Raw genomic sequence first — 72,089 nt, 5'->3', positions numbered from 1 at the left:
CCCATCCAAATGAAAAGGGGATATTGTTTCCGGTTCCCAATGGCACTGTTGCAACTGGTGGTGGCCGATGCAACTTAAGATCGGCGACAACTCCCATAATCCAGCTCGCCGTACCATCTCCACCTGCAACCTGATTGCTATGAATACGTTAGAGATAAGGAGTAATTGAATGTTATTAGATACAAAGATTACTAGAGCATGCTAAAAATAGAAAGTACATTTATCAACGTACAATTATTCTCAATCTTTTTTGAATTTCAGCAGCAAAAGTATCTCCATTGTGCTTTAACTTTTCTAACTTGGAATAAATCCGATGCAGCACCATATCGGGAGCATTTGATCCCAAATCAAAAACCTTGAAAAATACAGAATCACCTAAATCAATATCAATATAACCAAAGATAATGTGAAAAGTTGTAGCTCAAACAGCATATCAAATTTAAGTCAACAATTTCAAATACATTGCAACCCGCGGCAACCACAAAATAAATGTACCTACCTGATTTTTGTTGAGGAGGGAATTATAGGTAGTAAGAAGCTCGCCACCAAGCTGACCACCACTTTTGGAGTTTATGAAAACTATCAAAGGGCATTCTGGTATGTAATAATCATTGCGAATCTTTGCTCCGGGGACGAGTATGTAATCCGGAATGGCAAAATCCTTCATTCCTCCAATGTTATTCTTGTAAGCCATCAATGTTTTACACCTGAGTAATTTCATCACACAAGATAATATGTATCAATAATCGAAATCAATATTTCCTATCAACCTTTTAGGCCAAAAGTACAACTGTTCAAATTAATTAAAAAAGAAATAAGTTCATGAAAAACTTAACGGTTAAGTCTAAAAGTGTCCAACTCTAAATAATTCTAATAAGGAGAGGATGGATGCATACTTCGAAAAAGAAAATAACTTAGCGGAAGAAAAAGACTTTCGGACACTGAAGTCTTCGTATTTGCGCTTAGATAGTTCAATTTAGTTGAAGTTGATAAACACAACAGACAATTTTTCTTTTATCTTTTTCAGCAACGAGGATTGGTGCATTGCTTCGTGTCTTAAGCTAAAGACCAAAAAGAGAAAGAAGAAAGTTCCTTTACTGAATCGAACCACTACCTCCTAACCAACAGAAAAAATAAAAAAAAGGCTCACGCGTCTTAACTCTGTCCCTTTGCTCTTTTAACCAACTTGGCGAAAATTCAACAAAGGAACACCGAAATGTCAAGCATTTTATTTGTTAAAAGTTACAACCGACACCAAAACCATCATGCAAATTACGTAATCGCAGTTATTCTAATCGATATGATTCCGCCAAAAATAAAAAGTGAAAGATAAATAAATAAACAAATAAGTTGCAGTTTACTTTTTATTTGTTTAGTTTGCATCAGCCACAGAGGTCTTTGCTGCGATAGTTCAAACAGGTATCGCAGAAAGTGAGACTTAGTTGTAACGAAAAGAGAATCAGATGAATTAGAAAAAAGAGAAGATGCTTTACCCAAACTTGATTTTTTGCTTCTGTAGAGAGAGATATTCTATATCCGACGAATGATCCACGCTAAAATATAGTGTTCTAGTGAATTAGCCCAGAAGTAACTGTAGATTCCTTCTTCTGGTAGAGCAATGCAATCAGCAAGCAGGGAAAAGAGAATTTATTTAAACCAAAAACTGTTTAGCTTTTTGCTCCTTTCGTTTGCCTTTCCTTCTTTGGTTCGAAATGAGTTTTGGAAGCTGATTTAGATTTTAAAAATTAGAAATATGTTTTAAAGATAGTTTTTTAACCTTTTCGTCTTGGTAAAGGGACCCACTGAATATGGAGGGAAAAAAAAAAAAAATAGATTAAATCGATGACCTGGAGTATTATGCCACGTCAGCAGAGTTTTTCATATCAGAAAGACCGAAACTGTGAAGAGCAATAATATAACAAGAAAATTTTAAGAATATTAACTTGTTTTTCTAATTATTTTTTAATTTGTATATAGAAAATGTTAAATTTTTACTTTTTGATGTTTTAAAAAATAATAGATAACTTTAATTTTTTATTTTTAAATATTAAAATAGTGATATTTTTATTAATATTTAAATAAATTTAATTATTTCAAAATGTTATTTATTATTTTTATTAATTTAAAATTATATTTAATCATAAAGTACAAATATATTATGTAATACTTCTAATTTTATTATTTCTGCATAGTATTTTAACAATTTGACACATATTGAGTTGTATGTTCTACGGTCCAACAACATAATTCATAAAAATTAATAATGTGAAAATTTCAGTAAAAAAATCAGATATTATGAATATAGATCGATTGTATTCTCACTTTTTTAATTTTAAAATGGAAGTAAGAAAATTTATTGAAAAGTATGGTGCTTAATATTACTGTAATAGCTATAATAATGTATATCTGTTAAGTGTAGGGACTTCATATAAGCTTTTAGTTGATGCTAATGATTTTTTATTTTTAATAACCTGTGACATCGTCAAGAATTTAATAGATAATTATTTAGCTTGTATTGGAGTTGCTAATTGGTCAAGAGGTTAACCATAATCTTCCTTTTTTTATTTTGTAAAAATTCTCTTGTTAGAAAATCAGGTAATGCATTTGATTCTCCTTTAATATGCTCAATAAAAAAAATCAAAACATGATAATATAGCTTGCCATCTAGCAAATATTTATTTAGAAACTAAATTTTTAACATCATTCTTTAATATATTAGGAGCTGCTTTGCAATTAGTTATGATTAAAAAGGTTTTATTGAATAAGTCTTCCCGAAAACATGAAACACATCAAACAATGGCTAATATTTTTTTTAATGGTAGCATAATTTTTCTGGGCTGAATTCCATACAGCCAAATGATATTTAACTATTTGTTCTTTTGAACAGTTTGGAAGGACTTGTTTAAGTATTCTTTCATACCCTAATTCTGAAGCATCTGTTTTTACGATTAGACTTGCTTTAGGGTCTGATATACTTAAACAAGGAATTTCTTTTATTAAATATTTAATTTTTTGAACTATTTTAGACATGTCTTCTGTCCAAAGAGGAGGATGTTTTCTTAGCCTTTTATACAAAAGTTCACATAAAATTCTTATTCCTGATAAAAATTTGGCTACATAATTAAGACATCCTAAAAATTTTTATAATTATTTTTTGTCAATAATTTCATTTGAAAATTTTTCTGCAAATTCAACAGATCTCTTAATCGGAGTAATTGTTCCTTGAAAAATTTCATATCCTAGAAACCTTATTTTTGTTATAAATATGTTCATTTTCTTTTCAAATAGGACAAGACCATTTTCTTTTATAATATTAATAAATTTTTCTAGGTGCTGAATATGCTTATTTATTCCTTTAAAGTATACAAGAACATCATCTAAGTAGACTATGATAAAATCTATACATGCATAAAAAATATTATTCATAATTTCTTGAAATTTACTTGATGCATTTTTTAATTCTTGAGGCATTATATTTCATTCATAATGTCCAAAGGATAATATAAAAGCTGTTTTATATCGATCTTCTTCTTTTATTGAGATTTGGTAGTATCCGAATTTTAAATCAAATTTAGAGAATATAGTAGCCTTACTTAGTCTTTTAATTAAGTCATTATTATTTGGTAAGGGATATCTTATCCATTTTAAGGCTTTATTTAAAGGCTTATAATTAATTACTAACCTTGGAGCTCCTCTTTCGATTTCTGAAGCTTTCATTACATAGAATCCTATGCAACTCCAAAGATATTTTGATGGCCTAATTAGTCCTTTATCTAAGTATTTCTGATTTTTTTTATAATATGTCAATAATTCTTTGTTTATTTGTATTGGTTTGACTTTAGTGGAGATATCTTTTTCATTAAAGTCATCTTCATAGGGTAGAGATATTTCATGTAATTTTCTATAATGAAAAGCTTTTGGGTTTAGGCTACACAAGTCTGTTTTTTATCCTATCTTCTATCTCTTTTATTAGTATCTGAATTTTTTGACTTTCTAATTGTTGTTCTATTTTCTTATATATAATTTCTTGGTTCATGAAACTAACTTGTTTCTTTTTTTTCTTTCTATTATATTGATTTGTGAAGTAGTCATTTGTTATAGTAAATTTAGTTCCTTCCTTTTTGGTTTTTGTATAAATTTGAATAGAATAGGTTGGTTTTGTATACAATAGGTGGTTACACCATCTACATCTACCGTAAAAGGGTATAATAGTAGAGTGAAGGAGTTTCCTAATATAACTTGTTGAGATATTCTTTTTGCTAGAAAAAAAGTAGTTGAAAAGTATACATTTTTCTTACAAATTTTTGCTTTATAAATCTTATAGTTTATGTCATTTTGTCATTTTCTGCTTTGATAATAGTTTCAGTTGTTTTTTTATAGTACTTGGTAGGTATTAATCCTTTTTTGATAGAATTTACATATGCCCTGAGCCTATCATAACTATAAACTCAAATTTCTTTATTCCAATTATTATGACTATAGGGGTATACCATTTTTGGTTAACTAATAATGATAATTCATTAATATAATTAATTGGATTTATAATTTCTTCTTCTTCTTCTATTGATTCTAATTTTTCTTTTTCTTTTTATAATCTTAGTATATTTTCGTCTTCTAATTTTAGTACTCTATAATCAAGAGATATATTTTGTTGTTTCAATTTAGAAATTTTGAATTTTAATATTTTTATCTCTTCTTGTAAATGTTTTAAAGAAGAAACTTTAAGTGTTCTAAATTTATTATATATTTTCTTAATTTTTGCTGGCCTTATTTCTTCTTCAGATTTTTCTTCTTTTCTAATCAGATTATTTAATTGAAATAAGAATTCATCTTTTAAGGGAGAATCTCCTAATTTATCTATTATAGAAATTAAAGTGTTTGTTTGTTCTCTAGTTAAAGTATTGATTGACTTTTGAGTTCTCGTAAATACATTTAAAAATTTTACACAACTATCACAGTTACATATTCCTGGTCCTAGACACGAATCTTTCTCTATTTCAGAAGACTCTAAAGAAGATGGTATATTTAATTGTTGTATAAAATTTTTTGAATCATCAGAAGAATATTCTTTTTCTGTTTCGCTTTCTGATTCATTGTCGATTAATATAGCCGCTAAAGTTTTTCTTACTTCTTCATTACTAATTTTATTTTTTTTCTTCTGTTTTGCAGTTATTGACATAATGACCTGATTTTTTACACTTTTAACAAACTATTTGTTTCTTATTACTTTTCTTTTAATTATTTCACTTTTATTTTTTCTGTAATTTTCTTTTGATTTATTTCCTGTTGTGTAAGATTCCTTCAATTGATACCTATACCTATTCCCAAAAGTTTTTGTATTTCTTTTCTTAATGACTCTATTTTGATTGCTAGGTGCTTTTTCAGTTGTAATGCCATATTGTTGACAAAAATTTTCTAATTCTCGTTTATTGCTCATATTTTCTTTTCACATTTTCTCTTTTAATTTAGTGTCAGTGCATATTTCTACTTCGATTTGTACTACTATATTATGTATTTGGCCAAAAGTTAGGCCTTCATATGATATTTGAGTACCGAATAAAGATTGTAATTTTTGTAAAACCTTTTTAAAAAGAGTTTAGGTAGGGCAGCTATGAATCTTTCTTTTCAAAAAGGACTGCTGCATCATCTCTCCTCATAACTTTAGAAATAAAAATAGCTTTATGCCATCGATAGTCAAACATTGTAGGGCATCGTAAGTTCATTAGTTGGGTTCATTCTGTCTTTAAAAATATTTGGATCTCCTAGAAAGTTTTTTATAATTATAAAAATTAAGGTTGTTGTGGCGTCTTGTGATTGGTCTTCTGATTTTATATTACTTAGGATTAATTCTCTTTCTGGTATAGTTAAAAAGTTATCCCACCATCCTTTTAATTGCCCCGTGAATCCTTGTGTGATCATGACAGCTACTTCCCTATCAGTAGCTCGTTTTGTCTTATAAACAGTTGATGTCATAGTCATACTACACATTAGATCTAAAATAACTTGTTCACTTAACCCATCTAAATTCCATTCTACTAATTCGGATCCGGTAAAATTATTTTGTACTAGCTGTATTCTTTCTTCAAGGCTTACGTCAGTTGGGATTGGTCTTGGATAATAATTTCTTAGTTTTGGATAATACTGATTCTTATGTGTCATTTTGTTAATTTCTATTGTATTAACAGCTGTTTTTTCTAGACTTATGAACTTAAGTTTTTCTTTTAACTCGTCAATGTCTGCTTCTACATTTGTTCTAAGTTTAATTACATCAGGACTTTGAAACTTATATATAGGTTTTTTTATGGGTTTAAGTTGTTCATGTTTATGTTCAATTCTTTCTATTTGATTTTTCATAATATCTAGGATTGTGTTGGTGTAGTTAAGTTGTTGATGTACCTTTTTAATATCTCTTTTGTCTACACTTCTTTCTATTCCACTATCTTTATACGGAGTGATTTTTAGTTCTAAATTGTATGCTACTTGTAGTTTTATGTTTTTTTTTTGTGGATATTGAAATTCTACGATTTGCCATGTACTAATTTTTCAAGTAGTAGTTGTCTTAGTTAAAGAAAAAAATTCTTTTTTAAAATCATGAAAGTAATTTTTGTCCTGTATTTTTTATCATTAATATGGTATTCTCTTTTGTTGAAGTTAGGGGCTATAGAGAGGAGTAGTGGGTCCTTGTCCTCGTTGGAGGCCTGCGATCGTAAGAGATGTGACGCCAGTGGTTATCGGGTTGGAAGGTGTGCTAATTGTGGGTAAAAACAAGATCGCTCATAACTACTGGTGGTAATTATGATAGCGCTTTGAGTGTATCAATTAATTGGCCATGAGAGGCTCTTTTGTCTTTAGAAGTGTTAACAATAGGGCCATTCAAAATTAGAAGGGATTTGTAATTGGTTCCCTCCACATGAGGACTGTTGGGAACGATTGTGCAAAAATCAATTTATTTAGTTTTGAAAAGATAATTTGTCACTTTAATACGAAAGAAAAATGTGTAAATTATGTTGGTGAATGACTTAATGTGTGGTAACAACGAAAAAATTATCTCACATTAATCTCCGTCAACTTTTAATTACACGCAGGGACGGACCTACGTTAAAAGAGGAGGAGGCATTTGCCCCCACAGAGTTTTAAAAAAAACTAATACTTATATATAACCTTTTATTATATTTTATTTATCCAAATAAAATATAAATAATTTTTTTGTGTTTTATGTACAAAAAATATTTTATTAAACTTAACATTTAATAATAATTATATTGTTAAATTTGATTTAATATTATGTATACCATAAAAATTATAATAAATAAATTTTATAATTAAATATGAGATAATAAAAAATAAAATAATTGTTTAAGAATATATATAGATATATAATATTTAGTCGTATTAAAAATAAAAAAGTCATTATAAATTATTTTTTTATTATTTTAAATATTATACTGAGTGAAATTATTTTTTTATTATTTTAAATACTATAATAAGTGATTGTGTGTATGTTTTTAATTCTTATCAATATGTATGGATAGTTCTAATTTAAAATTTTAAATATGTCTAATTAAATTTGGGTTGGTCGAGTGATTAGTTTAATTGTCCATTTAAATAAGTGTTGAGAGTTCAAATTTCATTTCGTGTGTGTAGCAACTCATTGACCATCTTAAATAAAACTCAAAGTCATGATAGATTAGTTCTTAATTTATTGAATATTGTGAAGAACAAAAAAAATATCTATACCTAAATTTTATTATTTTTTTGCCCTAATGACTAAATTTTTTTGGGTCCGTCATTGATTACACATCTACATTCATAGTCATCTTTAACAGGTGTCGTTTATTTATTTATTAGTCAACTCTTTAGCCATCATTGGCCACCTCTCTTCTAGCCACCAGAGAACAACAGACATATATATATATATATTTCTCATTTCAGTCTCACATAAAGTTACTATCATTACTTTTTGTTTTACTGAAAAGTTTTTTCCTGTTCTCTTCTCCCTCTTTTTTCTTTGAAGAACAAATAAAAGGATCCCTTTCGAGGGTTGCCGTCGCCACACCAACCACAAGTCAGCGGTGGCCCTCTCCCCTTTTCTTCCATTCCCCTTTCGCTCATTCTTTCTTTGTCTCTATTCTTTCTGTTTCTTTCTCTTTTTCCTAATCTTTGATCTTTCTTCTCCCCTCTCTTCCACCCACCTTTCTTACCTTCCTTTTTTCTATTTCATTTCTTCTTCCTTCTTATTCCTTCCTTCTCTTCTTCTTTTTCTCTCTATTTCTCTCTTTTCGTTTCTCTCTTTCCTTCTTCTTTCTCTTCTCTCTCTCTCTTCTTTTTTTCTCTCTTTTATCTATTGTCTTTTGCCTAATTTTATCACTAAATTTTAGCTTTTAATAACTTTTTTTGGTGTTTCATCTCTTTTGTAGTATTTTTTATTTTTTTATGGTGGTTTTTACTATAATAAAGCATCTTTCTAAATCTAAGAGAAATATACTTTGAAATTTTTTTTTTACGAAAACGTTTTTAGATTCGAAAAATATACATGCCTATTCGGACAAGAAGACATATCCTATGTATTATAACACATTTGTGTTTATTTACAAATGAGAAAGACTCCAACTTGTCTCTATTTTCACTCATTAAGATTCTTTATAATCAAATATTGTGTCTCGTCTCAGTTTATAGTTTAACATAGAAAATATTTATTTTTTTTAGATTTAGAATTATTATTTTTTCTACTATTTTTTAAGTACTATTTAGCTATTTCTATGAATAAAAATGGTTTTTTAATAAAAAAAATTTACCATCGTTAATATTATTGCCACGGTCTTGTAGACTTTTAACTTTTTCTAATTCATTTTTTTTTTAATTTGTACTATTTAAAATAATACTTTTATCATAAATAACCACATAGCTGTGAAAAATAAAAAAAACGTATACTTGTTACAATGATAAATTTAGTATCGATACAATAAAAATATGGACAAATAAAAATGCGACTTGCGGATTATATTATTCGTATAAGCATTTAAATTTTTATTTAAAAATATATTATATTATTAAAAAAACTTAAACATAATTATTTTTATCTTTGACAAACATTGTTCTTTTAAATTTGATAAATTTTAAAATCAAATTAACTTTAATTTATGAATTTAAAATTTTAAGTAATTTAAAACAAAAAATCTAAAAGATAAATCTGAACCAACAAGAAAAACCAATTTTTCATCTTCTTGTCTTTTTAACTTTGAGCAACCATGATGGCATTTGTGATGGAAAAAGAAGAGTTCGTGAAAATCTAAATAACATTGTCACATTTAGTGGCGGAGTTTGAAACAAAATTTTGGGGCGAAAATTTAACATAAAAATTTAATAATAATATTTATATTAAAATAAAATTTATAAATATAATTATTCTTTAAGTTTGTTACTAATAAGATAATAAATAAATAATTCTACAGATAAAAAATATAAAATAGTTTATAATGGTACTCTTCGAGTTTTTAATGACTTAAAATTTTCAATAATTGAATCAGAACTAAATTTTTCAGCAATTTCTTTCTAAATGTAAATAATCAAACTATCTGTAAGAAAGTCGTCTTTCATCTTGTTTCTTAACCTTGTCTTTATTATTTTTATTGTTGAAAATGATCGCTTTGTAGTAGCTGTAGAAATTGGAAGAGTTAATATCAGACGAATTAATCTATCAATCAAGTAATATACTTTTGACTTTTTTGTTTTTGCTAAACATCTACACAGTTCATGACTAGTTGACAAATTCTTCATTTTTGGATGCTAATGAACATCAAGAATAAAAAGCTGAAGCTGAAAAGGCAAATTAATCTTCTCTTGTTCAGTAAAGTCTTCGGGATAGTAGCTGTCAACAAGAGTAGAAATCTTAGCAATGTCAAATTTTTTGTAAGCATCCTTAGCCATAAGAGTAGAGCTCAGACTTAGTAGATCCATTGTTTGATCATTAAATCTATAATTTAACTCATGTAATTGCTTATCAATTGTGACTAAAAATATCTCCACTCTAAAATAATGCTCAACTGTAATGTGATCTTTTTGGTGACGCAAGTGTCCTTGCCTTGCAACATAAGAAGCAGTTAAATCAGGAATTAGAATATCATGTTGCTCACAAAATGATTTCACATTTTTTAATAATTCCTCCCATCTATCGTCTCTCATGCTTTGGATAAGTGTTTTTGTAGAATGAACTAGTTGAACGGCATTAACTATGTCTTGAGAATGCTTTTGTAAAGCTTGACAAAGAATATCAGTTATTTCCATAATATCTTTCATCAAATGCAAGATTAATATAAACTCAAATTAGGTTAGGGTATTGTAAGCACTATATGCATCATCACGCTGATAATAAGTTGATCCATCAACAATAATCTTTTGTAAAACAGTCAACGTTGCACCATACATATTTTTCAAACTGCAAACAGAAGAGAAATGAGAACTCCATCGAGTATCACCTACTCGTTTCAAAGTACCAATTTGATTTGCCCCTTTACCAGTTTTAAGTTCATCAATCTCTAATAAATGGACAATTTCATCTGTCTTGACAGCATGTAACTCATCATGTGGATTACTAGAAGAACAAATGATGTTGACGACGAAAGTCAATTTTAAAAAAAATTGATGCACAGGAATAACTTCTCTTGATGCAGCAACTAATGCAAGTTGTAATCAATGAGCAAAACAGTGGATATAGTAAGCATAAGGACAACATTTTAAAAATAATGCTTGTAACCCATTCCATTCCCCTCTCACGTTGCTGGTGCCATCATATCTTTGACCACGAATATTAGAGACATCAAGACCATGTCGAGAAAGAATGCTGCACAATTCTTGTTTCAGAGTTAATGATATAGTATTTTTGACATGTACAAAATCAAGAAAACAATATTGAATAAAATCATGTATATCAACAAATCTCAAAACAAGTGCCATTTGTTCTCTTTTGGATTCATCATGAGATTCATCTACTACAATGATAAACTTGGAATCTCCAATTTCCTCACAAATATGCTTTCTCACCTTGTTTGAAAGTATATGCAAGATTTCTTTTTGAATTTGATGTGAAGTATATTTAGCATTATATAGAGCATTTTCTAACACAGTTTTTGCAACTTTATCATTGTAAGATGCTATGAGTTTTATCATTTCAAGAAAATTACCTCAATTTTTTTATTCTGGAGTCTCATCGTGGCCTCTAAAAGCACAAACTTGAAATGTAAGCCGACGAGTTGCATCAATGGAGGATTTTAGACGTAATCGATTCTTTTGAATTTCCTCATAAGTATGATCCTCAATTACATTTTGGATGTGACTTGTCTAATTCAGTAAATCTAGACATGCTGCAACTGCATTATTGTGTAGTGAGCAAGGATCTCCAATATATTTAAGAAAAACACCATACTTTTCATCATTAATTTTTTTCCAATTTCTAAATCCTTTACTAATAAAAATATCTAACCCATTACGACCACTGAATTTTTTGCTAACCAAATAACAAAATAAACAATATGTAGCAATCTTCAGAAGGTGAATACTCTAACTATGAAGAAAAAATACCAAACCAAGTATATTGAAATCGTCTTGGATGCTTCGTACCAGATAGATGATAATTGTCAAAATGCTTTTGATATGGACCCCGTTTAAGGTAAGCTCGTCTAACCTCATCTCTTTGGTTTAGGTGATATTGCCAAATTTGAAGTCATTCCCAGAGTCTCGTTCCAAAGAATTAAGGTCAAACGCATCAGATGCAACTCTTTGAACTTTTGAAGGTTGTATCTCACTTTCTTCGTGATTCATTAAAGTAGAAGAACTATCTATAGGTGTTGATATTGTAAAAGTTATATGTTCTCCTTCTTGAATATTAGCATTCCTCGTAAAAAATGCATCAATTCTTTGATTTTTTTATCATTATTTTGTATAAAAATTTGAATATATATTTGTCAAATATGTAAAAAAAGTTAAAAGATGAATATTAAAATTTATAATATTTATTGAATTTTTTTATTAATTTATACAAATACAATAATATCAATATTTATTAAATATTTTAATATTTTTTATCATATAAAAAATTAAATTAAATAAATAATAAAATATAAAATAATATTAAATTAAATAAATAAAAAATATTTAATTTTTTATATTTAAACTCAAAGGCAAATAGAGTGTTGCTTGTTGAATAGATAAGCAAAGCAAAGCGTGTTTTTGTAACTAGAAGCAAAGCAACAAGAAGCATTTAAGCCAACTGAACTATTCTTTATTTTGAACAATTACTACTAATTTTTTTTTATAAAAAGTGGCCCCCCATTGTCTTAGTTAAGCTCGCCACTGGTCACATCTCTAGCAATTTCAGCACAAGGCTGAGTGCATGTGTTGTCTCTACCGCCAAAACTATAGTAGTCATTGCGTCTTTACTAATTGTTTGGATTGAGAGAATTTGAAAGGAAAGAAAATGGGAGAAGAGAAAATTGATGGAAAAGTAAGTTTTTTGTTATTTGAATGAGAAGAAAAAATAGAGAAAAAAGAAAAAAATAGTGTGAGACCCATTAAATTATTTTCTCCCCATAAATGAGATGAAAATGAAGAGAAATAGGACAAATATGAATAAAATTATACATTTGCCCTTTATCATTAATAAATTATAATTTACATATAATATAAATAAAAATATTAATGTAATTTTATATTATTATAATTTTCTTTTTTCTCATTTTTTTTTCATCTAAACAATTTTTTTTCTATTTCTTTCATTCATTTTTTTTAATTCAAACAACATACAAATAATTCTACTTTTTTTTCTCTCATTTTCTTTCCTCTTATTTTCTTTCCTTCCATTTTCTTTCTTATATCCCAAAAGTTAAAAAAGAGAAGATGAAGAGTAATTTTTTTCTCAAATTATTTTTATGTTTTTTATTCTAAATTATTTAAAATTTAAAATTAAAAATTTTAAGTTAATTTAATTTAATATTTGTTAAATATAAGAGGATAGTGTTTGTCGAAGATAAAAAAATGTTTTAATTTTTTTAAATAATTAAAAAAATTTTTTTAATTAATTATAAAAATATTTTAGTATCACTACGATATACATTTTTAAATAAATTAATAAAATACTGATGTGAATAATATAATTTATATATTATATTTTTAGTGTACTGGTACATATACATTTATTATTCTGAAAAAAAAACACAAAAAGGGATAATGTTTTAGCTACAATAGAGAAATGACGATGATAATAAATTTCCACCCAAAATATATATTAGTGATCGATAACAATATACTAAGTTAAGCTCCTCAACCGATTATCATTCCTATATTATCAAAATTAATTACTTTCTTCTTTTCATATTAATTATTTTTTATGTTTGTTTCTATATTAAATTAATTGTTTCTTTTAATTTTAATATTATTAATTAGTTTATACCTTTTATACTTTTTAGATATTTATTAAATAGCAAATATTGGTAAAGATCATAATTATAAAGAGAGAAAAAATATGGTGATTAATAAAAGATATTTTTTTAAATTTATAATAATTAATAAAATTTAATAATTTATGTAACTAAAATAAGGAATATTAATTTGAAAAGAAGAGGTTATTTGAATTTTAGAGTTATTTTTTCCCCTATTTTGGTTGAAAGTTCGAAGAAAGAGAAATATGTTTCTTTGATTAAATTGAATACACGATTACGAATGTAACAACACTCCTTTGACGCGCTTAAGCCTAGACGTATACACGTTTAATGACTTGCTAAATGCCGCAGCCGGATAAGCAACTCCAATTCCCCTCCCTCGAGTCCTGGGACTAACCTGATCTTGTTCCATCAGAGTGGCAAATTGGTAATTGTAGTTGATTGGATAGCAGTGGTAGACAAAAATATTACATGGGCTTTTAAGTCAGTGTTGATCTCTCATTTTTCTGGAAGCAAAAATGTATACATGTTTTTTTTTTGGTTCCTTGTTATTTTGGGATTTTTTATTTAAATAAATAAAAAAATATTTTATTTATTAAAATAAATAATTTGAAAAATATTTACAAAAATACGTAATATGTCTTATCTCGTTTACACTGTAAATGAGATAATATTGGGTGCGGCCTATATATACATGTCGTTCACAGCGATATTTTGGGTCTTATCTCTAATTTTTCCACCACTTTCTCATCTCTTCTATCTTTTTTGACTATATTGTTGAGTAACACTAAGATGGCGCATGTAGATGCACGTGATCCGGACATCAATCGACTGAACGCGACGTGGTACATCACCAGCTAGCCGACTTCGCAGTTAGTTTTGTTATCTTCACGTTTATGTTATTGCATATATATATAACTATGGTTAGGATACTTGCCAAGAACTAGAATATAATTTATGATTTAGGTGGCTGAATGTATCATTAGTAACAGATCACTAATAGGGTATAATTTTAGGAATGTGGTTCTGTTTTTTTTTTTTGTAATTAAGTTATTAAGTACATAATTATTAATTTAGATATTAAATATTGTGATAGATATTTTTTTTTGAAGTTAATTTATTAATTATATGTTTCTTAATTTATTAATTTAGTTATTAACTGTCCAAGTAAAAATTATTTTTTAAGTAAACAATGATGTAATTTTGTATTTACCTAAATTAAATTATTAAGTAAAAGTTTGTTCATTAGATTATTAATTACTTTAGTAAATATTTTTATTTTAATTAACGTGTTGAAAAAATGTTTATTAATTAACTTAGTAATTATTAACGTAAAAGGTATAATTTAAATAAATTCAGTTAGTACATATTTGTAAATTTCTGTTAAATAAATGTATATAATAGTTAACTCAGTTTGTTATGTCAATACTCATTGGAACTTTATTTTTCTAATTGTGATAATTTAATTTTTATCAGAGGTCTTGCCTACTTCTTTCTCGACGAGTGAGTCACACACTTCCACCACCAGACGCCATCGTCCCGTATTTGAGGGAGGCTGGCTTCGGTGACACGGTACCTCTCAGGAACTTCGTCTTTGATAACTCCCTGATCACGGCATTCGTGGAGCGCTAGTGTCCGGAGACCCACACGTTCCACCTATCATAGGATGAGTGCACCATCACCCTGCAGGACATTGCGTACCACCTCGGGTTATGCACGTACGGGAAGCAAGTGGGGGTGCTTCCGTGATTTCTACATATGGTACGGTACTAAGACATGGGAGTTTGTGGAGCGACTACTTAGTGCCAGGCCTCCAGTGGTTCAGTAGCAGGGAGCTCAGAGGAAGGAGTCTTTCTCGTTGAAGCTGACATGACTTCGAGACCGAGTCCGACATATGCCCGACACTACTGATCCAGACACACTCTAGCAGTATGCGAGGTGTTACATCATGTTACTGATTGGAGGTTACCTGATGACGGACAAGTCGAACAATCTGGTCCATCTATGGTGGCTGCCATTACTTGCCGACTTTCAGACGTGCTCTGGTCTATCTTGGGTTTCAGCGGTGCTTGCATGGACCTACCATTCTCTGTGCTCTGCAGCACACCAAGACACGACAGACATAGCTGGCTGCACTCTGCTGTTGATGTCTTGGATATACCAGAAATTTTTACAGTGGTGTCCACCTGACCGATAGGTTTACATATATCCTATGACAACGAGGTAACCATCCTTTATGGTTTGCTTGTGTTCCAAATTTGTAACTTATTATGATGTTTTATAAATTGAATTCGCGTTATTCTTGCAACTGTTGACAGGTTGATAAGGTTGACGCAACAGAGTAGGGACCAGCACGAGATGAGGGTCCTTCGATGGCCTCTGTCACTAGATCAGTTATTAATGAATGAGGTTAGCACTAAGATTTTACCCTCTTGTAGTTCCATGAATTGTTTAGCCTTTGATTTAGCTTGTATTACTTATGATTATTTCACAATTATCGCTGCAGTTTGTGTGGATACTGTACAATGACCTTATACTGTATGTTGTGTGTCCGCCATGGTTTATTGATGAGGTAGAGTGGGGCACATGGATGTCTGTTGTCTCCCTCGTCTGCTTCAATATTGTCGAGTTTTACCAGGTTGACCGGGTGAAGTGCCAATTTAATGGAGAACAGCCGGTGTCGGAGGCCCCAGTCAATGTTGATAGGTTCCTGACATCCATCGGACGAGGCGAGGATGTCTAGTGGCCTGACAGACTTGTCGATTGGTATGATCGTTGGAGGGCACGATTTGCAGAGGGCCACAGGATCTCCATTCAGCTGTGCTCCGATTATAGACCTACGCAGGAGTATTGGGATTGGTACTAGAAAGCCCATGTTATGCACTTATCAGGTCAGAATGTACTTGATGATCCCAAACTGCTCTATTTACCTACTGACGTCCAGTCTACTGTCAGTCAGCCAAGGGACGTTCTTCACCTTCCTTGGGACGTCCCCGATCAACATCGGCGTGCTAGGGAGGTTTGAGAGAACACTCGGTGGCCTACTAAAAGAGAGAGAGAGAGGGGTGCTCTTGGATGTGGTTATGTATTCACATATGATGATACAACTACATCTTGGAAGTCTACGAAACAGACTCTAGCAGCAATATTTTCTAATCATGCTAAAATACTTGCAATACATGAAGCAAGTTGCGAATATTTCTGGCTTAGAGGTTTGACTCAATACATTGAATAGTCGTGTGGACCATCTAATAAGAAAATAACTTCAATATTTTGTATGAAGATAATTCAGTATTGATGTGTGAGCATCTTTCTCTTATTTTCTGTTTATTTTAAGTTAGAATTTAGTAAGTTTAAGTATATTTTAGTGTTAAAATCCTCCTTGTATGCTACTTTGAGTTGTTTTGGTGTTTTAATTATTTCAGGTGAAGTTCGGATCCGTGCAAGAAAAGAGAAGAATTGAAGCTACCTACTAGGGCGCTAAACGCCAAGTTGGCATTTAGCGCCAGCAACTCAACAACGTTAGAAGCGTTCTATCCCCTTTTGGTGCTAAATGCCAAAGCTGGCGTTTAGTGCCAGGCAATCCAGATCACAACCTCATCAAAGAAGCACCTTTAGTTGGATTTAGCTTTTAATTACTCTATTTTATTTTATTTTAATTATTTTTATTTACAAACAAAATCTTTTAGGTTTAGAATTTATTATTTTATTTTAGTTTCAAATCAAATTAGGTTAGATATAAAAGAGAAAAGATTCACCCTTCAGGAGGATCTTCTCATTTCCGCACTTTCATACTTACTGAACCCTAGTTTTTTCTCTGAAGCATGAGCCACTAAACCTCCTTGGTTAAGGTTAGGAGCTCTGTTTATTTCTATGGATTGAGGTTATTACTGTTCTATTTTAATTAATCTGTATGCGTTCTTGTGATTCTTGGAAGAGATATCTCACCTGAATAATAGCTTGAAAGTAAATTTCTCCTAAATCATTAATTACTTGAACTAATCGGGATACATGACATATAATCCTCTTAGCTTTGGGTAATTAGGGTTTTTTGGCCATAAACTAGAATTGAACTTAACCCTCTAATCGAAATTAAGTGACCAAGACATTGACGGTTAACTAGGTTAAAGGAGACTAAATCACTAAGACATTAGGGTTTAGTCACTGACAGTTTGCCATGAAATGAATCTTGCATGATTAACATAGTTGGTAAGAAAATTTAATCTGAAAAAGTAAACATCTCCGGTACCTTAACAGCTTTCTCTCGTATATTTCACACCACTCTCACTGTTTGTTTTCTTATTCTCTAAAGTACTGTTTAATGCTTTTTGAACCCCAAAACATCACTTTCTACTTGCCTAACTAAGGAATCATTCGACCATTGTTGCTCAGTCCATCAATTCTCATGGGATTGACCCTCACTCACTTGAGGTATTACTTAGTACGACCCGATGCACTTGCCGATTAGTTTGTTGTTTTGAAATACCGCACCAAATATGCATTGCTCAACTTAAAGGTGGATATATCAAAGATGATAGAACAAAGCATATTTCTCCCAATTTCTTCTTTACTCATGACTTTAAAAATCAAGAAACGATTGATATCCAACAGATTCGCTCAAGTGATAATTTGGCAGATTTATTCACAAAGTGACTTCCAACATCCTCTTTTGAAAGATTTGATACACCAAATCAAAATACGTCGGTTTCAAGATCTTAAGTGATGTTACTAAAAGGAGAGAGATTGTACTCTTTTCCTCTTGATTAAATTTTTATCCTTATTGAATTTTTTTAACAATTTTTAAAAAGACAATTTTTATAAAAAGAAAAAAAAGACATTGTACTATTTTTTTCACTAAAATTTTTTTTATTGAATTTTTCTTTAATGAAATTTTAACAAAACATATCCTAAATACAAATCCAATAAGAAATATTATAATATTATTTATTATTGAGTGGATGTTTTGGTTGGTATGCCTCGTGCATTACCAAACCAATAATCATCCATTGTAGTCAAATTTGACTACTAAGCATTGTCTATAAATAGGCCATATATTTGATAATAAGTATAGCACATTTAAATGCACAAAAGCAAAGAGTTTCAGTAGCAATACAAAAGGCCACGTGACTTTACTTTATATAATGATATATAGGTAATGTCCATAATAGTTGTTAATCAAAAAATATTTTCGACTAGGATAAGCTGATTTAGAATATTGAAGAAATAATTGGGATAGAAGCAGATGTCGAAAAGGTGTACATGCAAGTATTAATTAGGAGTTACATAATACAGATTCGATCTCGGACACTTTGTTAAATTAAGCGGGTCCAGTCGAATAAGTATTCGAATGAGAAATCGAATGGTTGCTCGAGATAGTGAATCGAACGGTTACATAAATGGAGAAGTTGAGGGCTTTCACCATGTGAAAAATTGATAGGTAACGTGTTATTAGCAAAAGAGCAGAAACGATTACCAAGGAGTGCGCATACAAGACAGCACTGTGTAATTAATAATCGGTTACAGAAACAGACTATAAATATTAGAAAGTGTAAGGAATAAAGGTTGGAACTTTACTTCAGAAATTACTCACGCACATTCACATCCTAGAGACTTTCTGAGTCTGCTTCGAGTCAATTATCTGCAGGGTTCCTTCCACATGTCTTTACTTTCCTTTTAAATTTCCTGTAAACTTTATCTTTCAAGCAAATTTATGTTTCAAGAAATGTTTATCTTTCGAATGCAATTTACATTTCAGTATTTCTAATCTTCATGCCCAAAGTCTTTTGACCCAGTCGAAGGCACCTTTACTTTTTTTTTTAATTTCAACGCAACCTTTTCGATTTCAACCAATTTTCTTTTCGAATTTGTTGTTTTTAACTTCTTTTTTTTTACAAATTTTTATTTACTCTTTATTTTGATGCCTGTCTAATTCGAGACACTTTGATGTACTTATAGAAAATTGGTATCTGCAAAGAGGAGTAGGTTTCGCTCCCAGGCTATTAGATATCGAACCACCATCGATTTGCTAAAAATCGACAAAACAAATTGGCACGCCCAGTGGGACAGTTTTAAATTGAAGTGTGTCAAATAGTTTTTGGTGTTATTTGGTGTATGCGATTGAGAAGTGGGAAGATCATTCACATGGCTGATGAATTGTCAAATGTTAATGGTGGTTCGTCCACCAATAATAGCATACCAGTAATTGTGCACTCTGCGGACGTGACTTCACGTTCGGAAGGTGTAATTGAAGTGAAAGCATAGCGGTTACTACTGTACAAACTAAAAATGTCGGACGTAACATTCGTCCACGTAGTTCTTTGCCACTAATCCAGCCTCTATTAAACACTGGATGGCCACCTTATGATCTACCTCCTGGTTATACCCCATCAGTGAGTGGTTTTGCTCCTCATGTTCATTTTGGGAGTACAAGTGGATTGAATAATCCTCAAAAGCCACAACAGCATTCTGAGTATTCTCGTGATTATAATGTGGGCTTTACATCGAATGCTGCTAATTCCATAGCAGTATATCGACAGCATGTAGAGGAAAGTCATCATGACTTAGTTAACTTGTTGACTCGGCAAATGACCACAATTCTAAATCATATGATGGTTGATCACAAATTGAAATTCGAACGCCTTGTTAGACAATTCGAACGAATTGCTCGAATCATGAATTATAATGAAGGTGAAAGGCATGAGGCCAGGGGAAATAATGAAGGATTTGAAAATGTGTTTCAAAATGAAAATAATGTTTCAAATAGAGAAAATCCTCATATAGTTCCCCGTGGGCAAGATGCGGATGATGTTCTAGCCAGATTACGTGCTAATCATGGTGGTGAACGTTATCAAGTCACCAGAATTGTGGAAGATGTGCTTAATCGAGTGGGTTTGAATGTTGATTTTATGAATCAGGGAAAGTTGGAGAATCAACTACTGAACATGTTGCTCGATATTTGGTTGAGATTGGAAATTTAGCCAATGATGAGAATTTGAAAATGAAGTTTTTTCCTTCTTCGTTAATGAAGAATGCGTTTACTTGATTTTCAAATCTTAGACCAAATTCGATAACAACATGGAATCAGTTGGAAACTATTTTTCATGCTCAATTTTATCGAGGGGAATTAAATGTGGCAGTTAATGATCTAGTGGCTTTGAAATGTGAAGATGGTGAAACTATTGATGATTATATGATTCGTTTCAAAAATTCTAGAAGTAGATGCTATGTAATTACCCGAGAGTGAAATGGTGAAAATAGCAGTTATGGGGCTAGGATTTTATATGCATTGAAAGTTGCTTAATGTGCATATTCCTGACTTAGCCCATTTGGCTAAAAAGGTTCGTCAGGTTGAACTCATGAAAAAAGAAAAAGAGAAGCATAGGAATGAGCAGAAATTAAAGAGTAAACCTTTTACTCAAAAAAGAAAGTTGCTTATGTGACTATAGAGTCCTCAGAAGAGGAACACGATTTCGAGGCTGAGATCAATTTATCCGAACTTAAAAAGGGTCCTCCATTTGTTTGTTCTTTACTTAAAAAGCTTCCTAGTAATGAAAAGTTGAATGATTCAAAAATGAAAAGTGGAAAGAAATATAGTTTTGATATTTCGAAATCTGATAAGATTTTTGATGTGTTGCTTAAAGATAAACAATTAATTTTGCTTGAGGGTAGAACTTTACTTTTGGTGAAAGATTTGAAAGTGAACCTTATTGTAAAATTCACCAAGCAACCAGTCATTCGACTAACAGTTGTGTTCGTTTTAGGAACTTAATTCAGGAAGCTATAATGGAGGGACGATTGAAGTTTGATGATGGGAAAAAGGAGATGAAAGTTGATGTTGATCCTTTTAATGCTAATGCTAGTTTTGTTCAACCATGTTTTGGAGTGAAAATGGTTGGTATGTCATACGACTTTGATGTGGCTCTTGATGATTTCGAGTCACAAGTTTGATCGATGTATCCTCGAGCAGGAGATGGCCTACTAGATTTCTTAGTACAACAAAAGATTAAAGATCGGGACATATCTTTATGTCCACGAGGTAACTGTATTTGATGCTAAAGCTGCAGCAATTTTTGAGAAAGAGAGAATGAAGAAGGAGTTAGCTCATAGAGAGGAGCAAGCTCACCAAAGGCAGCCAATTCGGCGTATGGAGGGACAAAGTTCCAAGGCCCCTCAATAAAATGTGGTTACACCTTTGAGCCGGTCTCAAGCTATAGGTGTTCAATGGATTCGGAATTGTCAGGAATTTCAGAATTGAGATGCTCTCTATCGACGGAACCCACAGTGGGGACATTGAGGATCTCCTCGAAACCAGTATCCCTACTACCGTGGTCGAGCCAGAGGCTATTCAAGGAGAAGAGGAAGAAGAAACCTCAATAAAAATAAAAGCTTCAATCAGACAGAGGCAAGGGGGCAACACCGTCGGTGCACTCCTGAATAGTCTTTCTTACTGATGGGGAGACATGCCCTAAAGGGAATCTTTCTCCCACAATGGTGGAGAAAGGTAAAGCAATAGCTCATTCTTCGAGAGTCAATAAAGGTAAGGAAGTTGAGTTAGATGAAGAGTACCTTGAGGAAGGAGATGATAAAATAGTTGGAACGATTTTGATTATTCCAATTGAGTATCTGGGAGAATATGAAGGTGACCCAGAGGAAGATTATGACATGGAGACCGAGGAAGCTTTCTCTTTCATTCGATATGAGGATGAGCCGGGCTATTTTCTAAGGCCTACTGGAAGGAAGAAATCCCATCTTCGCCCACTCCATATCACCACTACTCTGAATGGGATTAAAGTAAATAAAGTTCTGATTAATGGTGGAGCAGCAATAAATCTCCTACCAAAGAGGATGCTGATGAAGGTGGAAAAACATCTTGATGATCTGGTCCCCACTAACATTGTTGTAACAGACTTTAGTGGTTCTTCGATTCCAGCAAAAGGTCTTGTTATTTTGAGGGTGAATGTTGGATCATCCAAACGAAACACTGTGTTCATGGTGGTGCCATCAAAAGCAAGTTACAATGCTTTGATCACCTAAGGAAAGCATTTGTCACTATGAGGAAGAAGGGATTAAAGATGAATCCTTTGAAATTTGCTTTTGGTGTATCGGCTGGGAATTTCCTAGATTTTGTTGTTCGTAAAAAAGGAATTGCAATCGATAAAAGCAAGGCTGATGCAATATTAGCATTGTCTGCGACCAAATCGAAGAAAGAAGTGCAATCTTTCCTAGGAAAGGTAAACTATCTTCGAAGGTTTATTTCGAATCTTTCTGATCGAACTCGAGTGTTCGCACCCTTAGTAAAACTAATTGGGAATATTGAAGAAATAATTGGGATAGAAGCAGATGTCGAAAAAGTGCACGTGCACGCATTAATTAGGAGTTACTTAATACAGATTCGATCTCGGACACTTTGTTAAATCGAGTGGGCCCAGTCGAATAGGTATTTGAATGAGAAATCAAATGGCTGCTCGAGATAATGAATCAAACGGTTACATAAGTGGAGAAGTTGAGGGCTTTCACCACGTGAGGAATTGATAGGTAATGTTTTATTAGCAAAAGAGCGGAAACGGTTACCAGGGAGTGCGCATACAAGACAGCATCGTGTAATTAATAATCGGTTACACAAGTAGACTATAAATATTAAAAAGTGTTAGGGAATAAAGATTGGAACTTTACTTCAGAAATTACTCACACACACTCACATCCCAGGGACTTTCTGAGTCTGCTTCGAGTCAATTATCTGAAGGGTTCCTTCCACATGTCTTTACATTCCTTTTAAATTTCCTGTAAACTTTATCTTTCAAGCAAATTTATGTTTCAAGAAATGTTTATCTTTTGAATGCAATTTACATTTCAGTATTTCTAATCTTCATGCCCAAAGTCCTTTGACCCAGTCGAAGGCACCTTTACTGTTTTTTTTTTAATTTCAACGCAATCTTTTCGATTTCAACCAATTTCCTTTTCGAATTTATTGTTTTTAACTTTTTTATTTTTTTTACAAATTTTTATTTACTCTTTATTTCGATGCCTGTCTAATTCGAGATACTTTGATGCACTTATAGAAAACTGGTACCTGCAAAGAGGAGTAGGTTTCGCTCCCAGACTATTAGATATCAAACCACCATCAATTTGCTAAAAATCGACAAAACAATAGCCTTTGAAATTTTTAACGCATTTCAGTTATGTCTTTAAATTTTAGAAATGACCAAATAAATTTTTTAAATTGTAAAATGTAAATTTCTGTTGGTCTTTTTGTTAATTGTCATTAGTGATACATTGATGTAGACCTTTAACTACCACATTGATTATATAACATAACCTGTGAGATGGACACCATAATAATATGTTCAAAATAGTATCTTAAATTATTTGTTTGTACTCAATTCAAATTCATCATTAATTTTAAATCCCTAAAACTTCGCATCTGAGAATAATCTCTATTTCTGAAACAAAAGTGCGGAGAAAGAAGAGAAAGAGAAAAAAGAAAGAAGAAGGAAATCTCCAAATAGCTGAAAAATCACGGCTAGGTCACTGTCGAAATCACAAAAAGGAATGGTTTTTAACCTCAGATGGTGAAGAAGAGAAAGTCGATAGCGACCAGCCTCGACGAGTCGATCGAACCATGTACACATAGTTTTGTAGTGCCGCTAATTCACTAATGCAGCTCTATACTCACGCCATGAACCAATAGGAGCTCTCTTTCCAAGCCAGTGAACGTCACAGTCTTGAAAAGCTATTAGTGGATTTGATGACAACAAGAGGGAGGATCAAGGGTTGAAACAGTTGATATATTTAACTACATTCAGAATGAGCTTGATTACTGTGGAGAGGAGCCATCAGTGTCGCTCAGAGCACCACCACAACACCAACCATCACAAATAGTAATGCATGTGACTAATTCTGACTTTCCATTAACTTCAGGGTCTTTTGTCTAAACAATGATGGGGCAAGGACTCCAGTCTGAACAATGTGATAATCAACCAAAAAATTCTATGAAATGCTTTGTCAAGTCCTATTCGTCGAAGTCTTCAACACTATATATCAAGACCTCTTCTCCTTCATTCGAGAGGAATCGAGATTTTTGTTATCTTCTTTCATGTTTATTGGTCAAGTTATTACCTTGTACTGGCATGGGAAGTTAGTGAAAATATCCAAGTGCATACCGCATTCTATCTCATTTATGTATGCTGTCAATTTATACCAAGCTCCTGCTATCGTCGCGATGTGTGTTCAAGAGCAGCTTAACATGAGGCCGGTTATAATTGACGTTGTTACAGCTCTAAACTACCTCGCATCGCAGAAGTACAATCCTCAAATTTATCCTATACATGGCTCTAGAAGAGGTCCAAATTCTTTGAAAGCGAGAAGGGACGATGCTATAGTAATGAGAATGAGTTAGAGAAATCTGTAAACTAGGAAAGTTAGGTTAGATTGGTATATTTGTCTTTGTTCATAATGTGATTGTCAAAAAATCCTTGCAGTTGATAGAGCCAAGAGTGACAGACTGGAGCCCCTATTAGACGATCAAGACAGCAATGAAAGAGATGAGTCCATGAGGAAGAAGGAAGAGGTTTTAGTAGGGGTAAAAACTCAGGTGCAGTGAACTTCACGTGAAGTTGATAGCTGAAAGCAGTTAAATGATTTGACTAATTTGACTAAATTTTATCTAACAACTCTCAATTATCAACTTCACGTAAAGTTGACTGCACCTGAGTTTTCAGCTTTGGTGGAGACCAAAGAGGGAATATAATTTGATGATGATAGGAGCAATGCAGCGTCAAAAATTGGAAAATCCTTTTCAAGAAAGAGAAAGGAAAAGGCTCCCACAACCGGTCTGTTTGATAACAACCGATTACAGTTCCAAAATCCATGAGGACCACTTCCATGAGATTGTGAGCAAGAAGCGGGTGATTCCAGAGGTCCGATTTGATTTGTAACCGGATGTGTATCTAGAAATCAGGGAGCAGATTCTGAGGAAGGGTTAGAAGTTCCTGTATAACCCTATGACTAATGTAGGCATTCTGATGATCAGGGAGTTTTATGCTAATGCTTGGGTGACCTACAAGCATATCAAGGACGTGAATCCTGAGTTCAAGACCTGGCGTACTATGCTTCGAGGGAGGATCTTAGAGTTTGGGCTAGAGAGAGTGAGGGAGATACTTCAGTTACCACCATCCAGAGAGGACCCCCACTCTTATTCTCATAGGCTCACTAATGATCAGAGCTTGGACCAGATCCTCACTGATATATGCCTCTCCAAAGTACAGTGGAGAAGAGATGCTAGAGGTCAGCCATACCAGCTGGAAAGGATGATCTGAAGCCAGTTGGCTAGGGGGTGGTTGGAGTTCATTCAGCGCTCCATCATCACTATGAGTAACCGGTCCGAGGTTAGTATTAACCGAGCTATGATGATTCACTGCATCATGCTCGGGAATAAGGTGGAGGTACATCGTGTGATCTCTCTAGAGTTGTACGACATAGCCGCAAAGGCCTCCACTTCTGCTAGGTTGGCCTTTCTTCACCTCATCTTCTGCCTGTGTGAGGCTGATCACGTCCGCATTGAGCGAGACACCCCTATTGACATCGACAGGCCGATCACTAGGAGGGGTATGGAGTATGCCAAGGAGCTTGGGTGAGCACCGCCTCAGGAGCCAGTTCCCCCTCCACGGCCGGAGCAACCTGAGATGCCTCAGGGATCTTATTTTCTCCTTCATGACTATTGGGATCAGTTGACAGCATCTATTGGGCAGCTGACTTCTTTTGTTGACCAGCTGAGGATGGAGCATCGGAATCACTCAGCCCTCCTTCGTCAGCTAGTGGAGGAACAGCAGAGTCAGAAGCAAGAATTTGAGGAGCTGAGACGCTGGAGAGGATTTTCGGGAGGAAGCATCCACCAGGACTGAGGTGGTTGAGTTTCATTATCTGCTGCTCTACTTATTTTCTGTCTTTCAGTATGATTTTCATGTTTCCTGTTATCTGTTTAAAGCTTTTGCATGATCATTAGTAGTGTCTTATTGCTTTCTAGTATAGTTATTTATTTTGATATTCTATGTTTAGTTTAAAAAATGTCTCATGTATTGCTCACTGAGTTTGAAAAATAAAAAATAAAGAAAAGAAGTAGTAAAATGCATAAGACTTGAGTTATATATATTTTGAGTGTTCTGGTTATTTTGATGTGGTAGTATGGTGCACAAAATTGCAATCACACTTTTGCAACTCTGCACAACTAACCATCAAGTGCACTGGGTCGTCCAAGTAATAAAATCTTACGCGAGTAAGGGTCGATCCCATAGAGATTGTCAGTTTGAAGCAAGCTATGGTCATCCTGTAAATCTTAGTCAGATGGATTCAAATGGTTATGAGATTTTGATAATTAAAGATAAATAAGATGTAAATTAAAATAAAGGTACTTATGTAATCCATTGGTGGGAATTTCAGATAAGCGTTTGAAGATGCTTTGTTGCTTCTGAAGCTCTGCTTTCCTATTGTCTTCATCCAATCATGCGTGCTCCCTTCCATGGCAAGCTGTATGTTGGTGGGTCACCATTGTCAATGGCTACCATCTGTCCTCTCAATGAAAATGGTCCAGGTACGTTTCCGCACGGTTAATCATCTGTCGGTTCTCACTTGTGTCGGAATAGGATCTCTCTATCCTTTTGCACACTGTCACTGCGCCCAACATTCGCGAGTTTGAAGCTCGTCACAGTCATCCATTCCCCAATCCTACTCGGAATACCACAGACAAAGTTTAGACTTTTCGGATCTCAGGAATGCTGCCAATTGGTTCTAGCCTATACCACGAAGGTTCTAATCTCATGGTTTCGAATGCTCTGTATCAGGAGAGGCGAGTCAAATCCGTGGATCAGAGACCTAAGAGATTATACTCCGGCTATCGTCCAATGACTACGTTGAACATCATGTAGACCGCTTGTGGTTGTCAGGCACACGGATCTTGGCTAAGCGAGTAACGAAGATAGTTTGTGATTGTCACGGGTCACCCCTTCATTCTGACTTAACTGAATTAAGTACGAGAGTATATCTTGGAGAAGAAGTAGGTGTGAATTGAAAGAAAAATAATAGTACTTGCATTAATTCATGAAGAACAGCAGAGCTCCGCATCTTAATTTATGAGGTGTAGAAACTTCACCGTTGGAAAATACATAAGAGAGAAAGGTCTAGGCATGGTCGAATGGCCAGCCTCCCTCAAGGTGATCAAGAGATCAAAAGATGATCCAAAGATAAAATACAATAGTCAAAAGTGCTATTTATACTAAACTAGTTACTAGGGTTTACAGAAAATAAGTAACTAAGTGCAGATAGTGCATAAATCCACTTCTGGGGCCCACTTGATGTGTGTTTGGACTGAGCTTTAAAGCTTTCACGTGCATAGGCCATTCTTGGAGTTAAACTCCAGCTTGGATGCCAGTTTGGGGGTTTAACTCCAGTTCTGGTTCCAGTTCCGGCATTTAACGCCAGAAAAGGGTCTCTGGTGGGCGTTTGGATGCCAGTTTGGACCATCAAATCTCGGGCAAAGTATGCACTATTATACATTGCTGGAAAGCCCAAGATGTCTACTTTCCAACGCAATTAAGAGCGCGCCAATTAGGCCTCTGTAGCTCAAGAAAATTTACTTTGAGTGTAGGAGGGTCAAAATTCAACAGCATCTGCAGTCCTTTCTCAGCCTCTGAATCAGACTTTTGCTCAGGTCCCTCAATTTCAATCAAAAAATACCTGAAATGACAGAAAAACACACAAATTCATAGTAAAGTCTAGAAATGTGATTTTTGCATAAAAACTAATAAAAATATACTAAAAAATAACTAAAACATACTAAAAACTACCTAAAAATAATGCCAAAAAGCGTATAAATTATCCACCCATCACAACACCAAACTTAAATTGTTGCTTGTCCCCAAGAAACCAAAAACAAAAATAAGATAAAAAGAAGAGAATATACCATAAATTTCAAAATATCAATGAAGCTTAGTTCTAATTAGATGAGCGGGACTAGTAGCTTTTTGCTTTTGAACAGTTTTGGTATCTCACTTTATCCTTTGAAGTTCAGAATGATTGGCATCCATAGGAACTCAAAATTCAGATAGTTTTATTGATTCTCCTTGTTTAGTATGTTGATTCTTGAACACAGCTACTTATGAGTCTTGGCCGTGACCCTAAGCATCTTGTTTTCCAGTATTACCACTGGATACATAAATGCCACAGATACATAACTGGGTGAACCTTTTCAGATTGTGACTCAGCTTTGCTAGAGTCTCTAGTTAGAGGTGTCCAGAGTTTTTAAGCACACTATTTTTCTTTGGATCACGACTTTAACCACTCAGTCCCAAGTTTTTCACTTGGACCTTCATGACACAAGCACATGGTTAGGGACAGCTTGATTTAGCCGCTTAGGCCAGGATTTTATTCCTTTGGGCCCTCCTATCCACTGATTCTCAAAGCCTTAGATCCTCTTTATCCTTGCCTTTTAGTTTAAAGAGTTACTGGCTTTTTGCTCTTGCTTTTTGGTTTAAAGAGCTATTGGCTTTTTCTGCTTGCTTTTTCTTTTTTCTTTATTTTTTGCCATTTTTTCGCAAGCTTTGTGTTTTTCACTGTTTTTTCTTGCTTCAAGAATCAATTTTATGATTTTTTAGATTATCAATAACATATCTCTTTTTTATTATTCTTTCAAGAGCCAATAATTTTAACATTCATATACTTCACTATAAAAAATATGCACTGTTCAAGCATTCATTCAGAAAACAAAAAGTATTGCCACCACATCAAAATAATTAAACTATTTTCAAGATAGAATTCAAAATTCATGTACTTCTTGTTCTTTTGCAAATAGAAACATTTTTCATTTAAGAAAGGTGAAGGATTCATAGAACATTCATAGCTTTAAGACATAGACACTAAACACTAATGATCATGTAATAAAGACACAAACATAGACAAAACATAAAGCATAAAAACCGAAAAATAGAAAAATAAGAACAAAGAAATTAAAGAACGGGTCCACCTTAGTGACGGAGGCTAGTTCTTCCTCTTGAAGATCCTATGGAGTGCTTGAGCTCCTCAATTTCTCTTGCCTTTGTTGCTCCTCCTCATGGCCCTTTTGTCCTCTCTAATTTCATGGAGGATAATGGAGTGCTCTTGGTGCTCCATCCTTAGTTGCTCCATATTGAAACTCAAATCTCCTAAAGAGGTGTTGAGTTGCTCCCAATAGTTGTGTGGAGAAAAATGTATCCCTTGAGGCATCTCAAGGATTTCTTGATGAGGAACTTCCTCATGTTCTTGCTGAGGTCCATGAATAGGCTCTCTTGTTTGCTCCATCCTCTTTTTAGTTATGGGCTTGTCCTCTTCAATGAAGATGTCTTCCTCTATGGCAATTTCGGCTGAATTGCATAGGTGACAGATGAGATGAGGAAAGGCTAACCTTGCCAAAGTGGAGGGCTTGTCAGCCACCTTGTATAGTTCTAGAGGTATGATCTCATGAACTTCCACTTCCTCTCCAATAATCATGATACTATGGATCATGATAGCCCGATCCACAGTTACTTCAGACCGGTTGCTAGTAGGAATGATAGAGCGTTGGATGAACTCCAACCATCCTCTAGCCACGAGTTTGAGGTCATGCCTTCTCAGTTGAACCGGCTTGTCTTAGGAGTCTCTCTTCCATTGGCTCCTTCCACACAGATGTCCATGAGGACTTGGTTCAACCTTTGATCAAAGTTGACCCTTCTAGTGAAAGGATGAGGATCTCCTTGCATCATTGGCAAGTTAAATGTCAACCTCATGGTTTTTGGACTGAAATCCAAGTATTTCACTCGAACCATTGTGAGCCAATTCTTTGGGTTTGGGTTCATACTTTGATCATGGTTCTTAGTGATCCATGCATTAGCATAGAACTCTTGAACCATCCAGATTTCGACTTGTTGGATGGGGTTGGTGAGAACTTCCCAACCTCTTCTTCGCATTTCACGTCGGATCTCTGGATATTCACTCTTTTTTAGCATGAAGGGGACCTCGGGGATCACCTTTTTCTTGGCCACAACTTCATAGAAGTGGTCTTGATAGACCTTTGAAATGAATCTTTCCATCTCCCATGACTCAGAGGTGGAAGCAACTGCCTTCCCTTTCCTCTTTCTAGAGGTTTCTCAGCCTTAGGTGCCATTAATGGTTATGAAAAAGCAAAAAGCAGAGCTTTTTCCCACACCAAAATTAAAAGGTTTGCTCGTTCTCGAGCAAAAGAAGAAAGAAGGGAGTAGAAGAAGAAGAAATGGAGGAGATGGAAGTGTATGAGTGGTTCGGCCAAGGGGGGGTGAAGAAGTGTTTGTGATGTTTGAAATTGAGGGTGGTAAGGAGGGGTATTTATAGGGTAAGGGAGAGAGGGGATCCGTGTGAGAATGGTGGGCTTTGGAAGGAAATGTTTTGAATTTAAATGGTGAGGTAGGTGGGGTTTTATGAGGGGTTTTTGGGGAAGAGTGGATGGATGTGAGTAGTGGAGAGATTATGGGAAAGAGGATAGGATTTGATAGGTGAATGATGTTTGGAGAAGAGTGTTATGGAAAGGTGTGAAGAAGAGAGTGTGAGTTGGGGTAGGTGGGGATCTTGTGGGGTCCACAGATCCTGAGGTGTCAAGGATTTCTCATCCCTGCACCTTTCTGGCATTTAAACGCCCTCTGTGTGCCATTTCTGGTGTTAAATGCCAGGTTGATGCTCCTTTCTGTCGTTAAACGCCAGTCTGGCTGCCAATTCTGGCGTTTAACGCCCAGAATGCTGCCAGACTGGGTGTTAAACGCCCATTCTGCTACCCTTACTGGCGTTTAATGCCAGCCAGACACCAAACACCCTTTTCTGGTGTTAAACGCCAGTCTGGCTACCAATTCTTGCATTTAACGCCCGGAATGCTGCTATTTTGGGCGTTAAACACCCATTTTGCTATCCTTAGTGGCGTTTAAATGCCAGTAAGCTCGTCCTCTAGGGTGTGCTAGTTTTTATGCTATTTTTTATTCTGCTTTAATTCTGCAGCTATTTTTTTTACTCTACATGATCATCAATCTAAAGAAAACATAGACTAACACTAGAAAAATGAGAAAGTAATTAATATAGATAAATAAGATTGGGTTGCCTCCCAATAAGCGCTTCTTTAATGCCAATAGCTTGACAGGAAGCTCTTACAGAGCTTCACAAGTGCTTAGAGCATGATTGTGGCCTCCCAACACCAAACTTAAAGTTTGAATGTGGGGGCTCTGTTTGACTTTGTATGGAGAGAATAGGATGAAGCTTTTCATGTTTCATCTCCATGTTTACAGGAGAAGATCCTTGAGCCTTAAACACACGGTAGTCCTCATTCAATTGAAGGACTAACTCTCCTCTGTCCACATCAATCACAACCTTTGCTGTGGCTATGAAGGATCTTCCAAGGATGATGGATTCATCCTCCTCCTTCCCAGTGTCTAAGATTATGAAGTCAGCAGGGATGTAGATGCCTTCAACCTTCACTAAGACATCCTCTACAAGTCCATAAGCCTTTTTCATTGATTTGTCTGCCATCTCTAGTGAGATTCTTTCAGTTTGTACCTCAAAGATCCCTAGTTTCTCCATTACAGAGAGTGGCATGAGGTTTATACCTGACCTTAGGTCACACAGAGCCTTCTCAAAGGTCACGGTGCCTATAGTACAAGGTATTAAGAACCTTCTGGGATCCGGTTTCTTCTGAGGTATTTTCAGCTGAACCAAGGCATTCAGTTCATTAATGAGCAATGGAGGTTCATCCTCTTAAGTCTCATTACCAAATAACTTGGCATTCAGCTTCATGATTACTCCTAGATATCGAGCAACTTGCTCTTCAACAATATCTTCATCCTCTTTAGAGGAAGAATACTCATCAGAGCTCATGAATGGCAATAATAAGTTCAATGGAATCTCTATGGTCTCTGTATGAGCCTCAGATTCCTTTGGTTTCCCGTTAGGGAACTTCTTAGTGGTCAGTGGACGTCCAGTTAGGTCTTCCTCACTAGAGATCACTGCCTCTTTCTCCTCTGTAGATTTGGCCATTTTGGTTATCTTGATGGCCTTGCACTCTCTCTTTGGATTCTCTTCTGTATTGCTTGGGAGAGTACTAGGAGGAGTTTCAGTAACTCTTTTACTCAGCTGACCCACTTGTGCCTCCAAATTTCTGATGGAAGACCTTGTCTCAGTCATGAAACTGAGAGTGGCCTTAGATAGATCAGAGACTATGTTTGCTAAGCCGGAACGGCTCTACTGAGAATTTTTTGTCTGTTGTTGAGAAGAGGATGGAAAAGGCTTGCTATTGCCAAACCTATTTCTCCTACCATTATTATTATTGAAGCCTTGTTGAGGGTTCTGTTGATCCTTCCATGAGAAATTTGGATGATTTTTCCATGAAGGATTAGGTGTTTTCCTAGGGTTCTCCCATGTAAATCACCTCTTCCATTGTAAGATTCTCAGGGTCATAAGCTTCTCCTCCAGAGGAGGCTTCTTTAGTACTGCCAAATGCAGCTTGCAATCCAGTCAGATTCTGAGAAATCATATTGACTTGCTGAGTCAATATTTTGTTCTGAGCCAATATGGCATTCAGAGTATCAATTTCAAGAACTCCTTTCTTCTGAGTCATCCCATTATTCATAAGATTTCTTTCAGAAGTGTACATGAACTGGTTATTTGTAACCATCTCAATGAGTTCCTGGGCTTCTGCAGGTATTTTCAGATGAAGAGATCCACCAGCAGAATGGTCCAATGACATCTTGGACAATTCAGACCGACCATCATAGAATATACATATGATGCTCCATTCTGGAAGCATGTCAGAAGGACACTTTTTGGTTAATTGCTTGTATCTTTCCCAAGCTTCATAGAGAGATTCACCTTCCTTCTGTCTGAAGGTTTGGACTTCCACTCTAAGCTTGCTCATCTTTTGAAGTGGAAAGAATTTGGTCAAGAAAGCACTAACCAACTTATCCCAAGAGTTTAGAGTTTCTCTAGGTTGTGAGTCCAACCATATCCTAGCTCTGTCTCTTACAGCAAAGGGGAAAAGTATAAGTCTGTAGACCTCGGGATCAACCCCATTGGTCTTAACAATATCACAGATCTGTAAGAATTCAGCTAAGAACTGATGAGGATCTTTTGATGGAAGTCCATGAAACTTGCAATTCTGCTGCATTAGAGAAACTAATTGAGGCTTAAGCTCAAAATTGTTTGCTCCAATGGCAGGAATTGAGATGCTTCTTCCATAGAAGTTGGAAGTTGGTGCAGTATAGTCACCAAGCATCTTTCTTGCATCTCTAGCATTGTTGTTGGGTTTGGCTGCCATGTCTGCTTCTTTTTCAAAATTTTCTGTAAGGTCCTCTCCGGAGTGTTGTGCTTTAGCTTCTCTTAGCTTCCTCTTCAGAGTCCTTTCAGGTTCAGGATCAGCCTCAACAAGAATGTCCTTATCCTTGTTCCTACTTATGAAAAAGAAGAGAACAAAGAGAGTAGTGGAATCCTCTATGTCACAGTATAGAGATTCCTTGAGGTGACAAAGGAACAGAAGAATAGAAGAATGAGATAGAGAGAAGAGATGAGTAATTTGAACAGAGAGAAGAGAGAGGGGTCCGAATTATGAGTAGAAGAGAAGTGTTAGCAAATAAATAGAGAGAGATGAGAGAGAGTATTCAAATTTTAAAAGAGGGAAAAGGAAAATATTTTTATTTTTATTTAATTAATTAAGTTAGTTTCAAAAATTTGAAAAAGAAATACAATAAAATTCAAAACTAAAACAATTAGTTAATTAAAAAGATTTTTGAAAAAGTGGTTAGTGATTTTCAAAAATTGGAAGTGGAAAAGTAGTTAGGTGGTTTTGAAAAAGATAAGAAATAGTAAACTTTTTAAATTAAAACAGACAAGTCAAGTAGTTAGTTGAAAAGGATTTGAAAATAATTTTGAAAAGATAAAAAGTTAGAAAAAGATTTTGAAATTAAAATTTTAAAAAGATATGATTGAGATTTATTTTGAAAAAGAATTGAAAAAAATTAAAAAGATTTGATTTTTAAAATTAAAGTTGATGACTTGACTAACAAGAAACTAAAAGATATGATTCTAGAATTTAAAGATTGAACCTTTCTTAACAAGAAAGTAACAAACTTGAAAATTTTGAACCAAAACATTAATTATTAGCAAGGATTTTTGAAAATATGAGATAAGGTTAAGAAAAAGATTTTTGAAAAATTAGTTTGAAAATTTTCAAAAACATAAAAAAATTGAAAGATGAATGTTTAAAATATGTTTGATGCAAAAAGTTATGAATTAAAACATGAAAAATTGAAAAAAATTCAAATTGGAAACAAAATTACCTCCCTTGTGTCATCCTGGCGTTAAACGCCCAGAATACTATCCATTCTGGCGTTTAACGCCCACTTGGCTACCTCTTTGGGCGTTTAATGGCCAGCCAAATACCTTGGCTGGCGTTAAATGCCAGGAATCTGGGTATTTTTCTAAACGCCCAGAATGCTGCCATTTCTGGCGTTAAACGCCCAGAATGCTGCCCATTCTGGCGTTTAACGCCGAAAATGATACCTTTATTGGTGTTAAACACCCAGAATGATAACCATTCTGGTGTTTAACACCCAAAATGCCTCTTTACTGGTATTTTAACGCCAGTGAGCTCTTTTTCTCTGTGTTTCCTCTGCTTTATGTTCTGATCCTTCATTTCTCTGTATTATTTACTGAAAAGATATAAATTTTTTTTATTTGAAATTTTGACTTGACTAACAAGAAACAACTAAATTTTAAAATTTTTTTTACCAAGTTAACTCAAAATTTCAAAAATTATGAGAAGAAAAAGGAAAAGATATTTTTTTGATTTTTGAATTTTTAATGAGGAGAGAGAAAAATAACAAAATGAATCAAAACATAAAAATTTAAGATCAAAACAAATAATGCATGCAAGAACACTTTGAATGTCAAGATGAACACCAAGAACACTTTGAAGATCATGATGAACATCAAGAGCATATTTTTGAAAATATTTAAGAAAAGAAAGACATGCATGACACCAAATTTAAAATTTGACACTAGACTCAAACAAGAAACACAATTTTTTTGGTTTTAATGATTTTATTAATTTTTTTGTATTTTTTGAAAATAAAAATAAAAAATCTTAAACATAAAATAAAATTACCCAATCTAAGCAACAAGATGAACCGTCAGTTGTCCAAACTCGAACAATCCCCGGCAACGGCGCCAAGAACTTGGTGCACGAAATTGCAATCACACTTTTGCAACTCCGCACAACTAACCAGCAAGTGCACTGGGTCGTCCAAATAATAAAACCTTACGCGAGTAAGGGTTGATCCCACAGAGATTGTCGGCTTGAAACAAGCTATGGTCATCCTGTAAATCTTAGTCAGGTGGATTCAAATGGTTATGAGGTTTGGATAATTAAAAGATAAATAAGACGTAAATTAAAATAAAGGTACTTATGTAATCCATTGGTGGGAATTTTAGATAAGCGTTTGGAGATGCTTTGTTGCTTCTGAACCTCAACTTTCCTATTGTCTTCATCCAATCATGCGTGCTCCCTTCCATGGCAAGCTGTATGTTAGTAGGTCACCGTTGTCAATGGCTACCATCCATCCTCTCAGTGAAAATGGTCCAGGTACATTTCCGCACGGCTAATCATCTGTCGGTTCTCACTTGTGTCGGAATAGGATCTCTCTATCCTTTTGCACACTGTCATTGTGCCCAACATTCGTGAGTTTGAAGCTCGTCACAGTCATCCCTTCCCTGATCCTACTCAGAATATCACAGATAAGGTTTAGACTTTCCGGATCTCAGGAATGCTGCCAATTGGTTCTAGCCTATACCACGAAGGTTCTAATCTCATGGTTTCGAATGCTCTGTTGTCAGGAGAGATGAGTCAAATCCGTGGATCAGAGACCCAAGAGATTATACTCCGGCTGTCGTCCAATGACTACGTTGAACATCATGTAGATCGCTTATGGTTGTCAGGCACGCGGATCTTGGCTAAGCGAGTAACGAATTAAGTACGAGAGTATATCTTGGAGAAGAAGTAGATGTGAATTGAAAGAAAAACAATAGTACTTGCATTAATTCATAAAGAACAGCAGAGCTCCGCACCTTAATCTCTGAGGTGTAGAAACTCCACCGTTGGAAAATACATAAGAGAGAAAGGTCTAGGCATGGCCGAATGGCCAGCCTCCCTTAAGGTGATCAAGAGATCAAAAGATGATCTAAAGATAAAATACAATAGTCAAAAGTGCTATTTATACTAAACTAGTTACTAGGATTTACAGAAAATAAGTAACTAAGTGCAGATAGTATAGAAATCCACTTCCGGGGCCCACTTGGTGTGTGTTTGGGCTGAGCTTTGAAGCTTTCACGTGCATAGGCCATTCTTGGAGTTAAACTCCAGCTTGGATGCCAGTTTGGGTGTTTAACTCCAGTTCTGGTGCCAGTTCTGGCGTTTAACGCCAGAAAAAGGTCTCTGGTGAGCGTTTGGACGCCAGTTTGGGCCATCAAATCTCAGGCAAAGTATGAAGTATTATACATTGATGAAAAGCCCAAGATGTCTATTTTCTAACGCAATTAAGAGCGCGCCAATTGGGCTTCTGTAGCTCCAGAAAATCCACTTCAAGTACAGGGGGTCAGAATCCAACAGCATCTGCAGTCCTTTCTCAGCTTTTGAATCAGACTTTTGCTCAGGTCACTCAATTTCATCTAGAAAATATCTAAAATTACAGAAAAATACACAAACTCATAGTAAAGTCCAGAAATGTGATTTTTGCATAAAAACTAATAAAAATATACTAAAAATTAACTAAAACATACTAAAAACTACCTAAAAACAATGCCAAAAAGCGTATAAATTATCCGCTCATCATAGTATTATCTATAATTTTGAATGTATGAACTAAACAGTGCATAATTGATATTAAAGTTAAGAGTGTTGACTCCCGAGGTACAGGAACTTGGAGAAATATTATGGATTCTCTAAAGTAAGTAAGAAATTGGTCCTTGAAGCAAAATAAACAGCAAAAAAAAAGTCCAAAACTTTGAGCATCAATGGTTAGGAAGGTCAAACATAATTAAAAGCTCAAAGAGTTATTTTTCTAACCATATGCTTGTGGTGTAAATGTGTTAAGTAACCCTTGAGACATAGCATTAAGAGTCGAGACCAAATGCAATTACAGAGTATGCCAAAGGCTTTGAGTACCACTGATTGGGAGAAATTAAAAGAAAAATTAGACTTTAAAAACTCCCTAGTTAAGTGCTTATGGTGTTTTTGTATCAAGATAAACTTGACACAAAACATTTAAAGTCACGGCTAGACCTAAGGTGCAAAGCACCAAAGAAAAGAAAGGAAAAAGCTACGTTCAAGGATCAATCAAAGCTTAAAGAATAAAAGAATGCATAATATCATTCGAGTTTTAGTTCTGAAGGATATCAATATTTCTGAGCTTCAAAGGATAATGAGATGCCAAACCTATTAGAATCACAGTACCATCAACCCCACTCAGTAATTGGACAAGAGCTTAAATGAACACTCAAGTCTAGGCATTTTCTCTTGTCAATCCTATACTATTTTTAGTTGCTTAAAGACAACCAACAATTCAAGTTTGGTGTTGTGATGCGTGAGCATCTTTTCCTTATTTTCTATTTATTTTAAGTTAGAACTTAATGAGTTTTGATCTTATTTTAGTGTTTGGAACCTCTTTGGATGCTACTTTGAGTTGCTTTGATATTTTAATTATTTCAGGTGAAATTCGGATCAGTTTGGCAGAGTTTGTATGCAAGAAGAGAAGAAGAATTCGAATCTGCCAAGCTGGCGCTAAACGCGGACCTGGGCATTTAGCGCCAGCAACTCAGCAGCGTCAGGAAGCTTTCTGCCTACTAGGACACTAAATGCCAAGCCTAGCATTTAGCTCCAGCAAGCCAAAGACGAATGGGAGCTTTCTGCCCACAAGGAAGCTAAACACTGGATCTGGCATTTAGCGCCAATGATCCGATCACATTCTCACTAATGAAGCATCTTTAGTTGGATTTATCTTTTAATTACTCTATTTTATTTTATTTTAGTTATTTTTAATTACAAACAAAATTTTTTAGGTTTAGAATTTATTATCTTATTTTTAGTTTCAAATCAAATTAGGTTAGATATAAAAGGGAAACAATTCAGCCTTCGGGGGGATCTCTCTCATCCGCACTTTCACATTTTCTGAACCCTAGTTTTCTCTCTGAGTCATGAGCCACTAAACCTCCTTGGTTAATGTTAGGAGCGCTGTTTATTTCTATGTATTAAAACTATTATCATTCTATGTTAATTAATGTATTGATTCAATTTCAAGGATTACTTTCGTTCTTCATCTTATGAATCTAGATAGATCGAAAAAATAACCCTTATTCTATATGTGTTCTTGTGATTCTTGTAAGAGTTATGTCACTTGAACACTAACTTGAAAATAAATTCCTCTTAGCTAATAAACTAGAATTAAATCTAACCTTCTAATCTATATTAAGTGAACAAGACATTGGCGGTCGTGATCTTTTTTAGCTTCCATTCCAAAACGATATCGTATTTCATTATGCCATGTTAGCACTTAACCGTACATGTCAGCACTGTGTTAACGATCATCCAATTAGAGACCAACAGAGATTTATATTTTGCAACTTAAAAGAATTTATTTAATTATTTTAAAAAATAAAAACACGTTGAAAATTTTAAAAACCATTTTAGACATTACTTCTAATATATATTATATTATATTATATTATATTATTATTGAGAAAGTATTATAAAATCTCAATTATAATGAGATACACATTAAAAATATTAATAAAGATATGTTATTCTCTCTATTTTATTTTTATATTTACTTCTCTTCTCTATTTATTTATTTTATAACCATCAATATTATTGGAAATTTCAAAAGCAAATTCTATAAAAAGTTACTGCATGAAAAAGAATATGATCACATATTTATTCATCCTGCTATCTACACATTGACCCCTATGACATACATTCACCGCCCACATCAACCCGCTATTTATTTACATAAACTTGTATCCTTCTTTTTAATCATGCTGGGAAGGGACGTCTTCTTCCCAGAGCCTCCTCAATGCAAGCTCTACCAAACGCAAGTAAAAAATAATGACTGGTCCTTCATTTGCAATTTCTATATCTGCAGAGAGCTCGCCTTTTATTTCCTCATTTTGCTCCTCTGCTTTGCTGATATCTGATGGACCTTCCGGTTGCACTTTCAGTCTTTGGATTACTTCTTCTGAAGTGCCACCAGCCTCAAAAGCAGCAACCACTGTAAACACAAAGACATATCAGAGTACACCACTTCATATCATCCAATCACCACCACAGTTTCTTTCAAATATCTTGGTTACATTTTCTGGTTGTGCAGCACTGCTCTAAATTAAACTAAATAAGATTTGTACCTCTTGATCTTTCAAAACCCATTTGTACAGCTTTTTCAATTGCAAAATCTGTTCCTTGTTTCTGTCTCTCTCTTTTCATGGACTCAATATCAGCCTTCATTCATGGCGGTGAGAGTCAGTAGAAATATATTTTAGTAATACGAATTTGTTAACACATAATACTAATAGTAACCTGTAAAGTAGAAATAGTTTCTGGATTTTTTAAATCATCCAATGCATTCAGCTTATAATTTTTATTTCTTTTAAGGGCTTCAGCCGCAAGCTCCTCACCAAACCTGCTATATTTAGCAGTATCAAATAGGACAAATATACTATTAGCTAGTGGACAAACCTGTCAAAATACAAATGTGCAATGATAATTATAAATTATATGCAACATAGCTGTTTGGGCTTGGATCCGAGATCTCGTCCCAATACTCGGTTAACATATCTCCTCTAAGTAAGGAATAAATACTTCTTGAACTCAATAATTTTGCTCCACAGGGAAGCTAGAGTCCATCATTCATCCTGTCCATGTTTAGGTATGTTAGAATCTTGAACTGTTGTTCAGATCAATAACCAATTGAACATAAATAGCTACTGAAAAGTTCTTGATATATATTATGCACTAGATATTTTGGTTTAAATTACAAGAATAACTGCTTCACATGTTACCAGATACCAGATTACCAACAATACATTTACAAAACATACTCGCCCAAAGGAAACCAATGCTTTCAATCTCTTTATATTCACAACTTTATTTGAAGGTGTCAACCCGTACAGCTTTCCCTCTCTGACGAAGGAAGCTATCAAGAAACATAGAAATACCTTCAAATTAGAAATTAATAAATATTAAGTGACACCCACCAAATTTTCTTTCTTCTCTGGCTATGATCATTGCATTTTTGCATTTCCTTTATTTCTTCCTCAATAAGGAAGTCAATGGCAACCCCCACATCTCCATTACACATTTTCAGTGCTCTATTTGCTTCATTTAGGGTGAAGCCAAAGCTTGCATCATCAAAGCTCATAAAAAGCATTATGGGGTCAACCGGGCCTTGATGCTGCCATAAAACGAAACATTGGTTTACAAGAAGAAATAAAAGGTATTTGACTAGCTCTTTCTCCCCTTATTTAAAAGAGAACACAGTGGTGTTTATATTAATCAATTACATCACACATGATAATTCCAGATGTAGAATTCTTAATGCTACTGATGGTTGAGCTTCAACTGGTCTTTATGATAGGAGTTCGGGAGAAGTAGGCTTTAAGCATTATAAATCGAAGTGGTGAGTATCTTTTTCTATTACATTGACCTTCAAAATCATAAATTGGGCCCAGTTTGCTTATAACTCAATTCCCCCTTTTCCAGTCAGTACAAGTAATGCCGTGATCAACAAGTTAATGTTGAAGTTTTTCCAGACATGATTATTTCAATATGTTATAGACAAACCTGGATAAATTTTACTTTTGCAGAAAGTAATGCTTTTCTTGATTTCTCTATCTGGCCACTATGATATGCCACAACCCCTTCAAGCAAATCTAGTCTCAAATGCCTATTTACAGAGTACCTTAAATTAATCTCATTTTATAATTTCTAAGGAAAAAGAAGCTGGAAGATATACATAAGCAACTCACAGTTTTTCTAATTGTCTGCGGCAAACAGATTTCTTCACTTGATCGCGTTCAATTCCTGTTCTAGCTATCTCAAGACGCTTTCCTGCATCCGAGAGCAACCTGATGTCTCCTTTCATAAAGTAGCACCACACCATGTTTATGTGCAGAATCGGAACAATATAAATAAGCTGAGATGACAGAGACAGGAAGGATTTCCAATTCAGAATGAGAATATGTAGAGGGAAATACTTAAAAAGGATCAATGGGAAATAATTACATAGTGATGTTAAACAATGTTTCCATGGTAATATATTAAAAGTTGCTAATCATTTTGCTTCAAATGAAACCCCATCTACTCAATCTTTTCCTAAATGATTGGAAGTTTTATTATAAATGCATATCTGCAACAAACTCACTGATCTGGTGTCCACAAAGTATAATCTAATGTCAATAATGCAGTTAAAAAGTGACACAAAAATCGCACTCTGTCATGGCTTGTCTTAAATGATAACTGGCAACTGAATTCTTTTATTTTCTCAATATATACTGAGTCACTCACCTTAATGAGATTTGGATCACAAATTGAGAATGCCTCCTACATAATAAAATAAGTCTTCAATGACGGAATTAATTGTATTGGGGAAACAACAAAAAGAAAAGAGAAAAGAAGTGAATGATTGAGTTAATATCTTTCAGGAAAAAGAAAAGTAACTTATTTCAACTGAGACGCCAATTTTTGCAGCTCCATAATAAATTCAACCATATTAATCAAAGAATCAATGGTGTTAAAATTTAAAAGTTCTATGCTACATATCAAATAAAGATTGCATTTTGCTCAGAAACTTCTTAGCCTATAACCTATATCCTAATGAAGGCAGATAATAAGAGAAGACAATACTCATGCGAAAATGTGCACTATGCTAATTTTGAACACACATTTGTAACCAATATACTGCTCTTGTTCATCAGGAACTGACCTCTCCTAAGCTAAGCACTTCTACTGCACTATTGTAAAGATCACATCCAATAAGCCTCACCGCTATTGCATGAAGCCTCACTCCCATCATTACTGCCCTGCCATATGAGAGCTTTAAGTACTTAAATGGTGGAAAAAGAATATGGGCTTTGACACCCGACATTCAAACAATTCATTATAGAAAGATGAAAATTCCCAAGATTAAATACCTATGCTCCATCTCAGAACTTATATGCACTAACTGTCCACTTTGATCTTCAGCTTCTCTGTTGAAGTCCTCAACAGGTATTAAACATGGATGCTTTTCCGCCATCACAATTGCAGCTCCCCTGTATTTTGCATAATATATTAGGATCATTTAGCATTCATTAGAATCATTTAGCACATCTGAATATGTATTATAAGATATTATATTTTTATTATTTCGATTCTCTTAGCACCTATAAATCCCCTTATCTATTGTATTATCTTACACAACTTGAATATACACAAATCTTTTCTCTGCTGCTCTCTCTTACCTTTCTAACAGCATCAAACGCAGCTAAGCTTCGGAAAAATAGTAATGCATTCAATGTAAAATAATAGATGAAAGTTTTGTTTGCTCAACAGGACAAACACCAAGAGATTGATCATTGCAGTTGGTGCAGAAGAAACATCACTGGAAATGCAGAGATGCTTCTCATTGTTTATGAATAATTAGACATCATGGATTAGCTTGAAAAATTAACAGCTCACTCAATTGCACAATTAGAATTGTGATAAAAGAAAGTGTATTCTAACTTGTATACAGCATGTTGATTAACGGTAATGCTATGGAGACAAAAAAAATCCAAAACTTGCTTTATTTAGAATTTATTAATTGTAACGACAATTAATAAATGTTAAATAAGGCAAGTTTGAGCCGTTTTGGCTGATTTTTTATTGTCTCCCAAACATGTCAAAGTTCCCGCTAAGACCACACATCCAACAATCAAGCGTTTGTCTTTACGATGAATCAAAATTAGATTGACAAGAAAAGAAACATTGTTATTCAGAAAATGTACTACATACTTTTTTTCAAACCCTTATTCCTCAATGGTGATTGACAATCCAGAAACCAGGTGTACAAACAAGAACTGTCAAAGATTCTCACATTACACAAGCTCAAGCACCAGTTTTGATTAGCTGTCATAACACATTATCTGCATTATGTGCCCAAAAAAGGAAAGAAAGAAAGAGGTAACAACACTGGGAGTCATGCACTTTTGATTAAGTTTATCAAAAGGTCTCTGCTCATTGCCTTGATCCATATTTCTCAGTTCGCACAAACAATTTGATAATGCATCATAGAAAAATTTTGGAACAAGGCTTGTATCCACCACAGTATTTAGTGATAGTCATATGACATCATAACAAGTAGCTTTACATATAGGATAAGAGGGAAAACAAAAGAAACCTATGTTCCAAAGCAAGAATTCATGCAGAGCAAAGAGGGGTTTCATAAATGTGGGACTCCCATTGAAGCAAAGAATTCAGTAATGAACAAGTTGGTTCCCTTGCAGGATAAAAAGTGGTATTCTTTGATTTTCTTGGTTCAGAGCTATTGTCTCCAGCAATGATTTTAATAAGGTTGATTTCTCTAACGGTGGTGTCAGTATCTAAAAGGAAATCATGATCAATTAATAAAATTTATCCAGCCTAGAAAATCGGACAGAAGGCATTCGATTTTAGATTTTAACCCGCACCAAAAAGCTTCGTGATCCTCTATTTTGCCAGTGATAGAATTAATAAAGCTTTAAATTATTGCTCTTTCAATCAAACCATACAACACAAGAAAATAAAATAAAATAGTTCCATTCCTTTCATCCTAATGAGGGCTTCTTTTCCGAGGCCAGCTACACAATTCAACTCTCAAGAATCATCCTTCAATCCTAACATTGAGTTAAAATCTTCCATGTCTACATTAGTCATCAAGATGGGCACGAAATGCCTAACATTGAGTTTGAAAATATCTATTTGGTAACAAGAGAGAAGACATGCGCAACTCTTAGGAGTAATCAAGAGTCGGAAAATCCCTAAACTTCTGAACAAAACAATTAAAGAAGAAAAAGAAGACATGATTGTGAGGGGTACCTGATTTCCTCAAGCCTACTAAAAAGTTCTTCTTCTCTTCTGAATGCGTCGCTTTCTTGAGGAGAGATGCGAGAGGCGAAGATCTTAGAGTTGATCTTGACGCCCAGACTGGCCAAGTTTCTGACGTCGCCGGCATCGGCATCGTCGTCCTTGAGGAGCATGCCGGCGAATGTGAGGTTGATGCAGTCAGGGGAGCAGTTGGCGCGCATGGCCACCTCTTCCCGGAGCTTTGGTACGGTCCAGGCGTCGACGGTGACGTCTTCCAGAACCCCCGACCAAGTCCCTCTAATCTTCAGTCTCGCCATCCCAAAAAACTTCAATCTGAAGGGGTTTTTTAGCAACGGGGATGATGATTCCTTGTTTACTTTTCTTATGCTTGGTGTTTACTGGGAGAGAATATCGGTTATTTGAAGGTGTAGTCCCAAGCTCGAACGGTGACATTTGTCCAACTTTTTTTCTGTGAAAATTTCCCGCGCAAACTGCAAGCATCAGATGTCGTTTGGTTAGTTGGTTTACTACCGACTTAACCGTATTCTTACTTTTTACTACCACCTTTTTTCAAAGGCTTAAAATTAACTAAGCACTTGATAGCAGATTATTAGCAGTAGTCAGTAGATGATGATGATGATAAGAACAACAACAAGACTAGTGTGTGTGTGTATATATATATATATATATTAAAATTGACTATTAATATATTTGTATTTTAATATATATTTTATATTAATAATTAAGTTTAATAATTAATTTAATATATATAGTATAAAATTAGTATATATTTTATACTAATAACTATATATATATATGACAAAGTTTACTTATAAAATTAATAAAAATATCTACATGTGTGTGTTTTGAGTAGGGGGTACATACAACTTCAAATGATCAAATCATTCAATTGAAGTGAACAGTAAAGGTGGCAGCCTTTTATCTCCTTAAATTTTAATTAAGAATTTAGTTAATATATATTTTTAAGATATATTATAAATTTATTATTAATTTTATAAGATAATGTTGATTATTGATTGCTGTCTTTTGATTCTTATACTGATGAAGTAGATTATAAAATACTTATTCTTTCTCTCTCTTTCTCTTTTCCTCTTTTTAAATTATTTATTTTATCTTTTTCTCATATTATTCAACCATTTTATAATATAATTATTTTTCCTCTTCTTTTAAATATTATATTAGATATATATTAAAATTAACTATTAAATTAATTACATATGTTTTCTACATATATAAAATTATTAATTTATTCTTTCTCTCACCATTATCTATCATATTTTTTTCATCCTTCATCTATTATACTCCTATCCTAAGTTCATTCTTTTCTGTCATTCCCACCTCCTAAGGCACTATCAGTCTATCACAACCCCAATTTTTATTTCACTCACTACTACTCCTATGTCTCCGTTATTTCACACTGACACTATAGCAATCACACTCCACAAATCCTAAATTAATCTCTCATACTTCATTTAACATTCACAACGTTTTCATTCTCCATACAAGCTCTTACTCTATCGTTTGTCATTAATCATGTCTGGACATCAGCCATCTGCATTCACTAAGTCTCGAATTTCACCGTCCATAATTCATCGTGCCTTAAGCTCTGCCATCTCTCATCTCCTCGAGCATCGCTACTTTCAATTGGCCAACATCACGACCGGTGGCGGAGCTTGAAAAAATTTTGGAGATAAGCTCCTCTGGCTAAACAGGGGCGGAGCTTGAAAAATTTTTTTAGATGCCAGAAATCTTAATAAAAAATTATATAATAATATTTATATTAAAATAAAATTTATATATATAATTATTTTATTTTTAAATTTATTATTAATATGTAGGATTATATATGGTTAAGATTAATAAAAAATAATTTTGATTTTGATTAATAAATTTTTTTGTTTAGATTAATAAGCCAATTTGATTTTAAATAAAAAATCAATTATAAAAAAAATCAGTTTTTACATGAAAAAAATTAATTTTTGCATATAAAAATCTATTTTTATTTAAAAAATTAATTTTTTATTTAAAAAGTGATTTTTTTTTAAAAAAATTAATTTTTTATTTAAATTATATACAATTAATTTTACTTTTGATAATATTTATTTCTCAAAAATTTTAAGATTAATTATTTTTATTATTACTTTGGATAATATTTATCTTTCAAAAGTCTCAAGATTAATTATTTTTATTACAAATTAAATAATATAATACAACAAAATAAAATCTTAAATTTTTAATAAAATAAAAATATCAAAATTTATTAATGTAAACAGTGTTATACTATAATGGCATTAAATTTGTAAAGTTGATTTAAAAATAAAATTTTTTTTATTAATAACTAATATTACTATTAGTTATATTATAATTTTTATTATTTTAAAAATAAAATAATGCATGAAACTATATGAGTAGTTAAATATGATTTAGTGTTAATTTTATAATGATATTTAATTTGTAACATTGTTTTAAAGATATGTCATTTGTTGTTGATTTAAATATATGTTATTTGTTATGTCAAATAGGATAGGATAAAAAATTTGAAAGAATGATAAAGATGGACATAAAATTCAAATACATAAGTTGAAAGTATATCAATTTAATCAAACAAACTAATTTTATTTTCTTTAGAGTAGAATTACTAATATTTTTACAAAAATTTTGGGGGGACCATGGCCCCTTGCCCTAACAAAACTCCGCCAATGGTCACGACTGACCCATCTTCTGTTTCTTTGAGTTTTGTGTTGTTGTTGTTCTCTTTTTTAACTCTCCTTTTCATGGACCATTTTCTGCTTTTATATTTTTTTGTTTTTTGTTTTTTTGGTATTCCTGTGTTTTTTAAAAGTTCAACAATATCAGTTCTAATTTAAGGTGAATATTTCCTAAATGGTGGAGGTGAATATTTCCTAAATGGTGGTGATGAAGATGCTAATGATATTAGTAGGTGAAGATGGTAGAATGGAGTGGTGGCAGGAGATGGAATAGGGCAAAATAAAGAGGTGGTTTGGTATTAATGGTGGTAAACCATGATGCAGTGGGTGATGTTGGGGGCGCACATGAGTGGTGAACAAGAAATGTAATTAGGAAAAAGAAAGGTTTCATTATTCTAAATTTTTAATTAGGTTCTTATATATTTTCTTTAATTAAATTTTTATACCATATTAAATTTTATAATTAAGTCTTTATTAATGATAAATATTGAAAAAATGTTTATAAAATATAAATTTATTGATTGACCTATACCTTTATCATCTACCCTTTTCCATTTTCACCACCCTCCTTATTTCCCCATCTACCATCTCCTCATCCCCCTCTTTTATCACCATCCTTTACCAACAAACTCTTTTTTTTTCATAGCAAAAGTTTTGTCATAATCAACACAAATTCAGAACCAAAATTTTTGCCATAATAAACTTTTAACATAATAAAAAATAAGCAAAAGACATTATTAGAACTCATAGTTAGAATTTTTTAATATAATAAAAAAATTAACATAATCAATAAACAGAAATAAAACCAATTTAAAGGCAGAAGTAGTAGAATGAAACAAAAACAAAATAAAACATAAACAAAAGTAAGATGAAGTGTTAAATTCGATTCTCCTGGAATCTGAATCAAGACTTGTAGATCTAATAGCATCGGTCTAAGTCGCAAAGATGCTGACACCAAGAGATTTGTAGTAGGGTTTGCGGTAGATGAAATGTGGGATTTGATCATGTTGCGTTCATCTGCGTCTACGGCGCATGTCGGGATGAAGTGAGCGTTGCCAACAAGACCCTCGCCGTTGGAGATTCCGTTTACGATGATCATTCCAACTCCACCAGCTTTCTTCACCACCAAACCTTTGGCAACCTTAGGGCTACTTTTCTGATCGCAAACCATGATTTTGCTTCTCGCTAATCTCGGATTCAGTGAATTCTCCATACAGAGTAAATTAAATAGAATACTAGATTTTTCAGGCTACACAAATTGGTACATTTTTTTTCTTCAATAGAGCTTTAGCATAGAGCGAAATTCTGCAGAATATCTTTTCGTTGTCGAGATTCACTATTTATGGTATCAAGTTTTTTCAATTGCATCTTTTTCTGAATAAACTATCAATTAAATGTTTTAGTCACTTTAACAAACAAAATATATATTTTAGGGGTCATTTTATCAGAAACAAATATTGAGGTGCATTTTGTCAAAAATTGAATTTTTCAAGTACCAAAATGACTATTTACTCAGAATAAAAAAATACAGGTATTAAAGAGTGTTGAATAAGACACCATTTCCCCTTGAGAAAACACTTTTGACAGAAAAATAAAATAGACACAATCACAACACAATAATTTAACGTGGAAACTCTAATTACCGGAGAAAAAATCACGGCCGTTGTCAAATGACAACCAGAGAATATCACTATGTGAAAATTGTTACAACACATAGACTTCTTTCTCTCTAACACCGGCACTCCAATACACCCATACTCTCTCAAAGCAAATATCTAACTACACCTCACAACACTCTCTAATCAAAGAGTACAGAGGAAAAGAAAAATCAGATACAAGTTTAAAGTGTTTCTGACTGGTACAAAAACAAATGGAGAACTTAGTCTCATATTTATAGCCTAGGCCACCCACTCCATTTGCTATCCTAAGTAATGTGAAACTAATTCAACCAAATCCTAACAAAGAGTAATCAAGTGTAAATCTAATACAAATGACCACGATAACGCAGAATTTTTAGTCCTTACGAGAGCACAACAAAGTACAAGAATTGTTTTCTACAACTGATGTGACCCACAAAAATAAAAATGTAAAAACCAATATCAGATTCCATGTTTTGCAATTAACATTCTACACCCTATCGTTATTTTTTGAGGTTCCTAACTTCCTACACAAGAAACATAAATTTAACTGAAACTGGAGTCCAGCAAAGAGAGAAAACATATAAAGTTCATGTCTTAAAAAGAAATTACTCGTGAAAAGAGAATGATTCATTACTTGCTTTTCCAATTAAAATTAGGAATATATATACACACGAGCTGTGCCAGCTGGCAAACAACTAATTGAAATGCTAAAACAGAACTAACAAATTAACTAACCTGACTACATCATCAACTAATTATTAACTAACCAATTTATACAACTAGTTAAATTAAATGTGGTCCACAATATTCCTACTCAAATTGGCAGGTGTATATTGAACATGCCAAGCTTGAAACCAAGTTGCTAAATTGAGCTAAAGTCAACGGTTTAGTGAATACATCAATTAGTGATGGGTTCTAATAATTAACATGAATGAGCTTGATGAATCCTGCCACTACATTTTCACAAATAAAATGGCAATCAATTCCAATGTCTTTGATTCCTTAATGTAGGGTTGAAAACATATCAGGCCTACAATAAAATTTACTGCCCTAAACTTAGACTGCAACTTGCTATTGGCTATTCACCTTGTATTAAGTCTAGCCGCCTATTATAAAATCTAGTATGGTGTCTAAAATAGTAAAACCTATTAAAAGATCTAACAATTTTAAAAAAATAAAAAAATAGCAAAATAAATAGAAAAATGAAGATAAAGCAAATATATTACATATATTAAAATATAAAATGTATATATGTAAATTAAAAAGACAAGAGCTTAGTGGATAAAAATGTTTAAATATCATAAAGGATATTAGTTTAAAATTTCATTACATATATATTTACAGATTCAAGTCTCCCTAACAGGCCAAACAAATTATTTTATAAGTCTAGATTTGACTTATTAAAGAATTTAAGCTTTTAAAATAGATTGGATCTAAACATATTTTCTGTCATATCAGACCAAATATAAGTTAAACAAGAGACTTCCTAACAAGTTGCTTGACCTTTTTTCACCCAGACATTCATAAAATTTTTGAATTAGACGCAATGTGAAGAATGGATTGAGAGTCACAGAACAACATAAAAAGCTAAATCTCAACTTGAAAATCCAAGAAGAGTCCGCTTAGCCAAGTTTATTCAGCAGCTACTGCTGCCATGGCCCAATACTTAGATTCAGCAAAGTACTTAAAGGCTATTTGCTATTCCCTTGATCTCCATGATACGATGGAATCACCAATGAATACAAAATAACTTGTTACACTACTCCTTGCGTCACCCTGCTCAACTAGAATTAACGTAGGCAATAGCCTTATTTTTTATTTGGCCTTATTTTTTAGGCTTTTTTTTTTTGTTATGGAAAGAAATAATGTGTAACACTATGAAATTGACGTGTGTAAAAAAATTGTACTACTATGGTGTCATATTTAAAATGCAAGTTGCGTTTTGAACTTGTTTATTTTTTTTTTAATTTTAAAATACACTAAACATAAGTTACGTTTTGACATTTTCAATTTTTTTAATTTTGTTTTAGGCTAAACGCAGGTTGGCGTTTTTTAAGCCTGAAAATTTAAAGCAGGTTGCGTTTTGTGAGTGTCAGAAACTTTTTCTTGGAAGCCTTAAAATGCAAGTTGCGTTTTGTACACAAAATAATATTTAAATCCACAACTTTGCCTATAAATATGAAGTCCAGTTTCATTCTCTTCAGCTTCACTTTTCCTCTTACTCTTTCTTGCATAAAGTCCTTAGTGGTGTGCTTTTTTGGCAGTTAATTGTGTCAAAAAAATAGAGTTAGTTGAGGCTGAAGTTATGGAAAGTGTTGCAAATTTGCGAGTATATTATGTGTTTGTTTGGGTGCCATTATTTTGTTAAAAAAAGATTTTTTCAATGAAAAATATCTTTTTTTTTATTTTTTAGCGTGTTTGGTAAATTTCTAATAGTAAAAGTAAAAGCACTGGAAAAATTAAAAAAAACATCTTTTTTTAAAAGATTTTTTCCTTAAAAAAAGATTTTTTATGTAATAAATAAATAAAAAAGTACTTTTATATTGTTATACCCAAACATAATTGATAGATAAAAAGATCTTTTTGCATGAGATATCCAAACATAAAATTACTTTTACTTCTTCATAAGATCTTTTAAAAAAAGATAACTCGAAAAAAGATTTTTTCTTAAAAGCTCACCCAAACAAGCCATATAACGGTGAGGTTATACCAAACACACATGAAGGAGTGACTTTTGTTTGTGAATGTCCGTTGTCATTTGCTATTCCATGTACCATGAGTTTGTCGAGTTGCAAAATGGTCTTTGTAATAACATTCAAAGCCACATTTTAAAAAGGGTAAGCAATCTTTTATACAAAAATCCTGTGCAAGTATTTGGTGGGCTAATACAGTTTCAAATAATGTCCATCACTGACGATGCCAGTATGCAGCAGATGTTGTGTATTTATCAACAAACCCGATCTCACGTGCTGATGATAGAGCTGTATATTGAGTTTGAACAGCAGTCGGGGATGGGTGCGGTCGGCGACGAGGTCGATGTTGATGAGCTCAGAGATATATATTAGGAAGAAGATAATAATGACAGTGAAGAGGAATTCGAAGCTAACTATGAAATCGATGACGAAAACGATAACGGAGACTTGGTAGGCAATCCGTCGGTGCAAAATGAAGCGAATGCGATTGTAAGCCAGCACCCGTTTGGTGTTCCATCTTTTATGCGGACTCTAAATCTCAAAGCCATGCATACCCTGAAATTTCTTGAGTATGCGAGTACGGGTATGATTATTAACTCAAGTTTCCTATAGCGCTTATTTTATTTGCCTTGTTTGACTGATGGTGGTGCGCATGTCGTAGGTGAAAGCAACACAGCGGCGGAAGATGACGAGTTTAGTGTCGGAATGAAATTCGGTTCAAGAGAGTCAGTGATATCTGCAATCAAAAGCTACACCATCTCTAGAGGAGTTGATTACACTGTGTATGAGTCTGAGCCACAGACATTCTATGTGAAATGTAAGGGGTATGGTGCAGGGTGCGACTGGCTTATCCAAGCTAACTTGATTCGAAAAAAGCTTGTTGGGAGATCAAGAGATACAATGGCAAGCACACGTGCACCATGGACACGATTTCACAAGATCATGCCAAGTTGGACTCAGACACAATTACATATGCCATTAGGCCGTTGTCGAAGCAGACCCATCGATAAAGGTAAAGTATATTATTGCAGAAGTTCAATCCAGGTTCAACTACACTGTGAGTTACTGCAAGGCTTGGTTGGCAAAGCAGAAAGCTGTCGTAAAAGTTTTCGGTGATTAGGAAGTTTCTTACTAGACTCTGCCAGTATGGTTAAAAGCAATGGCGGTAAAGATGCCAAGGTCTCGTGTTCAAATTAAAACGCTCCCCGTTTACCGAGAGAGTGAGGAGGTTCAAGGTGTAAGAGTTCTGTACCGCGTTTTTTGGAGCTTCTATTCGTGTATTGTAGCATTCAGACACTACAAGCCACTAGTGCAGGTTGATGGCACGCACCTATACGAAAAATATAAAGGTGCACTTCTGGTAACGGTTGCACAAGATGAGAATCAACACATTGTGCCTATTGCATTTGTAATAGTCGAGGGCGAGACGGCAGACGCATGAGAGTTTTTCCTAACCAATTTGCGAAGATATGTTGTTACCATTGATGATGTGGGTATTATTTTTGACCGCCATACCTCCATTGACGCTGCAATAGCTCGCAGTAATGGTGCATGGTCACTACCAAGGGCGTGGCACATGTACTGCATTAGGCACATCGGGTCAAACTTCTTGAGGAGGTTCAAGGCTCTATATTTGCATAAACTCGTGGTGAATACAGGTATTTCAACTCGCTGTTATAGTTCTATTCATAGTAAATTTGTGGCATCTGCTTATGACTAAATGGTTTGTTCAACAGGCTATTCTAGGATGGAACAGGAGTACAACAAAAACTACCAAAAGATTAAAGAGTGGGGTGAGGCATATACTCAATCGTGCGATGACATCAGTGTTGAGAGATGGGTATTGGCATTCGATGGTGGTCATCGTTGGAGACATATGACAATAAACTTGGTAGAGTGCATACATTCTGTCCTGAAGGGTGCACGCAATCTTCCCATCACTACCATTGTCCGGTCAACTTTCTATCGGCTAAATGAATTGTTGACTCGGAAGAGTACCGAGGCTCATGAGCGTCTCCACAACGGATTCACGTATTCAAAATTTGCAACAAACAAAGTTGAAAAAAGCTTTCGACGTGCAGGAAACATTGTGGTCAACCGATTCGACAGGCACAACGAGATGTTTGAGGTTCGCCGAAATGCAAGATGGTACCATTTACACTGTTAACCTTGCACAACGACACTGCGACTGTGGCCATTTTCAGGTCGAGCGACTCCCATGTCGCCACGTGCTTGCATGTTGCGCCAACCAGCGTCTTGATTGGCAAGTATACGTGCACGACGTGTACAAGATGTCTGAAATTTGTAAGGTGTACAGAGGCGAGTTTGTTCTGATAGGTGACCCATTTACATGGGATAGATATGAAGAAGCGAAGGTGATCGCCAACTAGACGTTGAAGCGCGTGACAGAAAGAAGACCGAAGTCAACCCGCTACTTAAATGAAATGGATTCGCGGGATATGCGTAGTTCTCACCGGTGCACTATATGTGTACGCGAGGGACATAGCCGCAGTCGATGTCCTCAGCGCGCAGGTCCAAGCTCCGCTGGAGGTCATTAGTGGTTTAGCTTTTTAATGTAACTTTGTTATGACGTACTCCTTAAACTAGTTAGCAATTTATGATATATAAAGTTTTTTACTCATTATGTAACTTTTTAATAAATAAACATTTCGTTCCAAAAGTGCAACACGAATATCTCAAATAGAGTTATACGAGAACAAAGCTAAATACGTAATAATAATAATATTGAACAGAATAATCTAAATATAAGGTATAACACTGAACACAACTCTGAATACAACACTGAATGCAAGATCAACTGTAAGTCTGCAACAGACTACTTCCTCGACGCCTTCTTCGAATACAAGGATGGGGTATATTTGTCCGGAGGCGTAGTCTGTGTCCGTAAGTTATACGGATGACCCTGAGACACATCGGCATCCAGCCCACTGCCAACATCAGGACCACCGAAATCTGTCATGCTCGCACCACCGGTGTCATACAAACTGGAACCACTCATCCCCGGAATCTACATGACCCGTCGACTGATCAAAGTCGAAGTCACTGCATGACCTGAAGTGGTGCGACGACCCCCAGACTGCTGAGATGTAGCAGGCCCTTCTTGCGGTGGCGTCGAAAATAGATAATATGTATCTCTCAGGTCCTGAGAGAAGCTAATGGTGTCAGATCCATCCAACAGACTAAAGTGACCCTCGACTGGAATTACCAGCTGTGGTATGTAGGGCTCAGGTACCTGCTACGACTGTGGTTCCGGTATATATGGTGCCTGCTTGATATGCCGACCACTGCTGCTACTCTTGGTCATAGGTCGGATCCTGAAACTGCTGGGCATATGCCGGATCTTGAAAATGCTGGGCATATGCCAGCATCTGATAGTGGTGCTCATATGTCGGGACCTGATAGTGGTGCTCATATGCCGGAACCTAATTAACAATTAATTATAATTAATAGTAATTAATTACAATAATAATTACTTAAAATTTAAAACGATAATAATAATAATAATAATAATAATAATAATAATAATAATAATAATAATAATAATAATAATAATAATAATAATAATAATAATAATAATAATAATAATAATAATAATAATAATAATAATAATAATAATAATAATCTAGTAATTAATAAAAATACCTGAAACTGCTGCTCATGAGACGGGACTTGCTGCTAAGGGCCAGCTGGTTCTTCCTATTGCTGCTGTGGTTCATCGGCGCCAACCTCTTCACCTGCAACTCTATCTGACAGTCGCAGGTGAATCCCATAATGCTGTGTGTACCACTCGTAGTACACTGGGAAAGGATGAAAGTCAATAATCTCCTCGCCTAACTGCAATGTGTTATAGTGGTCAGATCTCCACCTGTTAACTCATTGACTGTAAATCTCTCTCCAGTCATGGTTCTGTGCTCCTGTCAACCGCTTGCAATGATCACGACCAAGGTCAAACGCCAGACCTGGTGGAAGTTATTGCATCCCAAACTGTTGTCTAATTCGGTCTGTCGGGTGCTATTCTATGCACTCGAATGATACTAGTGGCGACTGGGTGGAGCACATAACCAACTGGGCAGCGAGGACATTCGGAACCTACACTCCCATATACGACTGCCATATAAACTGCATATTAGTTACCAAGAGGTCGATTAGAAAAATTATTCTTCTGAATAAAAATATTGGACATTAATGGTTACAAGTTACATCGTCAACTCCCATGTCGTCGAGTCCTCGCCTAAAATGCGCAGTAGGCCTACGTATATATCTTGTATGTCGGCGCCAATGGCTCCACCTAACAAAAAACAAAATAATAATAATAATAATAATAATAATAATAATAATAATAATAATAATAATAATAATAATAAACAATACCGTCGCGCAAGTAGAATACCAACGTCGCCGAGCTGATCGCGGGATATAGGTGCCAGGAGCGACATACGCTCCTACGCCTAAACAAAAAGCAATATTAGTGGGCCGTCCATCTCTTTACAGTTGTATCGTGAAGCACGGCACAACGATCTGTATAAGTGTGTCACACTGGCTACCCCCCAACTGTATCCTGAAATTCGGTGAAAATTCCGAAGTAGTGGTAGAAAATTCAAGTTCAATGAAGTGGTCGACTTATTCGGAAACACTACTGTTTCGAGCACGCAGAAAATGTACGTCCGGACGTACCGCTCAACAGACTCCTAAGTGTCACAAGGCTCAGTGTCTTTGCACCTCTAGACCTATGCGAGATTAACCTTCCCCAACACGTGATCTTGTGGACCGGGCTCCCGACCAAAATATGCAATGCAGTTCTCCACCAAAAATTGGTGACTGCTGTCTGATCTACCCGTAACGGCCTCCCCATTAATCGGGACATCTTCCAACGTCACTATCACTTCACCAACCAGAAGATGAAATGTGTGAGTCTCCGGCCTTCAGCGTTCCACCAAGGCACTCAGTACTCAGTAGTGCAGAATGACCTCTCATTTCGCCTGCTCGCAAAACGTGTTGAAACCCAGTCAATACTAGTACCGCTCCGCTACCTCGTTAAAGGTATCTGGCGGATCGAATTTTCTGGGCAACAAATTCCTGATAGCCTGCAAAAAGAAAAATAATAATTATTAAATATATATAAATAAAGAATATAAAAATAAATATATTTATTCATCATAAAATTAAAAAAAAAATTACTTACCCATTGAGGATGATTTAAATATTCAATAATGTGTTTTTTAGGTAAAATAAAATTATGAACCATTTTTTCTTCATCACTAAACGAAGCCCCAAACCTTCACTGATCCTTCCTCCTCACAAATTTACTCCCTTTCACCCTTAACCCCAACCCTTTCACTCTCAAAACTCACTTACAGCATGTAAAATGAAAAGAAAACTGAAACTCTCATGGCCTGCGTTTTGGTTTTATAAGCCGGCTCCACCACTCTCCTTTACACGTGTCACACATGCAGGTGGGGAGACTGCCAAACGCATGTTGCGTTTTGAAGCTTCGAGGTGTTGGCATACAAGGGGCACAGGAACACGTTTCGAAGCTGCGTTCTCCTCCCATACCAAACGCAAGCTGCGTTTTGCAGTTCAGCTCAGTCAAAACGTAACCTGTGTTTTGCATGATACTGAATTCACCAGTTCCACATTTGTGGATTACTCACCATAATACAATATCATTGCATATCACGTTTTTAACTTCCATAAATAAATTAATTTCTGTATTTTTTATTTGGCAAAAACAAGTCCTGTCCAGGTGTCCTTTTAAGGTATCTCAATAAATGGTGCTAGCCTAAAGGTGTGTAGTGGTTGGCCGAGACATGAATTAACTGAAGGTGGATACTTTGTAACTGATATCAAGGTGTGAAATAATGATATACATCAGCTTCCAATGATTCTTCTACAGCTTACAAGATCCTGAAGCAAATTCCTAGTAGATGCACTGAATCTCAGGTTAGCTTTGTCTGGAAGAGTGGTAGGTTTAGCTTCAACAAAATTAGTGTCTTCCAGTAGGCAGAGTGTATTTGCTTTTAGTTAAGGCAATGCCCTCCGAAGATATAGCCAATTCCAATCATAAGTATTTGAAGTCTCCAAGAATTTTCAATTTAAAAATTGACTGAAGCAATCTCTTTACCTTGTTCAGCATGTCCTTGGAAGGGATAGCTAGGATGAATTATTCACATATACTAACAAGTTTCTCTAGTGTCATGTGAAAAGAGAGTAATCATGCTTTGATTGATTGATGTTGTTGTTGAGTAATGCTGAGGAGAATTCGCAAAATCATTGTCTTGAAGCTTGCTTCAAACCATAAATTAATCTATTCAACTTGCACACAAGACATAGACCTGTAACCAAGTAGCATATTCATATACACTTCAAATAAATCTCCTTCAAGAAAATGTTGTTGACATCAATTTGGTGAAATACCGTGAAATTGTTAAAGATCCTTTGTTCAAGGTCACGGATTCAAGGTGCACTGCTCTGAGAAAAATGAGTCTTCAAATCTTGCAACAGTAATGCAATTGAACTAGATGACGCTTGCTGCAATATCCTTGAAATGGAATTCAGTAACCAAGTTGTGATGATATCGTTCGTCCATTGCCATGTTTCTATAAGCACCGGATCTAGAAACCAAATCTGGCTTCACCAAGGAACCATCAATAAATCTAATTTTGCCCTTGCCACTTAGAACAAGTCGCATGGATTAGCACCATGAGGTTTAGTTATCTTCTTGAAGAGGTTACGAGACTAGCACAAGCCCTAGATAATCACTGGACTGGAACACCTAGGCCTCAAGAATTGGCGAGGCAAGCGTTGCATCTGAGTTGACGAGTTCCCATAAGAAGGATTTGCACCTGAGTTGACGAGTTCCCATAAGAAGGATTTGCGCCGGAAGAGGTGGACATGGAGCAAAGGGAAGAGAACGAAGGGTAGGGGAAATTGAAGAGAGAGAACATTTTTTTCCCATAAAGTTTGCTTTTGAGGGAAAGTTGCAGAAACCGGAATGGAAAATTTCTTCTGAACCAAATTGAGACTAAAACTTGTGAAAAGAGAATGTGTTACTTGCTTTTCCAATAACAATTGGGAATGTATATACATATATCAGAGTTGTGCCCGTTGGCAAACAACTAATTGGTATGCTAAAACAGAACTAACAAACTAACCTGATTTCATCGTCAACTAATTATTAACCAACCAATTTATACAACTAGTTAAATTAAGTGTGGTCCACAATGCGCATGACAAAAAATTCATTTGATTGTAGTGCTTACACAATCTTACAGCTTTAATTTTAGATAATTGGAGGATCACCAAGCCTGAAAAAGATGGTGATAGAAGTTGATACGCAAGAGATAGCCACAACCTAAACAAGATCATAGAGTCGCAAGTTCAAAGTCAGCACACATATATAAAGACATGGCTTTACATGATTCTAGATCACCAATTTCGCATAACTTCCCCCAAACTCCATGATTAGAGGCGCATAGTTAATGCAGAAAATTTATGAGAACCAAGAAATATTAATCGAAAGATAGCAGCAGCAATGATCAAGATAGTCTGACAGCACATCTTAATGCTATACACGTTTCATGGTTCTTACACAAGCCTCTGTTTTACCTATTCAATTTTAATGGCTATACATATGACCAAAAAATCATACAAATATACAATGCTGCCAAGTACAAACACTATGAACAAGATGAAAAGTTCTAACTTCAAACCCTAATTATCACCAAACCAAAGCACAATATAAACAAAGCAATTAAACACTGCAAAAGCTAAATTTAAAATTTAATGAAAGTCATTCATTCCTCTGTGAACAAAGACAGAAACAGCATTGGAAGGAGAAACAAACCAGATAAGTCATGGTGAAAGGGTTGAACCAAAAAGGAGAACGGCAATCAAACACACTGGAAGATGTGGAGAGAAACAGATCTAATGGCAAAGAGACCCGACCCAAAACAAGAAAATGTCAAATCAAACCTCAGCTCATCAAAATATTGATGGACAATAGGAAAGAGGTGTAATAGACTTCTGGAAATGTGTTTGTAAGGAAAGAAAATCCAAGAAAGTTGAATGAAAATGGTAAAATAGATGAGTTCATCAAGAACTCAGAAAGGGGCGGAAAAATAGAAGCTTCAAGGAGGATGGAACCTTTGTGATACCATGTTGAGAATTAGGTGATTAAGGAAACAGAAATTTCACTAAATGGCGGAAAAGGTTCAATATACGAGTGCACCCTTATATAGGATGGTAATGTAACGAACTAGTAACTATTCCCAAATATCTAACTAACATTATAACATGTCTAATAGTCACGTGCGGCGTTGCAGGCAGTAAAAGGCAAAATGACCCAGACGACTGAAAAAAGATTGTATTACGCTCAAAGAGAATAGTAGAAGAATTTCATAAAATCACTAGCCTGAACCTAACTAATATATTGTTTGCAAAGAACCCTGGGCACTCATTCCCATCTAACAACATCTGCTTTGGTTTATTGCTTAAACAAACAAATCCAAGGACAAAACCAGAGAAAACTAGAGCAGAACAGCATCAGGTACATAATAAATATTTGAAGCCTTTCTTCCAAGTACTAAATAATGTACAGATAACTCGAAGTATTTGCAATATCTTGCAATAAAACACTTATCTACTTCCGCTACTCCTTGCTGGAGCCGGTGTCAGTTTTCTCTGGGACCGGTTGAATCCTCACATAAGGTTTTCTGGTTAAGGTCTCCCCTCTTAGAGCAGCAACATAACGATCATTCGTGTTCTCCTTCCGCTGTAGCTCTCCAAGGTATTCTGCCAGTCTCTCTTTATTTACTTGTCCCATCATCTGATCCGAAGTAAAAAAAACCCAGCATCAATAGTAACATACATAGAAAACTGAAGAGATAACTGAAAATTGTGCCACATTGAAGGAAAAAAAAAATACAAGATCTTGTTTTCATAAAGCAAATAAAGAGATGACACATTTCAAGAAACAGATAAATATATAGCTGAATGTATAGCCAAACGATGCTGTCCCGGACCAATATAACATTAACCGAAACGGGCAGTGATTCCTGCAAGTTCCTCATATTTGATGCAGTTATGCTTAACTATTTGTTTTTCCAATCTTACTCCTTCACCAATTTCCCGGAATAGTATTGCTTGTGCACCGGGGCTGCCGTTTTATAGATAGATGATTCCAATTCATATAAGAAAGATAGCCTTAAAGGGATTCATCGAACCAATTAATCCACATATAAGCGTCAATAGACAAAATAGGAACTTTACCAGTAGATTGCCATATCTGCTAATAAAGAAGCACATATAACATTGGTTCTCCTGTAAACTTCTAAAAGTAAAATGGAAATCCCTGTTGAGTGGTGCTGCCCAAATCAAAGACTTCGAAACAGGGATCGAGAGGTGAATTACAACAAAAATACTGAAATGAATAATTTTGTTTTCATTTCAGCAAATTGACCATATCATATAATGTAGGTTAGGTTAGGGAATCAAATTAGAGGCTCGTTGTGAAGCAGTTTGGAGAGAAATAAAGGGAAAGTGAAGGTAGAGAAGGACTTGCCAGTGATTCAGGGCGAGCACTTCTGCGAAGGTGGGATTCAAGCTGTTCGTTACGGGTGTTGGTTGCCTGCATGACGCCGTAGCCGATGACGCCCGGAACGACGCCGCATACGGTGGCAAAGGCTAGGAAGAAGGGTTTTGATTCGCGAGTCCTTCGAACGATCCATCTCCACGCCATTGGCGTCTCGTCACTTGAGTCGGTTGGTTAGTTTATAGGAAAAAGGGGGTTTGCGCGGTGGAGAGGGGTTACGACTTACGACTGATGGAGTGGGCTTTTGCTTGGGCAACAACAGCGAAGGCGGTGACCAAGTGGCAAGTGCTTATATTTGTGCATTCCACGGTACGCATATTATTTGAAGTTTTTAACTCTCACTCGAGTTACCACTGCCGTCTTAACGCAGTATCTTAGCTAGCAAACCAATCAAACGGATGATCGAATTGATCAAATTATTAATTCATTGATTTATTAATTCAATCGATTATCAGTTAAACTAATAAAATCCATAAAGAAAAACAATAATACTTTATATTCGTATAAAAGATCTAATCGAATTAAATTTTAATTTGGTTCTTGAAATTTGGCCTGATGTTCAAAATGACTCCATAATTTCATTAGTCCTAATTAAAACTTTAAATTTGTAATCGTGGTTTTGACTTATTTCTACGATTATCTCCGTTATTGGAATGCTGATCTAGGACAATTACATGATATATTGGACACTACTTAAATTACGGTGTATTGGTTTCGCATCTAAACTCTTTAGAAACCACATCATTTCAGTTTTTTGTGGGTTAAAATTCTCTTTCTTCGCACTATGATGATCATAAGTTGCAAAATATCAAGAAAACCCTTACACTTCTTTTTTCTCGTTCTCCCTGATACGTTGCTGTGAAATTCAAAGGAGCTCCTTGTAGTCATTCTGAAAATCTATACAAACTTGGGGGTTTTGGCAAGAGTGAAGAAATCACAAGATTTTTCACTCTTGTCAAAACTTGTGCTTGTGGTTTCTTCACTCTTGCCAAAACCTCAAAGTTCGCATAAATTTCTAGAATGGCCACAAGGAGCTCCTTTGAATTTCACAACACCGCATTAGGGAGAACGAGGAAGAAGAAGAAGAAAAAGTGTAAGAGTTTTTTTTTTACGTTTTGCAACTTATGATCGTCAAAGTGGGAAGAAAGAAAGTTTTAACTCTAAAAAAACTGAAATGACATAGTTTTCAAAGGATTTGGGTGCAAAACCAACACGCCGTCGTTTAAGTAGTGTCACCATGTCATGTAATTGCACCAGATCAGTATTCTGGTAACAGAGATGATCGCAGGGGCAAGCCGGAGCTACAATTGCAAATTTGGGGGTTCTAATTGAGACCAATAAAATTGTGAAGGTCATTCTGAGCATCGGGCCAAATTTCAGCGGTCAAATTGAGATTTAACTCGACCTAACCAAGTCATTCAAACACTTTTTTGTTAACGCGCCTCCCCCTCCCCAAGTTATGTGAAATACACGCACACCCCCTCCCCCTCCTATTAACGTAACAGAATTACGTAAAGCTTCTTCTTCAACGTAAACATTCTGTAACGTTAACGTTCCGATTGCAATTTTCGGATCTGCTCTACTGCTCGTCGTTCTTCTTTTTTTCTTTTCTGCTGCTCGTCGTTCTTCTTCCTATTCTTTTTCATTTTCTTCTTCAATCTGTGGATTTATCTTCTTCATTTTCAAATTTCAATAGTCTATCAAAACAATGAATGATTCAACTTCAAATCAGTTGAATGAGAGTGATTTGGATTATTTTTCTTAATTGAATCAAGCAAACAAGGTTTTTATTATTGAATTGAATTGAATGAAACTGATAAATTCTAGATGCAGGTGTTCTGATTTGGATTGAACTAAATTCAATTGAATGGAATGCAATCTCTGAATTCTAGATGCAGGTCTTTCGAATTTAATTATATATATACAATGTTCAAATTTGAATTTATATAATGGATAATGTTCCGTTCATTTAGTACTATACAATGGTTTCACTTTAATAACATGTTCAGTTGATTATGCAGATAGTTGTTCGAATTTGAATTTATATAATGGATAATGTTTCGTTCATTTAGTACTATACAATTGTTTCGCTTTAATAACATGTTCGATTCATTATGCAGACAGTTGTTCGAATTTGAATTTATGTAATAGACAATATTCCGTTCATTTAGTACTATACAATGGTTTCATTTTAATAATGTGTTCGGTTCATTATGCAAACAGTTGTTCGAATTTGAATGTATGTAATGGACAATATTCCGTTCATTTAGTACTATACAATAATGATTTTGTTTTAATAATGTGTTCGGTTCATTATGTAGACCATATGTGTTGTGGATGAACAATTTGTTCCAAAGGTTGGTATGATTTTCAAGACACTAGAAGAAGTTGAAAAGTTCTACAAAGATTATTTTAAACTTGCCGGTTTTTCTACCAAAATAAGGAACACGACTCGGAAGGGAGATGAGATTAAGAATCAACTAATCGTATACAGTAGAGAGGGACTCTTGATGTTTAGGTGTTTCTGAAACTGAATACTGATATAAACATTTTTTTCAAATTAGCTTTCTGCAATAGTGCTATATACACTTTTTTCAGTTCATCTAGTGTATTAATTTTGGTTCATTTGTGTTTTTGGGACTCTTGATATTTGATAAATACCTTCAATCCATTCACTATGAACCTAGAATAAAACAGCAGTCCAAACAGGGAACAAAACAGCAGCTAGACAGTTCCAACAGATATATACATTAACATCTCAAACCGACAGGACAATGACTAATCCATCTTAAATCAGATATATACATTAACATTAGATTTTCAATAACATTTACATTAATATTCACTATATATATATTAAAGAAGAAGTGTTTGCTTTTTTAAACAAGTTAAACAAATTAGTGTTAATTACAACGAGTTAAAGAAACTACAACCTATATACTATCTATATTGCCAGATGTGAATTTACAAAAAAGGGTTTGAGAGGGCAACAGATAACTTGGAGAGTCTTATGGCTTCAGATGCCTGAATTACTTGGTCTCTTATTTTATTAATTTTGTTCGTTGATTGTTGAACCTGATATATTCTGCTTTAACTCCCTCTCCGCCCTCCATCAAGGGTTTTGCCCCAGCATAAACCCTCATTTGGGATATTATTAATCCCTGAAAAGGATATAAAAAACAAAATCAAGCATAATGAGTGATTGAATAAAACGTGATAAACATTCAATCAGTAAGAAAAATATTTTCTACATGCAAATGAACTCAAGTGAACACTTAACAATCAAGTGAATCTAAATTGTAACACCCTAATTACCCTAAGCCTTACCTCTAGCCGTAAAGTAAAAGTTAATCAAAGGTTACGACAATTCTAAGGCTTATACATATTTATATATAGAAGGAAATAATATATTCTAGAAGCCCAATGAAAGATTAAGCTCAAAAACAAAATTACAAAAGCGCAAAACGTTCACACGAAGCTAACGCATAAGATACAAGGTGTGGATGCAAAAGAATAGAACATATATAGATATAAGAGTATAATAATCATAGGGAACTAGCCACAACCTGCGGATTTTAAGCCGACTAGTTACAAACAGAAAAATACAAAATTTTAGAATTAAAACAGCTTATACAACTTATCTCTTACGTAAGCCTCTAAGGCCATAAAGTCTAAAACTAAAAGAGTGAGAGAAAGCACTACAACAACATAAAACAGAAATAAAGCAAGAAGAAACCATACTCCGCTCTGCCACTATGTCCGCAATTTTACCGAGGTGAATTACGACCTGCATCTGAAAAACAACAACAAAGTATGGAATGAGAACTGAATGTTCTCAGTATGGTAATAGCGCCCAATATGTAAGATGTAAGACTCCGGGACGCCGAACGCAATTCTAGAACTTCACATCGAATACGGATATTCAAGCTTAGAATAAAATAAATAAATAAATAAATAACTTAAACTATAAACCGGGTTATCTAACTTAGGGAAATTCTAACTAATACTAATCACACCGCTGTATCCCACAGCTTTTGCCACCCTAACCTCCGTGTGATCCCATCGCCACCACCTACCTAACCTCCTCAGCGCCAGACAATCACAAATAATACAAGCAAGTAATACACATTTAATATTCAAGTACCACAATTAATTCAAGAAGCAAGTAGGTATATTATACAATTAGGCAAACTCAAGTAATCAAAGCAAACAAGCACATAAAAGACGCATATGATGAATTCCTATCCTATTGGCTCGTGATATCACTTGTCGGTACGTAAATGCCAACCCGACACATCCTCCCGGATGTAGCCTTTTCTGCCACGCCAGGGATATAGTGCCATGCACACTCATGTAGTAGTGAATCTGTTTCGCCAGAGATATAGTGCCCTTTACACTCATGTAGTAGGGAGTCTACTACACCAGGGATATAGGCCCTGCACACTTCATGCAGCAGAGAAGGAAATAACAACAACAAATCATGCAGCAGAAAAATTTGCCACGCCAGGGATATAGGCCCTGCACACTCTCAACAACATTTACTCATGCAGCAGAGAAATCTGCTATGCCAGGGATATAAGCCATGCACACTCTCAAACATCCAACAAGTTCATCAACCTCAAACCATCACTAGTCATCACCATTTCTCATCTCAAATCACTTCCAATTATCAATTCTCAACATTCCACGGATATAGTACCTAGCACACTTTCCTTCAATATCCATCAAGCTCATAATAACCATCATCAGTTCTTAATTCCATTCCAAACTCATTAGTTCGTCAGTTTCTCAATTCGTTGTCAGTAATCACCAATTTCACTACTCCTCCTTCTCTCTCAACCAAACTCAACCTCAATACACCAGAAACCTAAATCTCTGTTTGCTAACTTTTCAAAGTAAAATCCAAATTAAATCTCCTAGGACCTTTTCCATGTATTGATGCCCAAAAAATAAGCCAAAGAGTCTTAAAATGGTGTTTCAGAAGTGTACAAACTTGTTGGGAAGGTGAAATAGTTGAAAACAAGAATTTATTTTGAAAAACAGGGCATGTGTGTTTCGAGGGTTACCTGAAACTGTAGATCGATCTTGGGTGAGATCTTCTGTGCTGGTCGGAGCCAACGTGTCCGGCAGGTGTGTAGCGGCCGGAGCTGGTGTGTCCGACTTGTTGGACTTGGTGGTGGTGCTGATCCTTCGTCCCCGGAGGGTGGGGGGTACCTGCAAGAGACTCCGATGCTTAAGTTAGCAAGGGTATTAAGCAGGTATTGAGTAGAATCAGAGTATGAGTTTTACCTGGGTGCTCCAGTGTATTTATAATGGTGAGATGTGGCCTCCTGCGGATAAGATAAGTTAGTTATCTTATCTTATCTTTATCTTATCTTTAAGTGAGGTCATCTTTAAGGGAACCGCCTTTATCTCTATGGGCTTGGGCTGCCCTTGGATTTGGGGCGCGTTCCTCTATTTGGGCCCTTCGTTTGGGCTTTCCTGTGACTTGGCCGAGCTCTTTGAGGAGAGGTCGGGTTGTCCTGACCTGAAGAGGTCGGTCGCTCTGTCTGTCGAACATCCCGGGTCGGACAGCTCGACCCAGGGTATGAACAGTGCCCCTGCTTGAGCTCGGTCTTTCTGTTGGGGTCGAGTTTTTGACTTCGGTCCTTTCATGATGAAGCAGAACTCAAGCATTTTGTCGATTTCTTCTTTTTGTAGAATCTTTTGAATGTAGAACGTTTTCCTCTAAAGGCGCGTGTTTTTATATCAGCGCTTTGCTTTGGGAACGTGAAAGGGTTTAGTACCTTCATTAATTGGTATTAATTGCCCCATTTTCTCCTGGCTTTTATTTTGAATTTTCTCAATAAAAAACGGTTTCTCTTCTTCGCTCTTCTTCGTAACTTCTCCCTTTACTCTCTCATTTTCTGTTTCTTTTGTAACTTCTTCCTGCAACGTCTGTTCTGTCATTGCTCTCTGTGGAAGAGGGGTGATTACCAGATTTTCTCCTTCTACCTTTGCGGTCTTTCGCTTCGAGGTTTTTCTTCTATTTCTCCAGGTTCGATTTTTCTTCCTCTGTTCCTTGTATATGTCGGTAGAAAGTTAAAATTTTGCTCAGAGAAAGTTGGGATTTTTCTGTTTTTACCATGCCTGATTGTTTGCGTGTTCTGGATTTTCTTCGTTTTTTGGTGCGAGTCTTTTTCTTTTCTTGTTGCTTGAATCTTTTCTTAGGACTTTTGCATGTTGTCCCCGCTTCTGGTTGCGCCTTTGATGATGATTTTTTGCTTGGTATTTTTGATGTTTGATAATGCTTTTTGCTGATAGACTGTAGAAAGGTGGTGACTTTGTGTTTTTGTTTTTGCTTCCTTTGTTTCCTTTGAGACTTTATTTTCTTTCTGATGAGTGCCAGGGCGTAAGCTATAGAAATTTCTTGAATCCTTGCTTTGTTATTGCCTCCAAAGGATGCCCCAGGACTTTTGGTTTGAGTCTTGGGGTTTTCCTTTTCGTGGTTTCATTATCTGAGAAGTATTGACCGAGTTGTTTTCTTCCTATCCGAGATGTTTGTCGTAACCCCTATCTTCTTTTCTTACTTGTAGGATTTAGTTGGCCTCATGTCTTCTCGCAATAACATTGTAGAGATGTCTTCCAGAGTTCCCGAGGGAATGTCCGATTGGCTGGACTCCCTTCTTTTGTTGTGTGTTTTCGTTGTGGATGCTGAATTTTGCACAAAGCTAAGGAAGCGTCATAGGATTTGTGGTAACAATGCTCACGAGGGGATTACGAGCTTGTTGCTCCTAATTCTGATGAGAGGGTTTGCTTTCCGACTTCTATTGAGAGGGAGCGTCCCTTCTTCTATGCCTATGAATACTTTTTCAGCTAGTTGAATGTTACTTTTCCTTTTACTGCTTTTGAAACCGACCTGTTGTGGTCGTGTAACATTGCTCCATCCCAGCTTCACCCCAATTCCTGGGGTTTTATTAAAATTTTCCAACTTCTCTGTCGTTAACTAGATGTAACACCTTCTCAGACTCTTTTTCTTTACTTGTTTGTTTCCGCCAAGCCTGGCGATTCTTCAAAAAAGAAAGCTTCTTGGGTTTCTTTCCGGTCTGCCCAGGGCCATAAAGTGTTTGCGATGTATGACGAGTCCTTTAAGGACTTCAAGAACTACTTCTTTAAAGTTCGAGCTGTCGATGGGGCCCGCCCCTTTTTTCTTGATGAAAATGACGAACCTGCTTTTCCTCTAGAGTGGCAAAAGAATGTAAGAGTGCCACGTTACATATGGGAAATGCTTAGTGAGGTTGAGCGGGCCTTTGTAGTTGTTCTTGAAGATTTGTGGGGGAAGCCTCCCCATCTGGATACGAAGAGATTTTTGAGTGATCCGTCTTTGGTTCGGGTTGCTTTGGGTACTGTCTGCTTTATTATTTTTATACTTGCTTTCCGAGCTTTTTCTTCTTCTATGTTGTAATTTGTCTTTTGTGGTTGATTTTGTGTTCTTCAGAGATGTCGAAGAATAATGACTCTATGAAGGCCTTCAAGAAGGCGAAGAAGGCAACTGCTGCTTTAAACATTTCGGCCAAGGCGGCCGGAGAGGGATCTTCCCAGGTTCCAGTTAAACCTCCTGCACCTAGTTCTCCCGGGCCAAGGAAAGCAATTCCTATTCCTCGGGTTCGCTTGGTCGATCCTCTGCAATCTTCTGCTGCAGCTCCTGGTGCCGCTCCTTGTAAGAAGCAAAAGTCATCTGAGCCCTTTAACCTGGATGCCCCAGATTTTGATGCTATCGAGTTTGTTGACCAGCAAATTGCCCCCTATGGTGGGCTTTCCATGGACGACGTTTCTCTTCTTCAGCATCTGGATTTTATCACAAAAAGTAGTGTGAAGATGGCTCATATGGGTGCGGCTATATTCCGAACAATTCAGGGGATTCCGATTCATGCCACAAAATCCTTTATGGAAGAGGCCAAGTCGGAATTTGATCGAATCAACGGTCTGAAGGAGGAGTTGGAGGTGAAGTTGGCGAAGGTGGAGAAGGAGTTGGAGGGTGAGAAGGCCAGCTCTATTGCCCTTGCTGCTTCTGTAAAGCTGGCCAAAGACATGGCATTGAAACATAAGGATAGCTATGTCTCGGCTTATAGGGAATTGATGCATCTTTGGGAGGATTTGGAAACAGCTCGGGTTAATTATGGTGAGCTTCAAGGTCACCTTGTGGGTAGCGTAACTGCTGCCTCCGAGAACCTGATGGAGCAGTTCCGGGTTGTTGCTCCTGATGCTGACTTCACTCTCATCAGCCTGGACAATGTCGTGAAGGATGGTAAGATTGTCCCTGATGACCAAGATGATGATGAGACTGATCCTCCCCCAGTGCCTTCTCTTAAGGTGTCGACCTCCTCTGTTCCTCCCGTTACATCTGATCCGGATTGCCAGATTCTGAACCGGGATGATGGAACCGTAGATGCCGTGCCCCTTCAGACTCGTCCTCCTTCCCCTTGTCCTGACGCTGCCAAGAAGGCTCCAGATGTTTGCTGATCTCTTTCTGGATGTATAGTTGGCCCGGCATGTGGGCTTTTAAAACTTTTCATTGACATTTCCTAGTTGCTTGTTTAGCAACTTTTTATTTTGAAAAACAAAAGGTAGCTTGCTTTCCCTTCACGGTAGGTTTTGGTGGCCTTCCGGGCCTTATAACTTTTGTGGAGTAACAGAGGTAGTTTTTTGACTTGGTATCTTTTCAGTTTTCTACTGATGTTTGAAATCTTGTATCTCGACCTCTTCGGATTGCTTTGTTTTATTGTTTGTAGCTTGGATCCTTTGAGATTTGTGACTTATGGGTCTAACTTGTTTCTTGGTGGTTCTTTTGCGCTGGTCCCCCTTTAAGTTATTTCTGTAATCCTCTTTTTTAGACCTTTGTCAGGTCTCTTCCAGGGATTACTTTGATAACTTTTTAGTGGCAGGAGTCCGATTTGGTTATGTCGGTCTCCTTTAAGTTATTTTTCGTAGTCCTCTTTCTTGGATCTTTGTCATATCTCTTTTAGGGACTACTTGTATAACTTTTTTAGTGATAGGAGTCCGACTTGGTTATGTCGGTCTCCTTTAAGTTATTTCTGTAATCCTCTTTTTTGGACCTTTGTCAGGTCTCTTCCAGGGATTGCTTTGATAACTTTTTAATGGTAGGAGTCCGATTTGGTTATATCGGTCTCCTTTAAGTTATTTTTTGTAGTCCTCTTTCTTGGATCTTTGTCAGATCTCTTTCAGGGACTACTTGTATAACTTTTTTAGTGATAGGAGTCCGACTTGGTTATGTCAGTCTCCTTTAAGTTATTTCTGTAATCCTCTTTTTTGGACCTTTGTCAGGTCTCTTCCAGGGATTACTTTGATAACTTTTTAATGGTAGGAGTCTGAGTTGGTTATATCGGTCTCCTTTAAGTTATTTTTTGTAGTCCTCTTTCTTGGATTTTTGTCAGATCTCTTTTAGGGACTACTTGTATAACTTTTTAGTTTGGGGCTGACTTTGTTATGTCAGACCCTTCTAAGTTAAAGTAATCATCTTTAATAGGGTTGGCCAGACCTCTTTCTAGGGTTTACTTATAACTTGGGTTGACTTGGTCCGACTTCTGAACGTCGGCCAGTCTTTAAGTTATTATATTAACTATCCATAAGACCTCGTCAGGTTCTTTTTTTGGATTGCTTTCGATAACTTCTTACATTATTTTGTGTTCATCTTTGCTGATTTGTAGAAAAATGGTTGGCATCTTTAGATCGTCCTTTGGGTGAATCGCGTTTTCACCTTTATCGGACGATTGTCTTTATCGTGGTTGCGCAGTGAATTTATTTTTCACTTTCTGCCGACCTGTTGCTTTATAATCGGATGATGAATACTTCAAATTAATGCATCTTGGAATCTTGTAGAATATCTAAATAAACTTTATTCAAAGAAAAAATGCAAATGTATACATGTGGGAATTTCCTTGTCCCTTTAAGCCGGGTACGATCTAGGTCTCGACATGGTGCCTCATTAAAAAACCTTTTCAGGAAAAAGAGCGCATCCATTTAATGAGATCCTTTACCTTTTCTAACTGTAGTACCTTCTTAGGTTGCAGGTGTGCCATGATCGGGGAAGCTCTCGTCCATCAAGCTCGGACAGTCTGTAGTAGCCCTTCCCCAGTACTTCAATGACTCGGTAGGGTCATTTCCAGTTTGCTGCCAGCTTTCCTTCTCCGGGTCGAGTTGTTCTAATGTCATTTCTGATTAGGATGAGATCATTCTCTGCAAAACTTCTCGGCACTACCTTTTGATTATATCTGGAAGCCATTCGTCGCTTTAGAGCTTCTTCCCTGATCCGAGCTCTTTCTTGGATTTCGGGTAACAAGTCGAGCTCTTCTCTCTGAAGTTGGGAGTTTGTTTGTTCATTGTAGTGGACTACTCGGGGAGATCTTTCTTCGATTTCTATTGGAATCATTGCCTTCGCTCCGTATGCCAATCGGAATGGTGATTCGTTTGTAGTAGAATGGGGGGTTGTTCGATACGCCCATAGGACTTATGGAAGTTCCTCGGCCCAAGCTCCCTTTGCTTCTTGTAGCCTCCGCTTTAGTCCGGCCAATATAACTTTGTTGGCCGCTTCGGCTTGTCCATTGGCTTGGGGATGTTCGAGGGAGGTGAACTGGTGTTTTATGTTCAAGTCGGCCACCAATTTTCTGAAGCCTGCCTCTGTAAATTGGGTACCGTTGTCCGTGGTGATGGAGTATAGTACCCCGAACCTCATAATAATGTTCCTATATAGGAATTTTTGACTTCTTTGAGCGGTGGCGTTGGCTAGGGGTTCTGCCTCGATCCATTTTGTGAAATAGTCTACTCCTACTATGAGGAATTTTACTTGTCC

At 35.2% G+C, this 72,089-nt stretch overlaps 4 protein-coding genes, 1 non-coding gene and 1 pseudogene across 8 annotated transcripts in view; 1 reads left to right on the top strand and 5 right to left on the bottom strand.

Annotated features, from left to right (window-relative positions):
* Positions 1-1,647, bottom strand: part of LOC107478313 (diacylglycerol kinase 1-like) — a 6,680-nt gene extending 5,033 nt beyond the window's left edge. Inside the window, exons 1-4 of one of the 4 annotated variants that reach the window (XM_016098451.3) lie at positions 1,494-1,647; positions 500-707; positions 233-355; positions 2-130 (exon numbers count right to left, since the gene is read on the bottom strand). In XM_016098451.3, the coding sequence (XP_015953937.1) occupies positions 2-130; positions 233-355; positions 500-694 (447 nt within the window). In that variant the 5' untranslated portion in view covers positions 695-707; positions 1,494-1,647. Of the gene's footprint in view, position 1; positions 131-232; positions 356-499; positions 776-896; positions 955-1,361; positions 1,392-1,493 lie in introns of those variants that run through there. The other 3 variants (XM_052259545.1, XM_016098452.3, XM_052259544.1) reach the window with 3 other exon arrangements.
* A 7,824-nt stretch (positions 1,648-9,471) lies between these two features.
* LOC110279100 (uncharacterized) lies at positions 9,472-11,802 on the bottom strand (annotated as a pseudogene).
* A 21,447-nt stretch (positions 11,803-33,249) lies between these two features.
* On the top strand, positions 33,250-33,357 carry LOC127746232 (small nucleolar RNA R71). Its single transcript, XR_008007852.1, has one exon. It is a non-coding gene; the product is annotated as a small nucleolar RNA R71 (small nucleolar RNA).
* A 6,066-nt stretch (positions 33,358-39,423) lies between these two features.
* On the bottom strand, positions 39,424-45,065 carry LOC107478345 (uncharacterized). Its single transcript, XM_052258214.1, has 10 exons — positions 44,581-45,065; positions 42,678-42,797; positions 42,470-42,566; positions 42,052-42,087; positions 41,514-41,680; positions 41,329-41,431; positions 40,739-40,939; positions 40,066-40,224; positions 39,894-39,987; positions 39,424-39,760 (listed from the first exon to the last, which is right to left on the bottom strand). The coding sequence occupies exons 1-10, from the start codon at positions 44,883-44,885 to the stop codon at positions 39,522-39,524; spliced, it is 1,521 nt and encodes a 506-aa protein (XP_052114174.1). The 5' UTR covers positions 44,886-45,065; the 3' UTR covers positions 39,424-39,521.
* A 9,685-nt stretch (positions 45,066-54,750) lies between these two features.
* Positions 54,751-55,582, bottom strand: LOC110279099 (uncharacterized). Its single transcript, XM_052258686.1, has 2 exons — positions 55,294-55,582; positions 54,751-55,073 (listed from the first exon to the last, which is right to left on the bottom strand). Exons 1-2 carry the CDS (start codon positions 55,419-55,421, stop codon positions 54,887-54,889), a joined length of 315 nt encoding a protein of 104 aa, XP_052114646.1. The 5' UTR covers positions 55,422-55,582; the 3' UTR covers positions 54,751-54,886.
* Positions 55,583-60,032: 4,450 nt separating this feature from the next.
* On the bottom strand, positions 60,033-61,552 carry LOC107478315 (uncharacterized). Its single transcript, XM_016098455.3, has 2 exons — positions 61,211-61,552; positions 60,033-60,475 (listed from the first exon to the last, which is right to left on the bottom strand). Exons 1-2 carry the CDS (start codon positions 61,385-61,387, stop codon positions 60,299-60,301), a joined length of 354 nt encoding a protein of 117 aa, XP_015953941.1. The 5' UTR covers positions 61,388-61,552; the 3' UTR covers positions 60,033-60,298.
* Positions 61,553-72,089: the final 10,537 nt, after the last annotated feature.

Source organism: Arachis duranensis, chromosome 3 (assembly GCF_000817695.3).
Source record: "Arachis duranensis cultivar V14167 chromosome 3, aradu.V14167.gnm2.J7QH, whole genome shotgun sequence".
Classification (NCBI taxonomy): domain Eukaryota; kingdom Viridiplantae; phylum Streptophyta; class Magnoliopsida; order Fabales; family Fabaceae; genus Arachis; species Arachis duranensis.
The sequence above is the reverse complement of the archived record's forward strand: the minus strand, read 5'-3'. Positions and strand labels throughout refer to the sequence as shown.

Bases quoted from the DNA above. Each gene is read 5' to 3' on its own strand.
- LOC107478345 (XM_052258214.1), bottom strand. From the start codon at position 44,885: ATGGCGAGACTGAAGATTAGAGGGACTTGGTCGGGGGTTCTGGAAGAC. The intron at 42,567-42,677 runs GTATTTAATCTT...CTCATATGGCAG, and splicing joins AGTTCTGAGATGGAGCATAG to GGCAGTAATGATGGGAGTGA. The intron at 39,988-40,065 runs GTTACTATTAGT...CCATGAATGAAG, and splicing joins AAACTATTTCTACTTTACAG to GCTGATATTGAGTCCATGAA.
- LOC110279099 (XM_052258686.1), bottom strand. From the start codon at position 55,421: ATGGGATTCACCTGCGACTGTCAGATAGAGTTGCAGGTGAAGAGGTTG. The intron at 55,074-55,293 runs GTATTTTTATTA...ATTGTTAATTAG, and splicing joins CTCATGAGCAGCAGTTTCAG to GTTCCGGCATATGAGCACCA.
- LOC107478315 (XM_016098455.3), bottom strand. From the start codon at position 61,387: ATGGCGTGGAGATGGATCGTTCGAAGGACTCGCGAATCAAAACCCTTC. The intron at 60,476-61,210 runs GCAAGTCCTTCT...ACTTCGGATCAG, and splicing joins GTGCTCGCCCTGAATCACTG to ATGATGGGACAAGTAAATAA.